At 40.0% G+C, this 72,089-nt stretch overlaps 1 protein-coding gene across 3 annotated transcripts; it reads right to left on the bottom strand.

Moving 5' to 3' along the window:
• On the bottom strand, nt 16,917-49,505 carry LOC109707198 (protein CHROMATIN REMODELING 20). Of its 3 annotated transcripts, XM_020228318.1 has the most exons (26): nt 49,367-49,505; nt 46,447-46,884; nt 45,186-45,248; nt 44,984-45,079; nt 44,797-44,889; nt 43,081-43,271; nt 42,744-42,987; nt 40,841-40,939; nt 35,471-35,554; nt 34,804-35,301; nt 34,276-34,556; nt 33,160-33,250; nt 32,859-33,068; nt 32,020-32,139; nt 30,775-30,941; nt 27,485-27,626; nt 26,564-26,713; nt 26,416-26,471; nt 26,042-26,339; nt 25,544-25,679; nt 23,029-23,090; nt 22,485-22,717; nt 19,163-19,366; nt 18,998-19,076; nt 18,463-18,719; nt 16,917-17,609 (listed from the first exon to the last, which is right to left on the bottom strand). In XM_020228318.1, the coding sequence occupies exons 2-26, from the start codon at nt 46,798-46,800 to the stop codon at nt 17,159-17,161; spliced, it is 4,659 nt and encodes a 1,552-aa protein (XP_020083907.1). In that variant the 5' UTR covers nt 46,801-46,884; nt 49,367-49,505; the 3' UTR covers nt 16,917-17,158. The 3 variants fall into 3 exon arrangements, with proteins under 3 accessions (XP_020083907.1, XP_020083910.1, XP_020083908.1); XM_020228319.1 differs by lacking the exon at nt 16,917-17,609 and having other exon boundaries at nt 18,604-18,719; nt 19,171-19,366; XM_020228321.1 differs by lacking the exons at nt 34,804-35,301; nt 35,471-35,554; nt 40,841-40,939; ... (5 more) ...; nt 46,447-46,884; nt 49,367-49,505 and having other exon boundaries at nt 34,276-34,406; nt 34,490-34,544.

Raw genomic sequence — 72,089 nt, 5'->3', positions numbered from 1 at the left:
CATGTTTTGATAGGTTTTACGAAATAAAACCCTAGATTTGGGTTTTAGGGTTAAAATTGGGGATTTTTTGATTTGAGGGCTTTGAAACCTAATTGATGGGTTTAGAATCTTTGTTTAGGTTGGATTAGAAGGACTCTAATTCCCATTTGGAGATCGAGAGAATTCCCTTCACATTCGGTGAGTTTTTAGCCCTATCCTTGAGTTGGTTTTTGATCAACCTCATGGTTGTTCGTTTGATTTGTTTAATTCCCATTTTGATGCTTCTAGGGTACTAGGAGGCTAGTGGGCACTTTCGTCGGAGCAAACGAAGGGTCGCAAGAGTTGTGGTGGATTTGACTTCATAAAATCCGAACGAAATGGCCCCTATGTATTCTATACTTGTCGTAACGTCAATTTGATTGCATATTCATGCTAAATGGGATTTATATGAATTTTAGAACACTTAAAATGCATGTGTTATGTGTAAGATAAATTTCACTCTATATAGTAGAGCATTCTGGGTATTATACATGCATGTGAGACGTGTTCATGGTAGCGAATTAGAAACTTGTCTCGTATGCTTAAAATAGCTCAAACTATGCATTTGTGAACATTTGATTCAAGCTTGGACTTAGTGAATAAAAATGCCCTCAAGGGACACTTGACTTAGTAGACTATGAAACTTCTACTTTGAGACACAGTGATAGGCCATTGACATCTATTACTTTCCATATTTTAGACATGATGCCATAGAGATAGGCCATCGAGACATTCGATATACATATTCCATATTTTTAGACATAAGGACTCGGTACTTGAGACGGATCTTACGCTTGATGCCATTGTTCTCATTCGCACACGCTTGTGAGGGTCGCTCCCTATAAGCCGGCACTCCGGAAATGGCCATCCGATACATGTTCGCCGTGCGAGATTGGGCGCCGAAGTGGATTGCCGTGGGCAAGGCTCATTCCTAGAGTGGGGATGTTGACTACCACGGGGCCATTAGGCTCGGCACCGGCCAGGCAGCCTACGGGTGGGTCTACAGGCCAAACAACCTTCGGGCGGGTCTTCCAAGATTTAACTTTAAATAGTTAACCTGCCAAGTAAATATTGACTAGAATAGTAAATAATGACATTTTACTAATACATTGGGGACATTACGATGGTTGTATACTCGTGCATTTTCATGATAGAATAGCTTCTTACTTATGCAATTCCATGCTAAGTAGAGATATCATGTAGTAGCAAGTACTCATGTTTATTTACTTGTCGTATATACCGCTTTTGCTTATACTCGTACTTACCCCCCTATTTTTTGTAGCTTCTCGACCTAGTGTCGTATTTCACTGAAGTCAGTAATTGCCCACTTGAAACTATTATTTAATAATTCTCGTGCCCTTTGTTTTATGGTTTTATTTCAGAGCCTTTGGCACCGGCGGAGGCACGGAAACGCGGCAAGGGTGTCGTCTAGCTAGATAGCGAAGAGCTACTTGCTCTTAGGTGGTTACTCTCTTTTTGTGTTTTTGGTGAGAGAGAGATCTTATACCATGTATAGAGACCACCTATGTACTCTTTTAGCTTTTGTTTTGGGATATCGTTGTATTACTTATAACTCTTATTTAGTGGATTTGGATTTATTTTACCTTATCATGTTGTAGAAATCTAGATGTACTTTGCTCTGATACTCCTAGATGTTCTTCTCTCATTGCTTTATTTATCGCTTTGTTCTAGACGCCTTGTATGTTTTAGACATATGGCGGGTCTTGGCACGCGCCGGGCGGGCTTCCGCTGGGCTCCGGGGTGTGACACAACCAATTCATGATATGCATTTTCATATAGTTAACGGTCCTTAGAGATGATGCATGCCTCTAAGCACTACTTAGGCGCTGGATGATGCGATGCACAGTACAACAATCATCCTATTGAAAAGTCCTCCCTACCCGGAAGCTTTGTTTTTAAACTCTAATTCAATCATTCATGAAAACCATTCGAAAACCGTTTTAAAATTATTTTCCACTCGAAAACTCTATTTTGAAAACCGACTACCTCGAGGGGTAGAAAACCACGATGCGTAAATCCGTTTAAATACACAAATCCGAAAACTGAATATCCATAAAACCAAAATCATAGATCCACAAAATCTCTAATCATGCATAACGAAAATCACACATTCAAACATCTAACTGAGCCGTTTATTATTAACAACTACTAAATGCGAGAAGAAATATAACCAGGGTGACGATCACTACTGCCGTCTAGCTAGAACGGCCTGCCGTCGGGCCCAAAATCCAACTCCTTGCCCGAATCACCTGAGAAAATAGGGGGTGAGAAACCATAATCAAGGTTTTTCAGTGGGTACGACAGAGCCACGAAGGCAAGCCGTAATCACCGAAAATCAAGGGAGATATGGTAAACGAATATATATACTGATATACGAAAACGAACTGCAGTAGCTATAACAGATATGATAAGAAACAATAAGTAAACTACTACTGTATAGAAACAATACGAGAATGCCTCAATGTAAACAAACCAAAACTGTACCAATCTGGTGCCTGCTATATCGGTCCACAGACCTCAAGCGCTACCTGTCACTAATCTGCACCGACCTGATCCATCCGCCCCACAGGACGACCCATCCGGATAAGTACACCTCCGATCGGTGGCCAAACCAATCCGGTGTCATGAATACCCCAAAGTGCTGTGATTAAGTCATGCTGGTATGCTCAAACAAAAATTGGCTAAAGCTGGTGCCTAGGCCGAAGCCAGAAACAAGGGCGTACAACGCCGAACCACGATCAACCAAATCGAAATACATGACAAAGGAGTCGATGTGTTGCCTGGACCCAAGGTCCACAGAGGTGCAATATACAAATGCAAGCCTGCTCTACATGTCTATCCACAACTATCCAAATGCAATCAACGGGATGCGATAAACAACAATAAACAAACAACCGACATGTAGAGGCTACGATACTGAATGAAAGAATAGAGGAAGGGTGAAACGATCTCACCGACTACCAGCTCGAAGCACCCACCTGTCACTGTCGCGTCGGAACACTGAGTGCGCACGGAGTCTGCCGGACCTAAGAAGATCCACTACGTCAGTAACTATCCCACAAATCCCGAATACACAACTCACAAAGCCCACATAGATCCCCGTAATCGGTTTCCCAAAATCGATCACTGTAACTCACCGGAAGTCCCGAAAACCACACCGAGACACCATCGGAACCCACTAAGTGTCCCAAAACTCACTGACTCGTACCACGAGTCATTTGCTGCCACAAAACACACCAATTTGGGTGTCTTGGCAGCAAACACAAGATGGCATATCCCAACAATTATCGTCGGATAATTGTTCGAATCCAGGTTCCCGGAAGTGTCTATTTCGACACCGGAACTCACCGTCGCTCACCCATCATCACCGAACCCACAATATGATGATGGTGACCAGCCAACAAGGCTCAGTGACATCTCATAGGACAACCAAATAGCGTCGGAAGAAATCCGAACCGAAACCGCGTTCTTTCGACGAATTTCGCCGAAAAATGCACCGAAATCGACTCTTCGATTTTCGTAAAAGCTAACGGATCATGGACAATCAGTCCAGAAGTCACCACACACGCCTACACACTGCCCACAGTAGCCAGAAGGTGCACAATTGCACAAAAGCCCCTATATTTACATAAAATCCTAATATTTTATATAAATCGGGCGATAATATGGCTTATTCTCGCAAACCGAGGACTTACAAGGTCCGCCGAGACACGTACTGAAAGGTCTCGACATGCCGGAGGCCGTGCTCACGATCTGGAGCACAACGGCTCACTGTGGGAGGCGTGGAAGCAACTCAAAAATTCTGCGAACAGCGCGCAGTCGGGGAAAAATGCGCCAAATAGAACTAACTGGACTCTGTTGATCCAAAGTGAGGTGAGCACTGTGATTGGCACTAACCAACGATCACCGTGCTCACCTCCGAGGCATCGGGACAGCCTCGGATCGCCGAAAAAATGTGCGCAACCTGAAACAGCAGCCAAAAAGGCTCAAAGGGAGCGACACTGCCGAAACAGCAGAACGGAGCCTCCCCGACAGAATATAAGGTGAGCACGATGATCAGCAATGAGTCACGATCACCGTACTCTCTTCCGCAGAGATCGGGGAGCCCCGGATAGATCGGAACAGCAAACCACTCAAAATAAGCCGTACTTCGGGCTTAACCGGAGCAAGCTTGCTCCGGCCAGCTTTCGGTGGCACGGGGAGGTGTGCGCGGGCCAGAGGTGGTTGCAAGGGAAAGGAGGAGCACCATGCTCACCTCGGTCGACGGCGAGGAGCGTCGGCGGCGTCGGCGAAAAGAGACAAGCCGGGACGAGTTGAAGCTCGGGTTCCAGAGCAATGGCGGCCACGGCCGCGGCCGGGGCACCATGGGGCGGCGGCGGGAGGTCGCCTGAGGTCGGCGAGTGGCGGCACAGGTGGCTCTGGGCGGCGGCGGCGCGAGAGGAGAGAAGGCGGGTTCGCTTGGCCCGAGTAGGCTAGGGCGGCCGCGAGCTGGCCGAGGCGGCGGCGGCGGCCCGCAGGGGCAACGGTGATTGGCCGGGGGTAGTCGCCTAAGCTCCGGGGAAGGTGGTCGGGGTGGTCTCAGGCGGCGGCGGCGCGCGGCTAGCAAATGGATTTCGGCTCGGCCAAAACTGCCCTAGCTGGCAGCAGGGTGCTTGGGCGGCGGCGGCAGCAGCAGCGCTCGGGGGAGGCTCGGTCGGTGGGAAAAACTCCGACGGTGTCGGGGCAACGCCGGTAAGGTGCAGGGAGGCAATGCAGCCTCGGCCAAAGCTCTAAACCGAGAAGAAAAGAGAGAGATGGTGAGAGAAATGGAGAGGGAGCTACAAGGAGATGGAACCTCCTTCTCCGGCGACCGACAGCGTGCGCCGGCTGCTAGGGCACGCGCCGTGCACTCAGGGGAGGGAGTAGAAGGTGGCAAGGTGTGGCTAGGGCTAGGGTTAGGGTTAGGTGGATCAAAAACCCTAGGAGCTATATATATACCATAGTGCAATCCAGCGAAAAAGTCTGCTGAAACTCAGAATTTTAAACTAAGTCCTCCATAGAGCGTGTAAAACACACGAATACCCCTCCACGTGCGATTTCACGTGAAACAGCACATAAAATGTCGCAACTTTTGCGAAATTACCGTTTTGCAATCACCGACCTCTCCTCGATCAACGCGCGATCTCCGCAGATCCGTCCGTCAGATTTGCGAACGGATCACACTAGTGCGATCAGCACGACGGTGACAACAAAGCTATCATTTTGGTTGGCCTCGATCGATACAGATTCGCGACAAAATTCGCTTTCTCTCCAAAAGGCCAAAAATGACGCACAATTACATATAAAACATGTCTTTTCAGATTTTCTCAAAATCCGTGAGTCAAATCCAAAATCCGCCAGCGCCATTAGTTCCAAAATAGCTGAATCGTTCGAAACGAGCTATTGGAACGCTATGAATGGAGTCCAATACATGCCAGAAGCCAACTTCACGCATTGGCCTCTCTAGAAAATCAAGTTACTATTCATTGAAACTTGGAGATCGCGTAAAATCTCCATTCTAACTCGTTTTCTTCCGAAACTTGACGAGTGCTTTTGTAATTAAATTACACACAAAAACATCGTCAACAAAGAGTTTAGCTATACTGCCTAAATCTTAGTCTTTACACATCTGTTCTCAGCCAGAGAACACTTCCTCACCCCTTTTCTTTCTCTTTCTCTCTCTAGAAGCTCTCTAAAGGGTTGGAGCTAGAGGAGGGATCGGTGGAGATTGAAGCTGGAGATTGAATCTTCATCTTCTTCATCCTCTTCTTCGCTATTAGAACCCCTTTTTTAGATAAGCTTCGAAGAGCTTTAATGGTAGATTTCTAGGGATGGGTTTTTATACCTTAGGAATGGTTTTTATTGAACCCTTAGGTGCTAAATAGGTGGTTATTGCTTGAATCGCAAAGTTATACGTCGAATTCTTGCAATAATTCCGACCTAGGGTTCCAAAATAGGTTTTGTATAGTAGAGATCCAAGGTTGGGATTGATCTCTTTTGTACCTATTTGCTATGTAGTTTGACACACTGGTCAAGAAGGTTCAGCGATCCGCCGAGCCTGTGCAAAGATATTGGCAAAAAGGGCGTTTCGGCTTCGTTTTCGCCTGGAGGGCCGAGGCGACGTCCTAAAATCGCGAAATTCGAACCCTCTCATCTTGACATCACCAGAAGGTGGGGGGTGTCATCCCAAAGCAGTTGGGCTTCCTTTTATGTCTAAGTCATATTGTCGATCATATTTTCATATTTGTACTTATGCATTATAGGATGTTGTATAGTTGCATTTCTATCTCTTTGCATGTTCCTTAGTAGTGTAGCATTGTGAGCTTGACATCAGAACTTAGGGTGCATGAGGATTAGATTTGGTGACATGAAATCCTATAATGGCAAGATAGGAGACAACTTGAACTTGAGACAATAGTTGACATGGAATTAGTGTAGTAGAGGCACTATAACATGAACAAGTGGCATGTAAATAAGTTAGAACACTTACAATAAATAATTTGAACAAGTGGCATCGAATCTAGTGTAGTGACACATTATGACGTGATTCTAGGGATAGTAGAGTTCCCGAATATTGTATTGTGCATTTGGAATTAGTGCGGTAGAAGCACTATGACCCCTTATAGATAGGGTATCCTTGAGTTGTGAGGATTGGATCAAACTCACTAGTCTGTTTACACTTGGCGTGGTCGCTCCACCCAAGTAGTGGTCTCCGGAGTACTTCACGATAGGGGCAGATGTAGTTGTCCCGCAGACGGTCTCGGTGTGCAAGTGCAGTTTCTCCCCACCTATGAGATTGAAAGAGTGAGTCGGGGCGAACCTTCGGGTTAGCCAAGTTGATTGAGTAATGAACATGAATAGCATAGTAGATTTGCATTCATACCATGAGTAGACATAGTATATGTTAGTAGATTGCATAACTATGTTTGTTTCTATATCCGTGATAGTAGGTTTGTTGCTAGATGGACACTTCATGCATTATTTAGCATTTGAAGGCATAGTAGAATGTAGCAGTTCATATCTATCTATCTATCTATCTGCTTTTGCCTGCTTAGACCTAGTTGGAAGATCAGCAGAGTCAGCGGCCGAACCCACTGGAAACTATATTTATATAGTTCTCACTCCACTTTATTGCAGGGCCGAGTTCGAGCAGACTGGACGAGGACCGCGGTAAGGGCGTAGCGTCTTAGTAGCTAGTGGCTTCCTTTATGCATTAGAGTATTCCATGTATATAGAGATGTTGATATGTATGTATTGGAGAGCTACTCGTCTTTATAGATGTTGAACTTTTGTATACACACTTTGGAGATGTGAATATATTATGTACATGTTGTATGAAAATGTAATAGCTAGATATTTCTCTTTTGTTCACTTGTATATCTACTTGTGATTCTTGCTCTCGCTTGTTAAGCACTTGTGTGCTTCATGTATATTGTTTAAGTTTATTTGGGCAACTTGATGTACATGACTCTGTTGTTAGCCTTGGGCGAACAGGGGAGGTCCTGTCCGTTCGGCGTCTGTTCGGTGTGCCCGAACCGACCAAATCGGCGGTTGCGGGGCGTGACACATAACATAGGTATACATGTTCCAACATATGTCTAGTTCTTATACTTTCATAGAAAATCATCTTAAGTAAACTAGATTTCATACATGCCAATTATTATATACGCTACCCTACAACATGCATAAATTCAATGTGAATTATTTCTCTAGACATGGGAAGTGACCAATCCACCTCGATAAAGAGCAACCCATCTTAATTAAATCGTCACTAATAGCTAGCAGACATATGCAATTAGAACTTCGTGAACGAATTGCTCCTCTTTGAGCCAATCCGCCAAACCCTCCAAATTGGGCCAAATTTTCAAATCGGCCATCGAAACCTTGTCGTTCCTCAAAGCATTGTTATTCCATGAATTACTCTAACCTTCAATTAAATTTTCCAAAGGTTAAAATATTTTTAAACCCTCTAAGAACAAAAACCTCAATTCTAAACCTAGGGTTTCCAAATCCTCAATAAAATCTTAGTCTCATGGCTAATCTCTACAATTTGTAGTTTACATTAGCCTAAGGTTTGTTAAAATTTTATTTCCTATATTTAATCCCAAAACCTTAACCCTAAACCTTAAAAACTAACCTTTGATCTCCCATGCTTTTTCTTGCCCAAGAAGCTTGTTCTCCTTCTTAAAAAGTCTCCTCCTAGCTTGATTCCTTCAAGTCTAAGGTATTAGAGAGGGTTGCTGGGGAGAGAAGGAAAAAGAGAGTGACAAAGGAAGAGAAAGACTTCTCCCTTTTGTGTATACATAGGTGAGGGAGAAGGGGTGGAGTCACATATATAGGGTTGCAACATATGCAACTAAGCCCTTCTAATGTTCATATTTATAACTAGTCAAATTCCGCCCTTTGTAGAACTGAGTATTGGTACCTGGGTTCCAGTATCGGTATATGACCAGTAGTTTCGGTACTCCAAACTAGTTTTAGAAAATCTGAATGTTGGTTTTCTCAGTCTTCTACCGCATTCTGATACTTGTCTGAATCAGTATCAGAGCACGGTTGGGTACCATTACTCTACTCCAGTATCGGTACTCAGTGCAAAATCTATAGTTTCGATCTTATGCCTATTATAGATTTTATGTTAGCATATTTCGTAAAGTGAGTCGGAGTCTTGAAGGATCGAAAACAAAAAAAATTAAGTTGAAAACTCGAAGACTCAAAATATGAATTCAGGATGCTCGAACCGATCCGGCTATTGCTTAGAGACATCTTCTACAGTTTTTTAATGATCCTCTAAGCAAAGAATCACCATCAACATTATTCATTTTGCTCCGTCGTGGATTCGGCGTGATCAAGATGATTCATAGATTTGAATCGTTGGTGCTTGTGAATTCGAGTGGCATTCGTTGATTCAGACATAGGGCGGCTAAATTCTAGTGGCATTTGCGGATTTGGAGGTAGCGTATAGACTAGCCGTTGAAGAGCGCGAGATCTAAAGTGTAGAACGCAGCGGAAGTATTCGTTCGTACCTTTTGCGGAAGCGATTCGAGCCGGATCGGATAGATTGATTTACGTGTCCTTGAATCTTCCTTGAAAATCTTCTAACTCCCCAAACTCACGGTGGATCGAACTACAAACGAGCGCGATCGCAAATCCACCGTGCAAGTCCTTCTAGAATAATAGGTCAATGGAGGATGTGGTTTCTCTCTATTATTTTTTTTTTTCTCTCTTTTTCCGTTCTTTCCGTATATTACGTTATGTGGGATCGCCCGCATATTTACAAGGGATTCCAAAATCTTTATGGCGTTAGAGATAAGGCCAAATCGGTTATTAATTGTTATCCTAATATGACTAGGATTTATCTCTAACTAACTTTCCAATTTGAAAGCGAGATTAATTCNTGTGGGATCGCCCGCATATTTATAAGGGATTCCAAAATCCTTATGGCGTTAGAGATAAGGCCAAATCGATTATTAATTGTTATCCTAATATGACTAGGATTTATCTCTAACTAACTTTCCAATTTGAAAGCGAGATTAATTCCAATCCAATTAGATAACATAATATCCGTCGGATCGAACCCGCTTATGGGCGTACCCGATTCGATTTAACCGAATGTCGTGGAGTCAGTAATCATCTTGTAATTTTTTATTTCTTAGTAGATTGTTATCACGTGTTGGTCCCGTGGATTTTTTACTCTAAGGTGGAGTTTTTTCACGTAAATCTCGGTGTGCTATTTTTATTTTCCGTATTTATTTTTATTGCATCGAGTTTTGTGTTTTTGGCTTTCATACCTCTAGGTGTTTGATAGATCTAGATAGATACTTGGGATCCCCATAACTTACAATTGGTATCAGAGCGGGATCTAAATTTTTCTGTCATAATGGGTGAAGGCGGTAATATTAATAGGCCTCCTCTTTTTTTTGGGACCAATTATACTTATTGGAAAGTCCGGATAAGAGCCTTCCTCATCGCATTTGAGGAGCAAGTATGACAATCCATGGAATTCGGATAGAAACATCCAACCAAATTAAACGGTGATGCGACCGTACCTAAACTTCAGACTAAGTGGTCGAAGGATGAGATCGAAGATTTTTTTTACAATGGGAAATGTACAAATGCTTTATTTAACGCACTTTTCCCAACTAAGTTCACACGAGTTTCTACGTGTGAAACAGCGATAGAGATTTGGGATATGTTACTAGTTACACATGAAGAAACAAGTCTAATAAAAATTCAAAAGCTCCAAATGCTTACAAGCCAATTTGATTCCATTTGTATGGAGAAGCATGAATCTTTTACTGATTACTATACTAGATTTTAAAATATTTTTAATATATGTGCTAACTTGGGAGAGAAGATCCTAGAATCTAAATTATAAGAAAGATTCTTCGAACTCTTCTGGAATGCTTTAGGGAGAAGGTTGTGGCAATTGAAACAGTTAATCATCCGGATAAGATGAAAATAGATGAGTTAGTAGGTGCTTTACAAACGTACAAAATAAATTTTTCTACTAATCAATCTTCTTCCAAGTCTTCTTCTAAAAGTACAGGTGTTGCACTCAAATCTATCGAGGAGGAAGATGGTGACTCGAATTTCGCTGAAGAAATTTCACTTGCTGACTTTGAACACCAACTGGCGTTCTCACAAAAAAATTTTGTCAGAATTTTCAAAAGAATGGGACAAATAGATCTACATCCAAATCTTCTTTCAAAGGATCTTCAATTGTTTTTAGTATTATGTGATATTGCCCTGGGCACTAGTAGACAGTGGTGGATAGTGAGGACTATAATTGTGTTTGGGACACTTTGACAATATCATCATGATCTTTTTCGATCATTGCATTTAACTACAGCCTGCTTGCCAAATTGAGCTTGACAGTTATACTATACTCAATTGGCGTTGTGCCCCACAAGTACTATTCCAGAGGTTAAGCTATGAGGTCTTATTACAGCATGGGCCAGGCAGTAGCTTGCGTGGTAGTAGGCCATAATAGGTGGGTGTTGGACACGAGGCAGACAGGTTAGATATAATTGTTGAGTCTGTCACCATGATTGGGTTATATTGTATTATTTTATTCAGTATATAGTTGATGTATGAGATACATGTTTTACAATTTTCAACTACATTATAGAGGCATGATAGCAGTAGTTATTTCAAGTAGCTATTCATGTTATTATTTGTTCTTTCATACTAGATTATTTACTATTTCTGCCTTCTATAGACCTAGTGGTATAGAACGTCGGCATTATCGACCATACCCACTAGAGACCTAGTGGTGTATGAGGTTAAGAGAGTTAAACGTATTAGGACGGGAGTAGTCCTAGAATGGGTGACCCCTTGAAAATTTAGAACATCACAATTGATATCGGAGCCAATTACTAGTTGGAAGTGTGAGATAAGTCTTGCTGAGCCTGATGAGGACGTCAGGACTTAAGGGGGGGAGAATATGTCACGCCCCGGGACCGGCGGAGGCCCTCCCGGTAGCGCGCCCAGATCCGCCATATGTAAGTACATATAAAGCGTCTACAACAACAGCGAAAAATAAAATAAAAAATGATCTACAACTAAAGATATCAGAGCAAGTATATATCTATCATATATAACAAAAGTACATAAAGCGTAACTAAACAATAAAGGTAAAATATAGAGTTATACAAATAATCCTCTCCAAAAAGGTACAAAAGAGGTGGTCTCTATACATGGGTACAACTCTCAACTTCTCCAAAAGAAAACAACGAGAGGTGGACCACCTATCGACGCGTCCCTCAAAGCAAGCTAGCTCGAGGCAATTCCCTTTCCGTGGTCCCTAGCCTCTCCCGGCATAGAAGGCTCTGAAATAAAAATATAAAATAGAGGGCGTGAGAACTATAATTTATAGTTCCCAGTGGGCAATTACTGACCTCAGCTCAATGCACCACTAGGCCCCAAAAGAAAAGGGTAAGTCCAAAAAGCAACAATAATAATAAATAGATTGCATTTATGAAAGCATAAATAAAATACTAAGCTACTATGTCGCAAATAAACATGATGTCAATGTGTTGTATATTTACTTTATCAAAATGAAGTATGTCCAAGCATGACTAATATGTCCCAACATAACGAGCAAGTAGGTATCATGATCTAATATATCAATATATGATGAATATGCTCTATCATGGCAGCCAAGTATACTATGATGCAATAAATAAGACTATCATATATACTACATATCCCAACACTATGCTATAGCATGTCAAAGTAATCAAACTACTAAGCCTATCTAGTAGTGATTGTCATTTTCCGGTTAAATGTCATTGTTTAATCATGTTCTAGGACCTACATAAATGTAGTCCAGTTTCTGCCACCAAGTGTCGGTGGTAGCTCTAGCATTCCCCCTCTAGGAATGAGTCTATCCCTCCCGACCCCGTAGGTTTCTCGATACCGCACGACCGAGTATAAGTCGCGTAGGCCAACTCCGGAGTGCCGGCTTGTAGGGAGCGACCCTCACAAGCGTGTGCGAATAAGCACAAATGGCAAGCAAGCGTAGTCAATGTCTCAAATGTCCAATCATCATGTCTCTAACATGGTCAAAGCCACTAGCATCCCAAAGATCTAGTTCAATGTCTCAAGGTGATGTTCCAACACTCACTATGCTTAGTGCCTCTTTATGACACTTAAGCTTGTTATAAATTAAACACATTTCATATTCTATGTTCCATTCATGACATTAGTACTAGGTTCTCATTTAACCCGAGCTCAATGCCCCTTTATGACATTAGCCCAATCATTCTCAAGTAGTACAAGTCCCCAAGCCTCTTAAGGCTTACTAAAGTCCCTTATGTCTCAATTAGGTATAGGTTTAAATGCATGAAGCAATGTCCAATTTCATTGTAAGAAACATGGTCTCGAGTCCAACATAAGAATGCCCAATGCTAGTGCAAGCTTCACATGCAACTCTCTCTCTACTATATAGAGGTCCGAAAATTCATTATACATGACATAGGGATGTTAAGCATTCTAAAATTCACAATAAATACATTTAACATGAAAATGCATGAATTTTCACTTTACGAAATATAAATCACCAAATATGAAAATTTTTCATATTGTAGGCTAGGTCAATCCCACCGAAACTTGCGCAACCCTTCGTAAGCTCCGACGAAGGCGCCCACTAGCCTCTTAGTATCCTAGAGGTATAGAAACAAAGGTTAAACGAACCTTACGAACAACTACAAGATCAAACATTAACCATCTATACAAAGGGGCTAAAATCTCACCTATAGTGGAGAAATCCCTTTCCAAAGCTCAAAAGGAAGCTAAATCCCTTTCCAAAGCTCAAAAGGAAGCTAAATCCCTTCCAAAGCAACCTAAACCAAGGTTCTAATCCAATTAGATTTGCTCTAAAAGCTTTTAATCAAAAAGCTCCAAAATCAACCCTAAAATCTCATTCTAGTGTTTCATCTCAAAGAGACCATCAAATCTTGAAATCTTGGGGAGAGAACAAGTTGCTTACCTCTTAGAAGCTTCAATCCAAGCTCAAAACCCTCTAGGTCCAAAGATCTTCCCTCCAACAAGCTCCAAATCCAAGCTCCAATGATGGAAAAGCCTCCAACATCCAAAAAGGAGCAAAAAGAGGTATTTATTCCTCTAAAAAATTCAAGAAAAGGAAAAGAAAAATCAAAGAGGGGAAGTAGAGGGGTCCCCTACCTCTTTCTCTGCTGGTGCAAGGCTCAGGGAGAGGCTTAGGGCGTGAGGGATCATATAGAGATGCCACAATGCAAAAACACCCCTGCAGTTTCGACCATTCAGATTCTGCCGCAGTGTACCGGTACACGGGCCCGCGTACCGGTACGGGTCCCACGAAAATGGTAAACCCGTGCCTCGGGTTGGCTGGGAAGCTGTCTGTGTACCGGTACACCATCGATCCGTACCGGTACAACCATCAACCCTGTACCAATACAGCCATCAACCCTGTACCGGTACGCAGCCCCGAAAATAGCAATCCGAGAGCAGCCTAAGTCCTCCACTTTGGCGACCTTAGCGCTACTTAAAATTCTACAATTCTCGGAATACGAGCCATAGGTCGGAACACTGTCAATGACCCACCAGAAAAATCTGAAAAAACTCAGAACACAACCAATCACTCGAACCTCGCAATTTGCAAAGGTCCAGTGCGTTACAGAATATAAGATCCCATATAGTGCTATATATAAAATATAATAAGACTAAAACTCTTAACCCGATTTAAGCATTTTGGGCGGTGGTTAGGCCCAAGAGATAAAAAGAGTTAAGCGTTCTAGGACGGTAGTAGTCCTAGGATGGGTGATCCCCTAAGAAGTTGGGGCGTCACAAGCCCTCAATAGCAACAACTGGTCGAGGTAAGGGGATTGCAGATAGGTAGCAACTCCTACCTTTCTTGTGTGTGTAGTTGGAACACCCAATAGTGTATATATATAGCAGCCTATACAGAGTTTTGAGGTCTAGCAAACGTAAGTGATGTGTATCATTTTGAGGATTAGAGTTGAGATGATTATATATAGTGTTGTTATAATATATAGTTATAGTTTTACTTTGATACCTGCTGTTGTTGGATTGTTTTAGTAAACTTCTTTAGACACATTTTTTGATGCTTCGTATGTATGAGGTGTATCATTGTGCATGCGGCAGATTTATTGGCGTACCCGAAATTTTCATTATTATCGAAGCATTCTGATAAGAGAATAGATTGGAAACATTCTGATTCTTTTATAGATCGTCTTCGGAATCAAAAAGGAAACCATTCTTGGAATTTAAAAACTCGTGGTAGAAGGTACGATTTTATTATTTTTATTGATTACATGCACGTCATGCATAAAGAGGTCATCGTTTAAATCGCACTTAAAGTGTGAATATGGGTCAATGCATAGGTGCGTACGGGTTTGATAAAAGCAAAAGAACAGTGCTTGCACATTTATCTTCTAATATATGTACTCAGGCATTGGGCGGCCTTGCAATTAGCATCCATTTTTCTTTCGACATAATCGAGCGCCCTAGTTCGTTTTTTATACTCTGATTTTGTTGAAATGGATGTTATCTTTCAAATAGGAATGATAACTACTGGCTAGGACCAAATTCTCTTTACGTATCTCTCTTTTGCTCTCCTAGGCAAGAAATGATGTCCAAGACTCTTTTAAGTGCGGTCTGCGAGCATTTTCAGAAAGAAAAAGGAAAGGGAAAAAGAAAAACGGTAAACAAAAACTTCAGTTTGTTTTCTCTTTTATAATGTCAGGGAGAGAAACATATATAGAGGTCCAAGTAAGCAACAATGCAGATATATAATAATGTCTTTATTAAAGTGAGATTGATTACTTTATTTATTTTGATGAATTAACTCGTGTGATTGTTTGCAAAATATGTTCAACATTCGGGTTAAGTTAACTGAGAAAGGGGGGAATTCAATCACCAACCAATGCACAAACTAAAAAGGATGTCGGCAATTAACAAAGATAATGTCACTCTCAAGAGTGTATAGTGTAAGGCAAGATGGATCAATAGGAGGATACTACCAACTACTAGCAAGAGTAATTTATTCTCAACTTGCCTTGACGTCAAGTCACCCATGGGGAAAGGGGAAGTTCATACTTGCACATTTGGTTTGGAGATAAATTTTAAATTTCATTTCAATCCTGAATTATCCTAAGTTAGCTCATATTTTTAATTATGTTATATATACATAAGACACTGGTTATCTAGTGATTCCTCTCTAAATTGCTCCCCAACTTATTTTGAAGAAGCTGAAATCTTTTGTTTGTTTATTAGATAATATCTTCAATTTTAATATCGGTTGTATATCTAGATTTCTTGGATACAAATGATATATTTTGCCCTAACAATTATTGCTACAAGAAATTCACAAGATTTCACTACTACAATGACATGGAGAAGCTTAATTTGGAGACTGATCCATCACTGGTTGTTAAAAATGCAAAAAAATTGTGAAATGGCAAAGTGTTTTTTATTCTTCACCCAAACCCATCCCCCACTTGTCTGTGCTCACTCTTGTGCCGTTGTGCCAATTAGGACCACCGGGAGCCCATTTCCTGGTAACCATTATATGGTTAATTCACCAACAAAATTTGCCCTTTCACGCTCCAACGCGCAGGCAGTTGTTATTTGGAAATATAATCCAAATGTGTGGCGACAAAATACGCTTCCGAAATTTAAAGCGAAAGCTGCAATTTTAAAGACGAAAATGCTATTGATACTAGGAAAAATATGCATGCTTCCAAAAGCTCCGTATAACTTTAGTCCCTATTTTGGCCCCACTTTCAAGCCCACTGCATCAAATAGAAAAGAACTTGGCAGCGCTTCATCGGAAGCGCATTGGCACCAGTCACTCGCATCACCTCACCAAGTGTCAGGAGCCAAAGGCTGAAAAGCATGCTACATTTCTGTCGGCGAATTGCCAGTTGGACTGGCTTCACGCAAAAGCTGTAGAAAGAAAACCAACCAAAATGTCTTTCCTCCAACTATAGATGCAAGACCAAGTAACTGGAGTATCATTAAGCTGTAATGGAACAATGAAGGACCAGTATGCATGACAAAAAGGGTGCGATGAACGCACAGTAATGCAAATATTATGAATGTTAGAATGTGGACTCTTTTGCTATTATTGGCTTTGTGCATGTCACCCCGATTCACGGAATATATCAATAGGGTTTGAAGTTGTTTCCTATTGGTAGAGAATCTCACAGGTGGCTTTAAGTTCTATCTTAAAGTATTAAAATGTTCCTTAATTTCTAATTCCACTGTTCCTTACTATCTAATTTCACTGCTAAACTAAAAGCAATATAAAGTGAATACTGCATGTATGACTAAAAAAGCTAAAATCGAAAGCAACAGGGGGGAAAAAAAATTTATACATTTTTATAGAGATGTTAATATGAGTAATTGATCAGGCGATTCACAAAATGATAAAAAAAAAAAAAGGGTTAAAAAGGAAAAAAGAAACAATCTACTATATCTTTAGTTTCTATATAGATGGACCCCTTCTAACAAAAAGCCCACCAGATTCAGCATTCACTTTACAAAAAAGAATTGAGCCAAAAAATACATATATATATTTATATGAACAGAGATTACCGCGTCACTTTGATCTTCCGTCCCTGTTGAGGTTCTCCCAGCTGATCTCCTGAGAACATTCTTTACATACGGTGCTGGATCCAGCTTTTGTGCCCTGGCTTCTCAAAGTTAGCAGGTGGGCTAGGTTGCTACACTTGCGTGGGTTAATTTGGCGGCCTTTTGAACTACTCTTGGCTTGTTGAGAAGGAACACTGTTCTCTGCCAGACCATCATTTGATACTTGGTGGCTCTTTGAAGTTGAACTAGCCTTGGATTGTTGAGGAGCAGTGTTATCTGTGGGAACATCATGTATTACCGGTCTTCGCTCGGGATCATCAAAAACAGTCCGATGAACCTCTTCCCATTCCATCGATCTTTGGAAATTTAACCATGCCATGTCTTGCTCCTCTTTAGTAAGCCTTTCTGCTTCATTTTCTTGTAGAAGGGTCTCATGTTCGTGGTAGTTTGCAATCCACCTGTTTTTATAACAATGCATCGGATTAAAAGTTTTCTTACTGTAAACAGAATGAAAAAGCCAGCTTATAACTAGAGTTTTACATATAAACCCCGCTAAAATCAAATATGTACATATATATACCTGCAAAAATACAAATTTTGTATACAACCCTCAAAAGCTCAATTCGTACCTACACAGCCTTGTAGCTACAAAATGCCCCTCCACAAAAACAAAACTTAATACAAAACCAAGTTTCCCCTAGAAATAGGATTGGGGTTTTTGGGCGACTAACCCTACAGAGTTTTTTAATTGTAAGAATAAACATTCAAAATTTTTATTTGTAAAACTAAGCCTAAGCGGTGAATGACTTACCGCTTTTAGAAAGCAGTGAATTCACCAAACTAATATATTTTCTACATCCGAACTTCGAATGATGTATAATATTAAACATTAAAAATAATTTTAACACTTTGAGAAGCAGTAAACGATTTACCACATTTAAAATGCGGTGAATCATTCACTATGTAAGACTAGTTTTGTAAATATTTTTTTGGAGATCTATTTTTATAATTGTAATAATTTTTTAAGCCTATTAATAAAAAAAAAAAAAATCAATAGGATTACTCCCAAACTCAAGATGATGGTATTCTTCGGAAACTACGCTATCGAGGGGTAAATATGCAATTCAGATTTCACAGGAAATACTTGTCGCAAGGTGATTTTGCAGGGCTGTATATCTGAAGGCACCTTTAAGCCAAGAAAGTTTGAATGAAATGAAACCCTTAAATACATAAATAAAAAAAATCAACTTTGCCCACAGTTAATGCCAAAAAAAGTAACATAGTATGATAACATGAAGTCAAAACATGTACCTAGGACGATGCCTGCTTAGTAAGCTTCTCATGAGCCAGTCTGAACATCCAAGCTCATTAGAATGAGGCAATGAATTCTTCCCCTCAGAAGATTCTACTTCAATGTTTCCCGAATTACCTAATGTGAGACTTTCCTGGTGCTTCTCTACTAAATCCTCGTCACCAAAATCAAAAAGATGCAGAATTTCCTCTTTGGACATTGTTCTATGAACCTGTTGCTTATCCACAACCCTTGCTGCTAATCCTTCCTTTGTCACCTGTTCATACCATAGTGACACAATTACTCCCTTTTTGTGGGAAACAAATAAGAATCTGTAAGCTTAGGATCGAATATAAAGTATATAAGGCAAAGGATGTGTGGACACAGGAGACTCCTAAACTGCACGTGTCATTCGGAAAGGTCCCTGAACTTCGAATTCTGGATTTTTAACCCCCTCAAACAAACACATCCTTCAGGCTTAACTATAGTTAAAAGAAATTTACAAAATACTCCGTGCAAAGCCAGTTCTTGGAAACGAATTTGAAGAGCTTTTACCTGTCTCTTGTATATCTTTTCTTCCATAGTCCCATGTGCCATCAATCGATAAGCAAAGACAGGCTTGTTTTGCCCATATCTAAAAAAGATAAAACGTACAAATGCGTCAGGTATAAAGAACATGTTATGATTAATAAATAAATAGATTACTCAACAAATTCATGCCTCCAAACCCGATATATAGCCTGCAAGTCATATGTTGGATTCCAAGAACCATCAACAATAATAACACGGTTTGCAGCATGAAGATTAATGCCCAGGGATCCAGCACGAGTCGATATCAATGTACATTTCACTCTCTTATTAGTAAGCTCATTAAATCTTTCCACAAGCTTCTGCCTCTCAGAACAATGCGTACTTCCATCTAGCCTGCTCAGTGTGCCACAAATAGTTTTAATAGATTAGATTTATGATAAGAATAAAAGAGACTACGGAAACTCATTAAATTCTCATTTAAGGTTGACATAAACTTCATTAACAGACTGCCACAAGCATTCATGGCAGACCACATAACAAAAGAATTCCCGCAGCGACGGTTATTATCCAACAAAACAGCAGATACAGATAGTTCACCACTAAGGCAAAATACTGTAAACTTTATTTTAAGTGATAAACAACATTTAAGAGTAAGTTTTAAGAGTAAGTTTTACACAGGTAAAGTTTGGTTCAGGCTCAAATTGCTGTCTAATGGTAGTTTGCCCATTTACCTCACAAATGGCTAATTTTCTGAAAATAATAGCTTTCCGAAACCAAAACCAGCATCTACAATATACTTGTAAAGATTCATTCATATGATCCAAATCATATTAAAGATGGGGAAGAAAAATGTAGCTAGAAATTGAGATGTTAATTATAAAATGGGTCAAGGGGCAAAGAATGATCATTAGCCATTACGGTTGAAACTAGCCATCCTAGGTCAAATCCTCCAAAGAGGATTCCTTGGATCCTCGTAGGTCAAGTCTAGGGTTTCTCCAAGTTTTTCTTCCCAAGAGGGAGCTTTTGCCAAGCTAGATTTCTTCGTGATCAACCGCTAGATCGCTAATATCTTTCTAAGATCCTCCTCCAGGCTTTCAAGGAGAACAGGTGGAGGGTGAATTATCTGATTGGTATAAAGGAAGAATGCGGGTGAGAAGCGCTCACCAGCCTGTAGGGCTTACATAGCCTCTTTGGGGCATTTTAGTCCAATAGCTGAGGTTAGTGGGGTTGTGGGAGGGCATGCACAATGCCCACTATACAGATTAAAGATAAACTTTGCCAATATTTGGTAATGACCAAAGAAGTTGCACAATAATCGGGAAAAAGACAGAAGGATACAGATTACACAGTAGAGGAATCACAGCTATTCAAGTTCCTATTGGCCATGCTTCTAGAACATTTTCAAGTTAAGAAAAGAAGTCAACCGTGCTAAAAACAGAATTATTGTTGGATGTAACTCAAGTTGCCTATTACTATTATTTATAATATTAAGTTAATGGTTCCTGTTTCCTGATTTCTACGTAATTCAGTGGTTTACTCATCATTTTTTTGTAGTAGGTTTAAAATAAGCAAAGCTAAAATACTTCTAGAAGCAAAGACCATTTACTTCCACGTCATTTACGGTGATCAGGTACTCGAATTGACGATTGGCACCATTAGACATGACCTAACATATTTGAACCACCTACGACTCCAATTATGCGATCTTTGACATCATTTGCCTAGTGATCAAGTGGTTTTTTTTTCTTTGAGAGAAGTGATCAAGTGGTTTTAAATTCACTCTTTATTAGCCATCAAATATAGTTGATTTTGAGTCCACCAAAATGCTAAGAAAATGATATCGAAAAATCGTGAAATTGAGACGTAGAAAGTTCTAATAGCCTTGGTCAAGTTTAATAGTGCCAATCATCGATTTGGATACCCCGTCGTCGGAAACGACACGGAAGTAAACACCCCCATTTGCTTCTAAATTCTAAAAGTATTCTAGCTTTGTAACCATTTTGTCTAACTCAGTGGAAAGACTCTTTCCCTAACTCAAACCTATGCCAACAGGGAGAAAGAGGAAAACAATCAAAACTTCAAACAAACAGTTGAATCAAAAGACTACTAGTACAAGACCTTTGCGAAAATTCCGCAAAATTTTACACCAATCAGTCAAGTTGTAAAATAAACTATAGTTGAATCACTCTTTTCCTTTTGATAAGTAAACACAACTGCAAAAATAAAAAAATAAAAAAAGAAAAAAAAATTAACAACAATCAGATGCAGGTCAGCAAGTCTGCTGCAGAAAAAAATTTAGAAAGAAAAGTAATGTAAACTGAAAACATGAATAACATAACAAGCATTATTAGATTACCATAAGCATTTATTGGGGAAAAGAAAAAAATAAACATCACAGCAGATGTAGAAAGGCAGCTCAAACTGTTATTAAGATTCAAACTAATCAATATGCTTAAAGAAAATCCATCCTAATAAATAATAAATGGTTTTGGAGAAGGTTAATGTCCAGAAAAGCAGATCCATAAGTCATATTAGAAGACCTAATGAGGTGTTAAAAAACTGTTTAAAGCAGGAGATAATAAATTCAAAAAAAAAAAGGACTTATGGGACACACTTATAGAGACAGCAACATGCCAACCATGACATAGCAACATAAACTGTTCGTGGCTGTGGCTTATGAAAATGCATGGTCAAGAAAATATAGCTAGCTTATTAATGAAAGATGCTAATACTCACAGTAACGAACTATGCGATGAAAACATAATGAACTAAACAAGAGTACGTAGATAAAACTTGTGATAGATCCCCAAGGACACCATGTCAATTCAATTTACTATTCAAATTAGTAAACCAAAATATAATATTCTCACCCAAAAATAAAATAGATAAATATGCAAGGAGAACCCCCTCAACTAAGGTTTTTGGAATAGATCTTCCAACTTTATTGTTTTAATTGACAACCCCCTTAAATATTTATTTATGTCCGGCAGTTAAACTAGGGTTTCCTTTAAAAGTTAACAGCCACATTAGCCGTTGTCAATAGAAATATTTACATTAGCTAGAAAAAAGGGCAGAACGGTTGGATTCTAGAGAAACCTGCTTCGGTGAGCAAATGACTAGTAACAGAATGAATGGAAGTTGACATGCCAATTGAAAAAATAAATCATAGGATCTATTTCATGACCTGTATGCAATATCTTCTGAATTGAGCACATATCCTAATAGGACAAATCATCCAAATTGTAGTAAATGTCCTTCTGATTTAAAAAACTGCTATCTGCAAGAATTTCAAAGAAATCTCCAGAACAAGTTTCCTTTTGTGTGTAAAGAAAGCTAATAGAACAATGAAAATTTAATAACATTGACTGAAGCAACTGATGAATCACTATTATTTTTACAACGCTATATAATTAAGCTATGAATTGTAAATTAACAGAAAACACATATTTTCTAGGAATTTGTATAATTTTTATGAAAAGGTTTCAAAGTCCATAAGCTGAATCAAACTTACCTATACCAGTCCTTCCCTTGCTTCCAGAATTTTCCTTCTCTTCCTATTCGCGGTAATTTTGATAGATAAAACTCTATCAAATCTAGAGTTGTTAAGCTTTGGCTGAAAATCAATGTCTTGTCGCCCACCTCAGCACTCATGGAGAGGATATCAAGCAGTAATATCATTTTACCACTGCAATCAGCATCCTTGTACATCTTCTCACCCAGAAGATTCTCCCACCAGTTGCTTTCCTAAATTACGAAAACTATGAGTGCAATTCTTTTATATTGTCAAAAAGTAACAAACAGGTCTACTTTTAACTTGATCGAGTTTAACTTTAGCCTGACACAGAAATATGTTAAAATATACTAGATAAATAAGGACCAAAAAAAAAAGACCTGCTGGCACCTGCAATTTCACAACTGAAAGCCAGTTAAAAGATTATCAAAGCAATAATCATTAGGAGACATATTTTAGTGAAAAAATATCAACTAACTTGACACTGGGAGGGGCACTACATAGAAAAGAGAAAAAAAAAAAAAATGAAATGTAACATCACTACCTCATTGAAAAAGATATTATCACTTTTCTTGGGCAAGAAATCCCTCTTCGTCTTCACCTTATCTGCGGACAGTATCAGTGGTATTGTAAGTAAAATTTCCAAAAAATTAAGTCTGAAACCATCATAAATTTATCAAAAGACTAGCTAAACCACTAACTGAAGTGCAGCACTCTATAGAATGAAAAGGCTATCAATATCAGAAACAGAAGTTTGCAAATTCTAGGACCAAAAACAAAACATCTTTCCTTAATAACATGAAAGATTCAATTCCTTGCAAACCTAACATAAAGAATGAAGAATGGAAAAAACAATATAAAATTGAAGAAATGCGTATCAAAACAATGCACTCTAGAAAAGAGGGGATTGCATTCATTAGTTTTGACAGATTATTAACACGTGCAAATGCCTATTTTGTACATGGAAGACCCACAGGTCAAAAATTTTAACATGAAACCATTAAGTTTCATAGCACAGTATAAAAAATCATATGCAGGCAAGTAATATACCCAAAAAAATATGATTTTCCATAAAACATGTTATGGTCAGTAAAACAATTATAGAGGCAAGTGATATACCTACAGAATTATGATTTTCCATAGAACTTTGCAATGATCAGTAAATTCTACTCTTTCCAAATAAGAGATATAATGATGATTGAGCTCCATCAGACGACATACATAGATGGCAAAAGGTCAAGTTGGATAAATCTCAAAGCAGGATTTATTTGGGTTGGGTCAAAACACCTAAATGAACTATAACAAACAAAAGACCATGTTTTACTCTACTAATCAAAAGGTAACCAACCATCCTGATTGAACAAAGAAGCTTTTGGAATGCTTTTGGAATGAGCCAATGTTCTAAAAGGCACCATACAGAATATGGATGGTCAACCCATTGACAGTGCATATGCATTATTTGGACACATGCGACTGCATACGCAGTTCACCTATTAAAATAGTAAATAATAGTAACAATAAAAATAAAATTTCAATGAGTGATGGCCTGATCAATTCCTATCAAATCACAATCGATGATTCGCGTTACAAATCAATAATGTTAATGTGCCTCTTCATAGTAGAAATAAATAGGTGTGAAATAAATTGACAAAATTTATATTAAGAATAATAATTTTCTTTGTAAATCATACAGTCAGTTGTATTCGTTCCACAAGACAACATTTCAAAAATCTAGCAAGATAACATCTAACAACTACAAAAATATTCACCAACATTTATATGCATTATTATTAGATATTTTAAGAACAATACCACAAAGTATGAAATATGAGTAATTAATTAAGAAGAGAATTTGTTACAGTCAACCTATTCCTATTCGGATTAGGATTTCTGCTTTAATTTCTTCTCCTGTTTCTTATTAGGATTTCTTTAATTTCTTCTAATTTCAAATTACTTTCAGACATTTAATTTGATTTGAATTAGATTAGTATTCCTATCCATATTAGGGTTTCTAGATGCTTATAAATAAGAGGTCAAGGCCGCCTTTTGTGTTCGTCAAGTAATTTCATCAATAAAAGAGAATTACGGTTTTTACCTCGCCAGTTCTCATCTCTTATAAAGAAGACATTTCTACTAAAATTAGTTGAATTCTATTTATATGTATATAGATAATTATTAACCAAGAAGAAGAAAGAATAAAGGAAAAAAAAGGGAAAAACTGCACAACTAGTTGACCGCTGCATATACAGCCGCATATGGGCGGCATACCCACATATGCGGCCGCATATGAGCCACATACACATGCAGCCGCATACCTACATATGCAGCCGTATATGTGCCAACATACTGCACCGCAAATTATATATGTGGCGCGGTTAGGGCTCCGAACCGCATATGCGGCCATGGCCGCATAGTCCACTTTTTGGAACATTGGAATGGACATAATTTACAGTAAGATAACATCTGAAAGAATGGTCTGGTAGAAAGAGAATATGGAGCCATTACCCAGTTACGGCCCGACCACAGACTTTGAAGGCTATCCAGCCATTTAGAATTTGCATTAAGTAACATGTTTCTAATCTCAAACCTGCAACCATGAGCTTGCAAGCCCAAGATCTTCACCGCAAGACTAAGCAACAGACCCAAACACAATAATAAGATTGTTGAAAACAACACCTTACAGTTTGAATTAAGATTCTACATTGAACAGATCTACAGATGATGAATACAAGGCCAATGGCAGAAAAGCAGACGTGACCAGGTTGTTACAGGGCTGATATCAGCTGACCATGTATTGATAAGACCCTCAACCCCTACCCGTATATTTTGGGACTGTCCATGTTGTAGCTTATTGGCCCCACCCTCAAGCCAACTGATCAAATCATAATTCCAACAAAGATCGCATTGTTGGTTGGTACATTGTCCTACCCTAAGTTATCAACATGAAGGGGCATCTCTATATCAATTGTGCCAACCGTGCCAGTAGACAGTAGACAAAAGGCAAGCACCCATTTTTATTATAGAGAAAAACTTGTAGGCCTGTTAAAGTAAATAAATACCTCCATTGAGCAAGTCATTTTCCATATTATCATCACTGTAGCTATCTTCCTCGAGAAAATTCTCAACAGAATCTTCTCGTCGTAGATGATCTCTGTGCTCTTTCGCCATCTGCAAAAGCCCAGGATGGTTCCATATCTGCATCATACATATGATAATTCATTAACAAGTGCGGTCAACCACCTCATTCAAGAAACTCTCTTTTTACCTGAAAGGCCTAAGGAAGAGAAAATCAGGAGGAGAGAGAGAGAGAGAGAGAGAGAGAGAGAGAGAGCAGGACACATCACATCTGAAACTTTGATTATTTGAGTACAGCAAGATCACATTGGAAAAAGAATTGTTCCAAAATTACAGGTATTAGGATAATTGGCTATATATTTGCAACATATACTCTCTTTTGTCTCTTTAGCCGGACTCGAGACAAAATTATCAAAAAATAAAAAATCAACCAACAGAGATATGCCATTACAGAGATTTAAATTTATTACGAATTAGCATACCTGAGCTAATGTTTGATAACCAGCAAAGAAGCAACTACGTCTAATTGATTTGTCAGAAGCACTTGTAAAACCATGGACATCCAAGAATTTTCTGTACAATTTCCTCTGCAATGGAGATAGCTTTACAGTAATGACATAAACAGTTTTCGGAGGTAGGTCCTTCTTTACCACATTCATGTCCATTCGCTGGACGAACCCTTTCAATTGTTCATACAAAATGTGTGATCTCTGGTTCATTATCTTAACATCATCTTTTGTAGAATTAGCATGCTGCCCATTTTCTATGGGGTTCTGGAACCTGCATAAAGATCAAAATGAGTTCCCTAATTTGGCCGGCATCCAAGCATCAATAAAAAACTGAAATTGTTCTTTACCGGTTCCGGAATTCATAACTAGTACCCAGATATCCCTCCCTTACGAAATCAACCATCTGCCCGGCACAAAGACCACATAATTAGGATCATTTACATAAAGCAAAATGACACAACAAATTATTCTACAACATGAACAGAAATTTCTTACACAATAATATTCCATCAGATTGTTCTGCAATGGTGACCCTGTTAATGCAATTCTTCTCTGCGTCTTCACCTGCTTTAAAGCTTGGGTTGTATCAGCCCTAGTGTTCTTGATCATGTGAGCCTCATCACAGACTAGTATATCAGGTCCATACTGAAAACAGGTCGCATAAATTAAATTCATCATTGGTAAGGTGTATATCAGAATAAAGACTCTCTGGAAAACCCTAATAATTTATAGTATTAACACATTGACACAGCAGCGAGATTTGAAAGATAATTGATAGATTAAGAAGTTCTTAATCAATTCGAAAATAAAGAGGAAAGTGATTTCCCTTTGTCTAATTAAAAAGACATCTTTCCTAGTGCTGAACTAACCAGAGTACAAGCCCTCAGTTTGAAGATATAAGCTACCTTACAAGATATATATGCTACCTTACTAGATTTATCTTACTCGATATTAACCTCATTGGCACTCTCAAAAGTAGATCAGATTATTCGTCTCGGTGACTTTTTTTTTTCCCTTTCTTACACAAACCTCTTCAAGACAAAAGGTCCTCATTTCATTATTGCTGATTTTGCTACCAACAAACAGGCAATGTAGGTTTCATATTAGGTACCCTTTTCCTCAGTTTGTGCATTTGGACAAATATTAATATAGGGGTCATAAAAGTATTTGCTATCGATTACTTATGCAGTTAACTAGCACGGTAGGAGACTGATTCCAATAAGATTTGCAGACTTGCTATGAAGAACCGATTTAAAGTCAATAGGAAGACCAAACTTAGGAATCACCACAATAATAGCTATATATTGAATAATTAGGAATAATCACAATAACAGCTAAAAATATAATAAATTCAAAGGAGGAGCAGTGTTTTTATTTTTCTTTTGACAAATGAATATCAGAAGTGTGATGCTTTACCTGCAGAATATGGCACATCTCTGCTGCAGCATTCCTATCCCTCACATGCTTTCCAAGTGATAAATTTCGAAAAGACGCATAACCTATCAGGAGTACTCCACCCTTAACTCTCCATTTTGACAGCAAATATGGTCTTCTTTCCCTGGGTACAAAATATGAACAGGAATAAGGAACTCTTAGCCACAGATTAGCAATATTTACTGGGCTGTCGCACAACAAATGCCTTGGCCCAGGAAATTTCATTTTGATACATAACATTATTATTCATAATTCTTCTATTTTAGTCAAACGCTACAATCACCAGATTCTTGCCGAGTCCTCTGACAGTTACCATCTGTGTGAATCGCATAGTTCGCTATATAAGTCATTACCACTATCAAATTTAGATACTCCAATATTACCTCTGTTAACATTGCATACGTCTGTATGTAGAAATTGGATATGACAATTTTATAAATTAATATTTCAAAGTAACAACCATAAATACAACACTTAGAACGAGTAGCATAGTATTTTTGTTCTTTTCATGAGTACGGAAGTTTTTCTATATTAAAATCATTTTCAATGGCTAAGAAGCACCAAGTCTTAAAATTTGTAATGTGCTGCTGAAAACGTAAAATGTTCGTTGAATAAATTTGGTTGATATCATATTATAGCAATAGAAGAAGTGTAGAACTTATGATGGTTTCTGTAATTCTCGGGTTTTAGTTTTTAAGGAAATGTGTCACACCCAAAATTGATAGAGTAAAACTAAAGTTACACAACAAAACATAGAGCTCCATGATTGCTTTTTCTATATTCTTCGCAGGTTAAAATTTCTCCTTATTGTGATTTAAATATTCAGTGTCTCCTTCGGAAAAAAAGGACAATGCTTCTCGTCAAAACTCTTTGAGATGGGCAAAAGGATAATATTCATCTACTCATCTCTATTTTGAGCAAGATTGCTTGCAAAACCAAGCACTATCATATCTTTTCCCACTCCTGCCTCCAATTCCAGTTTTCAATCTTCCATCTCTCCTTACAAGATACCTTTAACTTAAACGAAGTCAATCCCCTCATTGGTGCATTATGCAGTTTCATCACATGTATCTAAGCAAACTCAACCTACCGAATTGGAAAGAAAAAAAAAAAAAAACCATCGAACAGTATATCATGACCATGGTTCTAAAAATTCATAGGCCAGACTTCGCAATCTGAATTGGACGGTTCAATCCTAATACTGGACCATTAGCAATTTGGAGGAGCGAAACAAGCAATTACATCCTAGCTTAATGAAACAATACTGAATGAATATCCCTACAACAAATCGAGGCCTCAATCATGGATCACTAGCAATCTTGTGGTACACGTACATGTAATCTGTTTTTACAAATGAGTATAATGGATTAGCCCATCATACAATGTTACAGGGTAATAAGAAAGAATCCTATATCTATTTTTAGGAGGTCGTTCAATTTGACCGTTCATTTTATGCCCGTTTGATGGACTTTAATATAATTTCGAAAAATTACAAAATTTATTTTCTAAAAGTTTTAAATGCTCTAGATCACATATAACGGTATGGATCATCAATTCGAAAGCTCCATCATCAAAAACAATTTATAACTACGAAGGGGTCTATACTCGTAGCCCTACTCTATATATATACACACACAGACAAATAGAATTGAGCTCCTATGCTTTTAAAGCACCAAGTCATCAGTGTTTGTAGGTTTTCGGCCTTTGGAGGAAGATTTGTAAGGTTTGGACAATAGTAGTCTCCTAGAATTGAGTGGGTGGTTGGTGGAATAGCATAATCTAAGAGGTGGAATTGGTCAAAGGGATAGATCTAACAGTGGGAAACTTACAAGCACCAAGTGCTTGGTGCTTTTAAAAGCACCATAGCCGGACTCTCTCTCTCTCTCTCTCTCTCTCTCTCTCTCTCTCTCTCTCTCTATATATATATATATATGTGTGTGTGTGTGTGTGTGCTTACTTGCAAAAAATTTCCTTCAAGATCAGCAAACTTTAACATACTGGAAAAATTAACTTCAACTTCCTCACATATTATTCCAATACCACAGTTCAACTTAGTTCGTCTCAATAAATAAAACTCAAGAATAAGGATTTAAGTGCCGTGGCACGGGGTCGTGCCGGAAACTTACCGACACGGTACAGCACGGTGCGTGCCGAGCCATGCCGATGCGTGGCGGTCAAAAAAATTCTTGTGCCGACACATAATAGCATGAAATATTTATTTTCTTTAGCAACAAAATATTCTAACTATTTATTATGTCTTTTTATCACATCTTTTGAGCTTTATTGAGGAAATTACTTACTAATTTAAAGAATAGAGGATTTTGAGCTGTGACATCGGCACGGGATCTGTATCGTGCCGGTATCTTGTTGGCACGGTACGGCACGGTGGATACGGCCCGTGCCGACGGGCACTTAAAACCTTGCTCAAGAAGCATCCTAGTTATTTACCATGATGTACAAAAAAAAAAAAAAAACTGCCTCCAACAATTAGAAAATATATTTTATGGCTTATTCCTATTCTAAATTTCTAATATCCTTAGACCCACCCACACAATTGACATCTTGTTTTATAAAATTAGTTATTTAGGACATGCCTGACATGCGCAGTCATGAGCCACAATGCTATTGCCATTCATATCATAGCTTGTAAAAAGTATCGAGTACCTCTGCTTCTCATACTCTAATATATCACGAGTCTATTGCTGTAGTTTTGTTTCACCTTTTTGCTAAAGGAACAACCAAATTGAGGGCCAGCAACAAAAGAAAAAAAAGAGTATTTCGGGGAATTTGAAGGTCTCATGTATTAATTCGGTGCAATTACAAGTTCTTCTTTGTTATCTAATATCACTTTCAAGTAAATCAATTCCCATTACATTATGTCTGACCTCATCAGCTATAGTAATTATTTTCATCATTTAAGCTTTTGGCAACAATACAAGGTGAAGTAGAACATGACTCACAGAAAGAAAGCTCTGAATTAGTGGACAGTTTACCACCTATGGTCAACATGGAAGCATACCACTGTCTGCTGATAATAATAAATCAATATTTTGCACAAATGCAAATACAAATGGACAGAAAATGCAAGAATATATCTCAACAAGACATAGACCAACAAGAAATTATGTAAATTTTTCACTATTATTTGGTTGAAGTGAGGCATGAGCAAATCATGCCATCAGCATCATGCCCAATCCCTCAGACAGTACAAATATTAAAATAAGTAACAGCATTAAAAGAATACATCAGGAGAGAGAGAACGAGATGCTCACCTGGAAACATCTTCCAACATATATACTCGAAGGGGCTTTAGCTCCGTAGGTCGCCACTTTATGAACTCATGTTTCCAGTTATGAAGAACATTAACAGGGGTAACTACAAGCACAGTTCTAAGTCCTAGATCAACAGTTCGCATAGCAGTGTAAAGAAAGGCAATCACCTGCACAATAATATGAACAAGGAATACACATTAACATGAAGTGAGCAAAAAAATTTGAACAGTATATTGAAAATTAGAGATGTGTAAAAGAAATTTGAAAAACAAGATGTTCCATAGGAAATGCTGCTTATAGCACAACAAGACACGTGATGTCCTGGTATGCCATACACCTGGCTTCTGCTTCTCAACTAGAGATGTTGCTCAAGAAGTCCAGGCACAAAGGCTTGAGATCCTCTACATCACCAGGAACACAAGATACTCCATATATTATGCTGAACAAGAAAATCATGTATCCAAACAGGCCAAATCATGCAATGAAAGAGAAGTGAAAGCTCGCTTAAAATTCCTATATCCCTAGGAAGTAGGAAGAAATCAACCAGAGCACGATATAGAGGTACCATGCACGAATATGCCCTGTACTTAAGCAACATTTAGACACGGGCCCTAAATTCTTCACTTAAACATTGTCCCTGAAATTTTTTCTCCGAACATTTCGACACTGTCCTCTCCTCTGATTGACTGCCAGGCAAGCTAATATGCCTCAGATTTTCTTTACTTTAGTGAGAGAAACAGTAAAATAATTATGATATATATAGTTGCACCACAAATAAAGAAACATGATAATATCAAACAAGTAATTACACCAGTATACAATCCAATGTTGAAAAGACACATGCAGTAATGTGATATAAAAAAATTTCACTTGACGCCAAGAACAACAAAAATCCTTGCAAACTCACTAGTAATAAAGCACATCAACAAAACCGACAACCAAAAAAGATACAAAACCCTGATCACTCATAAACCTATGATGGTGTGGTATAAGAATAAATATAAACAATGTATTAACAAAATTTGCAAGCACAGCAAGCCCATGACTATCCAAGCCACATCTAATTGCAAAAAATGTGTATATTTTGCAAGAGGGAACATATCAAATATTTTTTAAATTTAAACTTCCACGTTACAAATTAAACCTTCCCAAGTCGAAGTTCACCAATCAATACAGACGATTAACAAAACGCTGATAATTGAATGAAAAGGCGAAAATAAAGAATAGACATGCTCAGAATCAAACCTGGAAAGTTTTCCCCAGCCCCATAGTGTGAGCTAAAATGCATCCAAGACCTTTATCCCCAGATTTGACCTTCTTGACAGACTGAATGACGTTTTCCCACATAAACCGTATGCCATCGGCCTATATCCATAACGTAAAAAGACCTTTCAGTGGCATATTTAAAGATGCAAGTAACAAACATATCTATGTCTATTAAAAACATGTTACTTTGTTGCATTGAAAGTACGTAAAACAAAATGTTTTGAAAGACACGACTGATTTTCTTCATTAATAACAACAGAACAACTGTTGATTCTAATTGCTCTTAATAATATCTGTGTGCCACAGCACTCTGCCATTGGCATTACATGTAAATCTGCAAGTACATATTGACGCTTGGCATACTTCCTCACCTGCGCCCCCAAACCAGCCCTTAAAAAACAAAAGGGGGTCTATAGATGTACTGAGCATGCAAAAAAAACAAAATAAGACATTCACATGTCAGCACATTGAATAAGCTCAGAACATATCCAAAATGCTAGCCAGCAGAACCAAAGGATTACAGAAACAATGAATCAGCTTTAGTCTAGTTTAATACTTAGATACCAGGAGCTATTTATAAAGGGTTCTGAATTCCTTATCCATAGTACACTACAACCTGTTCAATTACGTTGCATTGTAAGTTGCTCTAGAGTTGAAATTACTTCATTTTACAATTGACACAATTGAACTGAAGAAAGAAGAAAACAACCAGCATCTAGACACAGATACAGAACATACAAATGAAATTAGCAGGCAACAAACTAAATTTGAACTAGCTATATAATATAGGAAGGAGCAAAAACAGGAGAAAAGGAGACCTGGTGTGGCTTCAACTTTACAGAAATACTGGCTGGAATCCGCACAGGCTCCTCATCTTCCTCCCTCGCTAAATTTACAATATAACCTTCTGTTGCATCCTCAACCTTTATAGCGCCTTTTATTGCAGCTCCATTAACATTTCTCGAACTCATACTCCATAATTTGCTAGCAGATTGTACTTGCATTGTCTTAAGATGTTCTTGTCTAGCCTGAAAGTATGATTTGTATAACCTAACAATTAGGTCATAGCACAATGGGAACTCTCAATCAAGGTAATCAGGAAAGTGAGAAAAGGAAAACCTTCTCAATTGCAATTTTACTCTTTGTTTCCTCTGTAAGTTCTGCATCATCTAGAATCCTTCTAATCTTCTTTTTTCGCCTTTTCTTGTTGCTGAAAGGGAGAAAACAAAAAACTAATGGAATTAGTAATGTTAATTAAAGATGTAGATGATCTTTGGCTAACTCACTAAATCAGAAATTATATACAAGGTGTTGATTGAGGCCAAGGTGTTGATTTAGGCGAAGTTGTCAATGTAACTAAAAATTGATTTCTTGGCACAATGAGACAGACAAGTTGACCATAAGTCAACTATTCAGCACTATTTTCAAGCCTCCTACCAAAATCTTTTGCCTACCTACCAATCTGTCGAGTGTTTCAAGCCTCTTAAGAACAACTCATGCTTGACTCAATTTAGGCTCACAAGCACAATGTTATACTGAATAAGACAATCTTAATTCTTAATTTCACGGTCAACGTATATCTAAACCAAACCCAAATAACAGCGCAGACAGGTTCTAAGAAAAAAAGGCTTGAAATAAATATTCTACAAACTAATTATACTCTTTAAAATAGCTAATAGCAAGCTTGCTACATTTACAACCGCCAAGCTGCTTTTAAAAAAAAAGGAAAGAAAGCTTGGCTTGCCCCAGCACCACCCTGTTTCACTCAAAATGGATCAACATCAACGGAAACATCATGCTTTCTCAAAAGGAATCGTTATTGTACTTTTGGTAAGATTAATGCACCTACAGATGCAGGCAACCGAAAGCCCCAAGCACAAATATCATAATATAACAGCTTCCCGAGTATTGGCGAAGCAAATTTAATTTAAATAACTAAATTCCACAAATTGTATGTTATATCATCAACTATTTTTGCACACCAGTACAGAAAATTCAAAGACATTTTTGCTTTCTACATATAAACATTTAATTAGATACTTTTTTGTCACAAATTTTAAAAGAATTTTAGAGTGAGATTCAAGCAATGCTGTTGACATAGAACCATGCTGACACATGGTAAGGTATGGCTGGCATAGACCATGAATGAAAATATGCAGCAAGAAGCACCTGAAGTGTCCTAGAAATCAGTGTGTGCCAAACAATTAAACAAAGAAAAATAGGATGAAACATTACCCAATTGGAATGTCCATTTCAGTGCCTGAAAGCTCTGAATCACTCTCAGAACTAGAAACCTCAGGACCACCAAAGGCTCTTTGATATTCCGAAATAAGTGGCCGCAGTCGATTGGGTGAGCAGCAACAACACTGCCAACCAGAGGCTTTAGCTTCTGATAAGCATTCTTCGCCAAAATTTCGCGCTATACATATAGTACAAAATAGCATCTTACACGAGTTACAATTTAGAAGATCAATGCCCTTTCCACACCACCTGCAATAACCACCTTCCCCAGAATCCTGTGACGAAAAATATTTCTTCTATTAACATGGATGCGATCTGCGGTGGTGAATAACTAGGCCAACTACTGATTGTTTTAATACTCAACTAGCAACAAAACAGCAAAATGAATGTGGTTCATAGGGGAAGTCACATCAGGGGAATAAACATGGTTTCCTGACATAATAAATAAGTAGATTTTTTTTTTGGAGAAAGATGATCAGGATTTACAAGGGATTAAGATTGTAAATATTCAGAATGGCGTACCTCAACACGAATCTTCTCTACTAGCAGAAACTTACAAGATCCACAAATAATGACTTCCAACAAAGGATGTCTGTGTGCTTCAGAAGCATTCAGGATTTCGGAGCAAGCAGTGCAACTGAAAGTTTTAGGACGAACTTTTGTGCTAAAATTAGGGCATGGTGAAGAGAGGGCATCAACATCTATCACATCAACCACCTTCTTTCCTCGTGATGGCGAACTATGACTATTGTTTTGTGCATCATTTTCATCATCACTCTCTATGACAACAGTTTTACACCTTTTCACGTTAACGTCTGCATCCTCTTCTTCATGCGGATGCTTGCAAGAACCATTAACAGCACTGCTTTCATTTCTAGCTTCATTTGGATCTAGCATATCAGGTTTTGATTCTTGGATGGAATTATCACCGTTACTGACATCGAGTGAACAATTTTCCAGTGAGGCAATTCCCCCAACATGTTCAGAACACTCATGTGAGCCCAATTTATCAGTTGACACCTGCAAAATCAAGCTTCTCAGCTAAGTTTTATAAAGTGGAACCACAAGCACATAATAAGTCAAAACCAGAGCTTGAATTCATAATGAAGGAAAAATATTTTTTGATAACAATGTCAGTAAACACTAGCAAGTGTAATACTCTCGCATGACCATAGAGGAAGAAAATTACCAGACGCTTTCTATATTTTTTTCTTCTCCGCTTCAAATGATCTTGCAGTTTTCTCATTATACTTGCATCATCTTCTTCTCTTACCTGCCAAAACAAATATATCATTTACTGCCCAGAAGCAATATTCAAAAACGAGTACCTGGCCAAAAAACAGGTCATACAAATAACAGTTGTAATGGCTCCTAAAATAGCGGTAGGACAAATTACATAAGGCACAACTAAAATACAAACAGAAAAGCTGAAGTAAAATTTTATTATCTCGTAAGAAAGCATTGCCAAAATTGTACTAAATATCAGTGATCAGCATCTGAACATGACAAGTAGTTGAAGTTGCACTTTGAACAAAATTTTCAACTGATGTATTTTAGAGAAGCTAGCTACACCACGTCAAGTTTAATTGATGGAACCAACTATTCTGCTAAACAACTATAGCATACCGAACTTCTAAAGTTATAAAGTTACGGTGTATGTTAGTTTGGAGAGCCATTAGAATGGTTCCGGTGAGGTTCGAGTGCATTCGGGCGTTTTCGATGCGCGTTGGGTTCGAAAACGGAACCCGAAAAGCTATGTTGGACCATGGACTTAATCCGGCATAAGCGTGGATGAAAAGAGAATTTAAATACGTTCAAAAACATGTTTTGAGAGTCTCGGTACGATTAGAAGTTAATCGGAGGCCATACGAACGAAAACGAGCGAAAAAAACGGACCAAAAGCTGAAAAAGACTGAAATTTGGCTAAGTCCCTCAAGCCAAGGACCGGTCCCCGTAGCCCGAAAATGCCCTGCGCGGCTGTGCACTAATTGCAAAGTTGAGGGTTTTTTTGGCAATTTTGCCATGAGTGAAGCTATTTGGGGGTGGAATGAGACCTCTCCTCTCATTTCCCTCAAACCTAACCCTAAAATACCCTCTCTCTCTCTCTCTACAAGGAAGGCAAGAGAAGGAGAGGTTGGTGGAGAAGAAGGCTAAGAAGTGGATTGTGCTCTTCTTCTTCTTCTTCCTTGGTCCATTAAAGCAAGCTTGAGGTAAGCTTCTTGGAGCAACAATAGTAGATCTCTAGGGTTAAGTTTATTTACACTAGAAATGGTTTATTTGGAACCCTAGGATGCTAAAGAGATGGTATTTGCTTAAACCATTAGTTGATTTGGAGTATTTTGCTATAGTGGCATGCTAGGGCATCCAAAGAGGGTTTTGCTAAATGCTAGGGTTTGATCTAAATTGAACCTATATAAACTAATTGTTAGGTTTCCTGATGCGTTGGCGAAGTCGGTTCGGCGATCCGACGAACCTACGAGAAGATATTGCCGAAAAAGAGGTTTTCGGCTTCGTTTCCGCCTGGAAGGCCGAGACGGCACCCAGAAATTACGAAATTGGATTCGTGGACTCGTGGCATCACCTAAAGGTAGAGGGTGTCATCCCGAAGCAACTGGGCTTCCTTCTATGTCCGAGTTAGATTGTTGATCATGTTTCACATATTATTCTTATGCTTTAAAGGATGATTATTATAGTTGCATTCTATTTCCTTGCATGCGTCCTTAGTAGTGTAGCATTGTGGGCTTGACACGTGAATCTAGGATGCATGAGGATTAGGTCGGGTGACATGAGATCCTATAGTGATAAGAATATGGTGAACTTGAACTTGGTGATGAAAACCAATGAATTGTGAACTAGTTTAGTGGAAACACTTATAACTTGGACGAGTGGCATGTAAACAATGTTAATAACATGACGAGTGGCAATGGAACTTAGTGTAAAAGAAACACTTATGGCATTGAACTTAGGGAATGGGTGAGTTTCCCTAGTTGTGACTCATTGTATGAGAACTTAGAGTAGTTGAGACACTTGACATGGATAGTGGGATAGGTGGATTCCCGAGTGATTGTTAACCCTAGTTGACAGGGTATCTTCAGTGGCGAGGATTGGATCATACTCACATAGTCTGTTTTGGGCTTGTGGTGGTCGCTCCACACAAGCAGTGCACTCCGGAGTTATCACACGAGCGGGATAGCTCTTCACTGGGTAAGACACGAGCGGGGTAGCTCCTTACCTATGAGACTTGAGATGTGAGTCGGGGCGAAGAGCGGGGTAGCTCTTCACCTGTGAGATTTGAGATGTTAGTTGGGGCGCAGGGCAGGGTAGCTCTTCCCCTACGAGATTTGACCTATGAGTTGGGGTGAAGAGCGGGGTAGCTCTTCACCTACGAGATTTGAGATCTGAGTCGGGGAGTAACCTTCGGATTAGCCAAATAGATTGGGTAATGACCTTATAAGAGGTATGCATCTTCAGCATAGTCGACATTGCATTATACTTGATGTAGAGACATAGCATCATGTGAGTAGAATACTTGAGATGTTCATTCATTACTTGTTGCTTGAGGCATAGTAGAAGGTTGCAGATTTCCTTACTATGTAACATTTCATTTCAAGATATCTATCTATCTATCTGCTTATGCCTGCTTAAACCTAGTGGGAAGATCGGCGGAGTCGGCGGCCAAACCCACTGGGAACTATATTTATATAGTTCTCACCCCACTTTGTTGCAGGGCCGAGTTCGAGCGTTCCGGGGAAGGATCGAGGTAAGGGCATAGCGCCCTAGTTAGCTAGTAGAGGCTTCCCTTTTGTACTAGAGTACCCTCGTGTACTTAGATGATATGGATGTATTTTGGAGAGCTAGCATGTATGATGAAATCTAATTGTAAAACTTATGTATTCATTCTGGAAGATGTAAATGTAATCAAGAGATGTAAATGTGGAATTGTGATGTAATAGCTAGATAATTCTCTCTCTTTTGTTTACTTATGGTATTACTTACTTGCTCTTTTGTATGCTTGTAAAATTACTCGCTTGCTAGATCATGTATGTTGTTAAGTTTTTCCTGGGCAACTTATTGTGCATGATCTTGTTGTTTGAGCCTTGGGTGGACAGGGGAGGTGCTGTCCGTTCGGCGTCTGTTCAACGTGCCCGAACTGGCCAAATTGGCGGTCTCGGGGCGTGACAACAACTCACCGCTAGTTTGTTTTTACAGTTTACAATATGTTCCAGGACTGGAGATATATTTCCTCATTAAGCTATATGAGACTTGGAGCGAAATAAACATTGGCAAGGTTATAACCAGACAAGTTGGTTTAGTCATAGATCACATGATCACATGATGATTCAGAAAATACGTAGTAATAACATATATCCCATTGCTATATGCTTGCAAATGTGAAAGAGCGAGAAAAGAGCTAGAATCAGTGGGTTGAGACCAAATTTACTACCATAAGCAACATTTCTAATCATTGGAAACATTACAGATAAATATACAATCTTAAAAGCCTCAGTCAGTAAGATATAGTGGACCTAAGTATAATATGAATTTCACAAATGAAATATAGTCAAAGTAGAAAAGTTACTGCTGTTAAACTACAGAACCCATTGAAGTTCATCACAGTAGTACTGATCAAAGAATTGGATCATAAGGTCAAAAAATTGGAATAACTCTCCATTCCTTTATATTCTTAATGTAAACATTGGAGAAAAGTATTGGAAAAACACCATAAGAACAGACAAAGAAATTACAATAACCATGTAAAAGAAAATAAGACAAACTAATAGCAAAAGCAAACAAAGAAGTTTCAGTCATCATGGTAGTCACCTATGATCCTCTAAGAAGAAATTTATGTTTCAAAGGCTATTGTTAAAATTACCCTTTAGTTTCTGCAACACGCAGTTAGAATGCATTGGTCTGATGTTAGAATATTATCGTAACATAGCAATGGAAAAGCAATATTTTTTGTGTGGATATACATCTGCATGTGCACAACAGAAACAATTCTTAAATATGACAGAAGCATCAAACACGAGGGTGTGAACTACAACACTCATTAAGCTCGCAATCACAAACAATATCTTGCAATAGGTCAACTTGACAGTTGACACTGTTCTGAACCAAACCTATCAACACTTTCATTGATAACACTTTCATTGATTTATGTAAGAAGACTTCAACAGTAATTCAAATTAGAAATGGGTATTTCTGTTTAAAACAAGTAGGATTTGAGTTTGAAACGCATTCTGCTTTATTTCGAAGTGTTTAGTTTTCCATCTACCCTAGTTAAACAATAAAAGAACTAACAAAACTACTTTAAGAAGGGATATTCTTGGTTATTCACAAAATATTAATAGCAACTGAATTTCCACAAAATCCAACCTCAAAATTTTAACAAATACCGCCAAATTCACCTAAACCAACTGAAACCTCATAAAAAGATGATACCAAACAGCACATGTAATAATGTTAGCATTCCAATTCCATACAATTCTTGGTATTAGGTAAGCCAACCAGAGTCTCCTTCTGCTTACAGTTGAATTGGAGAAGCTCAGGTATTAGAAGAGCACATATGCTGATTAATCCATATTATCGTACTAAAAATATATGGCGATAAAAGACCCCACTAGTTAACCAGCAATTACAGGGTGTTTACCACTGCTGGTGGGATTTTCTCAAGTATTTATTCCCCAACCATTTACAATATCTTTGAAATAAATGAAATTTAAACAATGACATATCTTAATTAGGTCAGCTATAAAAACGAAAACAGCTGTTCTCCAAGAAGAAAATTACAGGATGTAAGATATCCCAGCGAGAAGTATCTACAATTGGATGGGCAACTACTAATAAAGAGTGTTCAACTGATTCTTTTCCTATTTTTCTAGTCAGTTTTTAAGCAAGAAGAGGCTATGGGAACGAGGGTTTGATTGCAACAGATCCCATTCAAAAGATTTTCATATTGAATAAATTGAATGAAGGTCATCCCCAAGGCATCTTGTATTGCAAAAGCCAAAGAATTCTATCATCTAGGTCTGAATCATTACCAAAAACCTAATAAAAGCGCTGTTATTCTCTCTTTCAAACCTCCTAATGATGGTGACTGTAAACGCACCACCGATGGGGCAGCCAAGGGAAACCCCGGGCCCGCTGGTGCTGGAGGTATCATTCGCAATCATAAGGATTTTTTGGTCAAAGGTTTCAGTCGTTAAGTGGGCCATCCAAAGACTTAAAAGAAGTAGCTCGTGAAACTGAGTCCCGCTAACTGAGAGAGGCATTATTTTATTTTGAATGCTTTCAATGAACTAAGGCTTTTAACTAGCAGTAGAAGAAGATAGATAGGAAAACTACAGGGATCGGGGGGCAAAATGACGAAAATATGCTGCTCAAGAAGAAAAATGGATCGGTGTTCCGTGGAATTTCCTATGTAAAATCAGCCAATATATTAACTGATGAATAAAGGTTTATATACCGACAAAAGTATAATGAATCTTGGATTAACAAAAACACACAATAATTAACAAGACATGAAATACTATTCAAGATGCATATTATAGACCGAGACCTTTCTATAATTTCTCTTTTGCTCCTCAGAAAGCTCGAAATCGTCGACAAAATTAATTGTGTCAAGATCTCCACCCTCAATTTCACCAATCTCCTCAACCTAGAATAACCAATGAAAAAAATTTATCAAGAGCTCAGAATTGCCATAGGCAATGTAGCAATGTCAATTGATCAATGAATAATGTTGCTTAGAACATAGAAGCAATTAACAAAAGAGATAATATTAACAAAGAATCTTTTTCTACAAAAAGAAAATACTTTGGCTAACATTGCTAGATCTAAGTTAAAAAGAAGAATTAACAGAGAACATTTTTGTACAAAAAGAAAATACTTTGGCTAACATTGCTAGAAAGTTAGAAGAAGCTCGAAGGGAATAGGAAGCAAGTTATAAGGACTCAATTAGCAATAAGGTTAACATAATGGGAGACCTCTGTATTTCTTTCTATACACAAAAGGCATCAAGATGACTTACAAGAAGAAGAAATGAAAAATACTAATAACTCAGACAATAAAATAAGAATAATGCATATTCAATTTATAAAGTTTTTTACTTCCTCCCCATAATTTAAAAACCTACATTTACCCCCTTAAAAAATAAAAAATGTTCACAAGGGGGTACGCTCCCATAATTTAAAAACCTACATTTACCCCCTTAAAAAATAAAAAATGTTCACAAGGCGGTACGCTGCGACAAAATGACCAAATTGTCCCTCATCCTCTTCGTCTCCTCCCCAATCGCTTCAGCCGCAGCCTCTCCCCCTCCATTCTTCACGCCTCTCTCGACCCCAGCTTCGCCCATGTTTCCTCCACCTGCTCCCCCGCTCCTCCAGCACCCTCACCACCCCTTCATTTCGGCGACTGTAGGGAGAAAGATCGGGGTGGGCATCGACGGAAAGGTGGGAAAGGCCGAGGGTAAGGCGGCGGAGGAGGGTGAGGGCGTGTGTGCGGGCATGGACAGAGGGGTGGGCGAGGGTGAGGCAACGGAGGGCGAGGCGGCGCGGCCAAGGACGTCGGTGAGGAAGGATGAGCGTTTCAGGAGTATTTTGGATATAAAAAATAGGATATAAACGGAACACTGACGACGGAGGCCAAAGTGAACATTTTTTTATTTTTAAGGGGACAAAGTGTAGGTTTTCAAAAGACAGAAGCGGAAAGTGAAAAGGCAAGTATTGACAGGAAGGTTTTATGTAATTTAGCCTAAAATCTATGTAGAAATCTGCAATCTCCAATGCCAAAAATTTTTGCTTCTAAAATGCAGAGGCCTGTTAGATAATCTGGTTTAACTACAAAAGAGCCAAAGTAACCGACAAGCATATAGGAGCAGGTAGTAAGGTAAATGCAGATATAGATTATAACATCATTTAATCATGAAACTGTGAAATTTCTCCACCAGGAAGAACACATTTTTTCCCAATGCATGATATTCCATTAAATCAGATATATGCTCGAGTCTTTCCTATTCAAGCCACAATTATTTCCTTAAGGAAACTGCCATTGAGCAAGCGAACTTAATTGCCACATAACTCATCAACAGCAACTTATCCCAATGAACACAAAACAGTAACACGCTGAGAAACTTGTATGGAACAAAAAATTGTCAACGACAAGAAGCAAGGCACTCTTTAGTTGAAACATGAGCTGCTATCCATATGAGGAACGCATATCCATTGTTAGAGAATCTGTCGGATATATACAAGATTAATATCACAGAGCATTAAGTAAACATTAAAGCATCGTATTTGAAAGAAAACTCGAATATAGGATATCCTCGTACAGCAATATTATAATAAGGAATTTGTCCTTAGCATGCCATCACTTCAAAAAACTGCAACCTTATGCAGCAAGCAAATAATAACTAGCAACATTATGAAATGTCAAATGAACTTCTTAAATAAAAAATAAACCTCGTCAACTCCAGGAAATTTGAGGCCCAAACTTGCAGCTTGCTGCGGAGTACTAGCCAAATATACGGCAGCCCAATTGCTACTTCCAAATGAATTATCCTCTAACCTTTTATGTGATTGAATAATTGCATTAAAGGAACTCCAACTATTTTCAGGATTTTCAGTAGAATCGTCACTATTTTTTATGGCAAGCTTTTCAGCCAGAAAGCCACCAGCACCTTCTTCCAACAGCCTACCATGCTTTCTGATTGGGAAAAAGAAAAATAAACTAGTGTAATACAAGTAAATATAAACACTGAAAAGGAAAAGAAAAATAACTGAAAGAAAGAGGTCAGACCTCCTTACAGGCCTACAGGAATGAAGATATTGTTCAGCATCCCTAACCGATTCATTAACTTCACTAGTCACCTGAGAGCCAACCCAATGAGCTCTTTTCTTCCATGCTTCAGTACTACAGCTGTCAGGAACCTGACTTTCGATCAACTTGTAGAGGCTCGGAAGCTCAATACCAGACCCATCAAGCTGTTCCTGCAAAAAAAAAAAAAAAAAAAAAAAAAAAAAAAAAAAAAAAAGAACACAAAATTCACAAAATTCACTTGCTTGATTGTGCATAAAAGTTGCTTGTATGATCGAGTGAAAGTGGTAATAATATATATAAAAGTCATGCACTCATTTCTTATATATATTCCGCAGTGCACTTCACATAGAAAAGACAAAGCTCATTTTTACACAATGAAGATAACAAAGCGAGTTGCCACATGAAGTGCGTGAATAAGAATATCATAGGTATTACAACCAACATTAGAAGGATACTCCTACACATAGCATCATGCCATCATCATAGATTGCCCATAATACAACTACACCAAGTATCTAGCAGCTTTTGGCCCAGCTGTAGCATCTGTTTCAGTATTCTTTGGGTACATCTGTTCAAAGAAAACCTAACAATTATTTATTTTGAAACAATTGGCTAAGCTAAAAGCAAAAGGCTTGGTTTTAGTGCCTCAAAGTTCATTTTTGGCTTCCAGCTCTAGCCAACCGCTTAAGAATTTTTGTTTGCCAAACATCTAGCTTCTACTTCTCCAATAGAGAAGCTATTCTATAAGCATATTTTCGCTTCCAGCATAACATCCTTGGTAAAATCCTCCATGAGAAAAATGATAAGTCCTAATGCAATTTGGACTACAGCATCATTAAGCACCAAGGTAGATAGAAAAGAAACTTCTAAGGCACAAGCAAAATTCATGAAAATGCCGCTAGTACAAATATGAGTAATAAACCAGGCTGAATCAGTTAATGATTCCTTAGTTGTTGCCATGGCAACCCCTTAAATTCCTTCAGCTGGTTAAGTATAGAACAACTGCTGAATGCCTTCAGCAGATAACACTTCAGTATTGACTTGAAAAAGGATGCGATCAATTAAGAATCAAAGGAACAAATAAACAAATTATTTGCATGTCTTGATTGCCACGTTCTTCCAAAAACATCAATGGTTAAAGCAGCAAGAAGACAAACCAGGAGATGCTTTAACTGGCAGCAGGAGATACCTAGCATGCAAGGACTCAATACCTAGGGCAACAAGCTCAAACTAAAGAAGGGAAACATAAGCCAAGAGTTCATAGGAATGGAAAAGGAAGTCCACGAAACAAATCATAGTTTGTTTTTAGGTACTGCATCCCAAAGCATAAAAATAGACCAACTAGGGGGGAAATATTGATCTATGTATTACAAATTTACTTGTTTACTTTTAATGTTTAATAAACAGATGTTCATATATACCACGTTCAATTAATTATGGATGAAATTTAAAATTAACCCGAACATAGAAAAATAGTATAGAAAGAAAAAGAAGATAAAACCTTAAAGACAGATGGAAAGATTCTTCAAATCTTCAAGTAAAAGTCATGTAAACTGAAGATAATTTTATGAAAGAAACAATTGAACAACACACATCAGCGAAATTCTGATATAAGTACATTTTCAGCTTCTATGTCAGACATAACATGTCAAATGGAATTGACCGAATGAAATCCTGACAAGATCAAATACTGACCAACAAAAGGGTACTTTTAGTCTCTAAGTCGTCAAGGACAGCCTCCCATTCTTCTCTGAACGCTTTCATCTCGTTTGACACAGCTATTTCCAACTATTACGAAAAAGAACAAAAATATCAGTTCCCTGAATGAATAAAAGAGCCAGGAGTATGTCAGACGATCCAAAGGCACAAAAAGCAGACAAACCTCCTCTCCCTGAAGATTCTCAGCTAGCTCTGCTCTTACTTCACTTTCCACTCGAGCAAGTGACTCCTTCTCAAGTGATTCTTGTGCTTCTGCTGCCTAAGGATTTGATACAAAGATTTAAAAAGGAAAAGGACTCACTAACTGAACAAAAAACTTTGCCAGATAATTGAGCAGTGGAAGCGACTAGAGTGAAAAATGATACTTTGCTTTCAACTTCGAGAAACTCGGAAATTAGTTCTTCGACTTCTGCATCTGTTAAAGGCGCCTGCAAGCAAATTAATCACCTAATGAATTGTCCCCAACAAGACATACAAAATTTGCAGCAAAAGAAGAAGAGAAATGGCAATTAAACTACCACTTGAGCAAAGTCAATGCACATGTAACACCATCTTTTTACCTATTCTTTGGTGTTTCTTTATCAATATCAGCATCCGCTAAACTACAGCTTATTTTCAAACACCTATACTAATCAAGTCATCTCTTTATATATGTTCTCTTCCAATAAAATGCAACTTTTATACCTTAAACTGGTGTATCATAATCAACCAAAGCAAGGTCTGACCTCAGATAATATCCAAAACTGCTTGTACTTTTTATCAAGGGTCTAATTTGTTTCATTATGTGTTAGGTTGCATGGCCAATTTGCAAAACAACAAAGTAAATAATAACTTATGGCCTGGTTTGGAGTGGTAGCCATATGTTTGCTTTTTAAGATAGAATTCACATGTAAGAGTGTAGGAGTGGATGGTGGATTGCTTGCAATCATTGCATCCAAGGTTACACAACAAAGAACAAAAACCTGGAGGTTACTTTCTCTCTCTCTCTATCTCTCTCTCTCTCCTTTTTTTCTTTTTTGCTTCTTCGATATTTTTGAAGTAGTAACCATCCCTCAACTAGCCAGGGTGCATTGCAAGTTAACCAACCATGACAAGAATAGCAAAATCCATCCACCGGCTTATCCAATTATATAGACTTTATTTTTAAGAAAAACAAAACAAAAAAAAAAACTAGCAATGATGGCAAACAAGGCTATGTTTATGATGTCTTTTCCTGCTTAATTGAGCAGAGGTTTGAAGGACATCTTCTTATCCATTTAGTTTGCATGCTATGGTATCTCCGCAACAAATTGCACAAAGAAGTTTCATAGTCTCAACTCCTTCTAGAATTTATGTTATATTTACTTTGACATATAAGAGTATTTACTTATCTGTCAAATAGTAAGTCATGCATCATGACTTCAAGTTACATAATTCTTTGCACAATTATTTTACTGGTCACTTTGCTCTCCTAAATAGTCTGCCATACAAACTGAACAAAATGAACAAAAAAATCTTATTCAACTACCTATTCGAAAGCATGTTAAAAGCTTCAAAGAAGTTTTACGATTAGAACAAATGATATAAATGGTTAAAACTGAAACATGAAGAAAAAATTAAGAAAAGAAAAGAGTGGAATATATTCACCTCAAAGTTTGACTCATCTTCACTTTTAGAAGTTGAAGTTTGTTCACCTTCTGAATCGTCACTAAGCATGTCATATGACTCACTTCCTGCATCTTTCTCACTACTATGTGGTTCTTCTACTTCTGGATTTTCCTTCTCACGCTCCTTTATTTCAACACTGTCATCCTTCTTCTCATGCTCCTGTGGAGGAACATCTTCATCCATTTCATGGACCTGCTCTTTTCTAGATTCTACTTTCTTTTCACTTTCCTCAATCACTATGTCTTCCTTTTTCTCTTGCTCATCGGATTCTGAGTTTTCAACATTCTTTAGCTCCATCTCCATGAATTTACTATTGTCCATGTGTATTTTCATTCTTTTGTTGCTCCCAACAGAAACAGATACCTCCCATTCGACTTCTTTCCTGCCTGTGCAATTGATGTCACAATGGAAAAGTTCCTACAAAAATAAGAGACATTACATTAGCTCTCAAACCTTGGAGTAGGAAGTAAAGCTCAAAATTTAAATCTACAGTGCTACAAATTGCATGGAAAATGACGCCTTTAAATTAGCATAGTAACCAAGGTAAATCAATTAACACCATTTTGTTACTTGTTCATATTTTCCCATTCCCCTAGATGCAAGGAATTAAGTAACCATCGACACAAGTTGTGCCCACGGTGTAGTACCGTGCCAACAAGATATCGGCATAATACGGTCCCCGTGCCAATAGCATAACTCAAAAACTCTCTTTTCTTTGAAATTAGCATGCAGTTACCTTAATAAAGTGCAAAAGATTTGATAAAGATATATATTAAGCAATTAGATTATATCAGTGCCAACAAAAATAGATATTTCATCCAACGGTGTGTCGGCACATAGCTACTTTTTCTGACATGCATATATCGATACGGCACGCACTACGTCGTACCATACCAGCAAGTTTTCAACACAAACCTGTGTCATGGCAGTTAAATCCTTGCCTGGATGATAAATCCGGTCAAAGAAACATGTTTTCCTGGAAAGTTCTTCCAACTAAACCAGCCAAATATAACTGTTATTCAAAAAGGGTCTTCAATAAACAATGAGGAGGTAGAAAAGTTTGTTGAAATTTCTAGGGTCAAGCTTTAGAGATTTAGCTGCTAGTCAAAGCCCTGTCTTAAGGATTTGCAAGAAAATGCAATTGTGCCTTGTGAGATACTCATATAGTTAGAATAGCAAAAAACACGACTTCACTTCTCAAGAAAGATAATTAATTGAGTAGTAAAGTGTTTTGTCTAGTGCATGCAAACAAGGGTAAAACAAAAATATGTTAATTGTCAAGTCATTTAAAGAGGCAAAAAGAAGGATTTTAGAAGTACATTACATCCTGCATGGCAATCGTCCTACCTAATCAAAATCTAAGCTAAAACCTTTTGCGCTAGACCCAGTAGTAATATTAAACAAAAATATAGTGGTTCATATAGATAAAGCCACTTCTAACCATTCGCCACTATATAAATGAAAGGTGTATTTCAAGTCAAAATGAATATAAGTAAGAAGATCAGATCATGCAAGTTAGGGAAAGCAATTACCGCCTTGCTAAAAAATACATTGCTGATATTACCATCCTTTAACCACTAAACAATCAAAAGATTTTGCATAACATCGTTATTACATATTAGAACCATTATTTTGCTACCAACTTATAGTTAAAACAAAGTATACCACGTGACGCTACAAAGAAATGGTTATGACTTATGAGTCAAGTTAGATAATATATACACAAAAATAATACACGTAGTGCTAAATAAGCACAAATGTGACTTGTTCACACATTGAATCATGAAGCCGCGATTTGTCAACTTACAAAATCAGCTCAAGAAACCATGCCTTGAAATCAACAGGGATAACTCGGTAAATCATATGACTAAATAGCAAGGGATTACTTCATTTTTCCCCTTCTTTTGTTATTTCAAAATATATTTGGCTGAAATGAGCAAGCAAATGGGCCTCTACATTATTTAAACACAAATTCTACGATACACCAGCAGATGGACTTCTCTACCCCTGTCACTGCCAGTTAGCTAGTAATAAACCCTGGCCAGATGTGTAATGGCATCCTTTTCAAAAAATCAAAAAACAAAGAAGTAAGAAAACAGATGCTACTTTTTTTTCTTTTTTTTTTGCTGCACAAAACCTGTAGATGTATAGATTGCAAGTAATCCGGCATCCACTTGCATTCTCTGTTGCTTCTTAAAAAAAGGAAAAAAATTGGTAACAATACCCAATGAGGCCTAAGTCATTTATTTTCTCACAACCAAATAAATCCAATAAATCTATAGACTATAATATTGCCCCACAATCCTCCATCCTCTCTCGGCCAGCCCATTCAATCAATTCAAATTTGGCTTTAAAAAATTAAGTATATCGAAATGATGCCAAAGCATTTCTAAGAAGAACTCATAAGCCAATATAATGACCAAGTGAGATAATCACTAGCATTCTAAAAGAACCTTATGATAACATGAATACTCAAATAGACTCGCTCAAAAACCTCATTTTCCTACTCACATTCGCACTCAAAAGCCTAGTGTATTTTCGTCGTGTCGAAAAATGAGGTACCCTAACCCTAACCCTAACCCTAACCCTAACCCTACGGAGAGAAAAAGGAACAAGAGCTACTACGAGGGTCGAGGACCTTGATCTCGAAGCCTCACGTCGCACATCAGCTAATTCAGAATCCCACATCTTCGATGAGCCCAACGACCTGAGTAGAGCCGCTCAGTTTCCCCGCTAATGTCGGTGGCCGCCCCGCACGCGGAATGAAACCGGCGCCGACCTCCGCCGTCGTACAAGAAACGTTGCCGACTCTTCTCGGGTCGCCGAGATTTACTTTCAAAAGGGAGGGGCGGAGAGAGGAGAGAGGAGGGAGGAGAGGCGAGGAGGTGGGGAATTGAACCTTTTTGGCGCGCAATCCTGGGTTGGGAGGGGCGCGAGATCACCGAGGGAGGGGGGGAAACTTCTCCCGCTGCGAACTGGAAAATTGGGAACTAGGTCTTCGGGAGTTCAGGGAGAATGCTCTATTACCTTGCATGTCATAGACCTTTGCGGACTCGGTCCATTTCGCCGGTTTTTAATTTAACCGGAAGATTGAACGGTCTGGACGGGTCGGATCTGAAAGTAACGTGTATAGAAACTGAAATTGGATAATTTTAATCAAACTAATAACTAAGTTTACGGGTCAGATCTGAAAGTAACGTGTATAGAAACTGAAATTGGATAATTTTAATCAAACTAATAACTAAGTTTACGTTCAAATACACGTCATAACTATTATTATATTATAATAATTATTAGTATAGAGATCCGTGCGATACAGCAGATAGATAATAGAAGCAAATTTTTAAAATTTTAATAAAATTTATATTTACAGCTTATAGGAAGCTATACCATATTAAGCACAGTCAATTTACATAACTAAATTCAATTGTTAAAAAAATAAAATTATAGTTAGAAACATATAAAATACATAAATAATAACTTAACGTATTTGTCAGGTTCCAGTCTCCACATCATATTTTTTAATCTACAAAAGAAATTTTGCCCACAACAGTGTCTACTCAAAAAAATGGTCATAAGATGAAAATAAAACAAAAAACATCAATCTTAAAAAAACTAATACTTTTTGGGAGCACTTCTGTTACTCATCCAAATCTTATACATTTTTTTAATCTTCAGCTGGTAGTTGCTTCCCGCACTGAGTCACTTTTGGATTTTCATTGTAACCTATGAACAAACATCTCATCTCCATCACCAAACTGCGATATCTAAACCGACACAGCCTTGTCATCACATCAACCACAGAAATTCTAATTCTTAAATAATTTGATTTACCAAGAAGTTCCTGCGATTCTTGAGAAGTGAGCTCCCGCACAACATCCCTGTGAAGAGGAGGCTAGGACGCTGCTGCCCTCGGCCCAGTTGTGGGCCTGCGCGAGCCGTGCGAGGAGGCAGCCGAGGTGGCAACGGTTCACGGCGAGCGAGGGCTCCGACGTAGACCGGTCCGCGCAAGCACTTATATGAGCCACGGCTGGACTTTACAGGACGATACTTCTTGAAGGAGACAACGTTCTTCGCATGCTCTTCTTCTTCATTATCCTCATAATCTTTGTTAACACAATGAGATAGAGAGAAAGAGATGAGTATGAGGTGAGAGATTAGATGATAATCTTCTTTTTTGCATGGAAAATAATATGTCATGCAAAAAAAAGGGGGTGGGAGGATTAATGGTAGAGGGGAGTGGATTGGAGTTACAAATTAAGATCACTAATTGGTGGAATATGATGCATGTAATTAAATGTGGAGAGGTGAAAGGTTGAGCATTTAGAAGTGGAGATGAAACGTAAATTAAAAAAAATGAGAGCTTGCCACGTCATCATTTCATATTGGGGATTCATATAAGAGTATAGATTTCTTATCAATATATATATTTGTATATTATATTTATTTTAAAAAAAAACTAATTCAAATTTACATGGTTGCTCCCAACAATAATTATATGGTTTTACTTTTTTTAAAAAAATTATATTGAATATTTCTCTATATTTTCGGATTCTGATGAATTCAAATTTTATGTGTTTTAAACTTAAATACCAAAATTTTAATGGCCAATTTGCATAAAAAATCCACTTATTTTGGGCTTTTGCAAAATCGGGTCACATTTTTCGTTTTTGCAGATTCGGTCCGCTTTTTCAGCAAACTGACCAAAATACCCTTATTACTTTTTCTCTTTCCTCTTTCTCTCTCCTCTTCGTTCTCTCGTTCTTTTTTTTTTCCGCCTAAAAAAAAACGAAGGCCAGGCGGGGGCGCTGCCGGAGCTAGGCGGGTTCTTCTTCTTCTTCTTCTTCCTGCAGGAGCAATATTTTTTTTCTCTTTTTCTTTTCCTTCTTCTCTTCCTCTTGCTGGAGCACTTTTTTTTTTTTCCCCTCTTCTTCTTCTTCTTCTTCTTCTTCTTCTTCCTCCTGTAAGAGCACGGGGCATGCCACGGCGACTTCCGACCTCGCCACGGAGCCCGACCGCTCGACTCCGACGCCCCGCTCAAGCCGGGGAAGCTCTACTTCCTCGTCGACCTCCCCTGCGCCGACCCCGAGGCCGACCACCGCCGTGCGCCCGCCGGCGCCGGCGCCGCGCGTTCCTACTAGTTGCCCAAGGAAGGCCGCGCGTCGGACTCCGAGCCCGACCGCTCGACCTCGACGCCCTGCTCAAGCCGGGGAAGCTCTACTTTCTCGTCGACCTCCCCCGCGCCGACCCCGAGCCCGACCACTGTCGCGTGATTTCACCATTACACTATTAATGATGTAATGGTTACACCATTTTCACCATTTTTCACCATTAATGGTGAAAATGGTGTAACCATTACACCATTAATGGTGTACTTCCGCCCTTGCCTGTTGTCATGGTGCCCCATTAATGGTGCAACAATGGTAGTAGCCGTTCCACCTTTGCTGGTGCACGCGGGCCGGACGCCGTGTTGGCGGAGGTGCGGCGCGGGTCCGGCAGCTGGAGCGGGAGCGGCCCAAGTGGGCGGTGCGCGGGGGGCGGACGACGTCGTCGTCGCACACGGCGACGGCGCGGGTGCGGATGGCGCCGCGGGGGAGGAAGCGGGCGTTGAGGGACCGGTCGGCGCTGCGGTGGAGGGCGACGCCGGGGGCCATGGCCGGGGATCGGAGGAGGGCTTCCGGCGTGGCGAACATGGCGTTCGCGCATTTCGCCGAACACGCCGAGGGCGGCGTCCAGGTCCCCCTGCTGCGCGTGCGCGGCGAGCATGGCGTTCTCGGTGACGAGGTTGGCGGCGCCCAGCAGCGCGTCGAGCACGCGGCGGGCGTCGGCGACGAGGCCGGCCTTGCCGTAGGCGTCGAGGAGGGCGGTGGCGACGAAGAGGTCGGCGTCGAGGCCGACGACGAGGGCGTGGGCGTGGGCGCAGCGGGAGAGGTCGAGCGCGGCGAGGTCGGCGGCCGCCGCTCCCGCCCGGCCCGAGGCCCGCCTCCTTCGCATGCTCCGCCCCTACCCCGCCTCCTCCACCTCCGTCCTCTTCGCTCCGCCGCGCCTCACCGCGCCCTCCGCGTCGCGTGCGCGAGCTTCGCGACCCCGTCCACGCCCTCGCCCGCCTCCCCTTCGCCGCCTCCATCCTCGTCGGCGGCCGCCGCGGCCGCTCGAGCCGCCCCGAGAAGGTGAAGCTCGTCGAGGTGGAGATAGAGGGCACGCTTCGGCGCCCTCACCATCGCGCGGGCACGCTTCGGCGCGCAGGGGCGCCGGCGCACGCTGCAGCGCGCGCTGCCGCGGGCCCCTGGCGGACGCGGGGGGCGGGGGCACGCGGCGCGGGGGCACGCTTCGCGCGGGCGCGCTCGGCGCACTCTGCGCAGGGGCACGCTTTGAGCGGGCGCGCATGGCGCATGCGGTCTGCTTCTTCTTCGTCGTCGACGACGACGACGACGACGATGGTGGAGACGAAGATGGAGGAGACAAAGATGGTGGAGACGACTATGGTGGAGAAGACGAAGATGGTGGAGACGACGATGGTGGGGACGACGACGACGACGTGGGCGCGCTGCGGCTGCTTCTTCTTCGTCGTAATGGTGTAATGGTGCACCATTATACCATTAATGGTGTAATGGTGTAATTACACCATTAATGGTGCAATGGTTACCACATTAATGGTGTAATTTCACCATTACACCATTAATAGTGTAATTGTGCACCATTACACCATTAATGGTTTAATGGTGCACCATTAATGGTGTAATGGTGTACCATTCCGCAGTCGGCGAAGCTGTTGAAGCGGCGGCGGTACCCGAGGAGCGCGACGTTCACCTCCTGCGTCTGGAGCAGCACGCTTTATTCTCCCCATTTTTTTTTTTCATCTTTTTTTTTTTATTTTTGTTTTTCTCCCCATTTTCTCTTTCTCTCATCATCATCATCATCTTCTTGGGTGTTTTTTTTTTTAATTTTTAATTTTTTATTTTAAAGGTTTCTCTGAGGGGGGCGAGCGCTAAGAAGATCACGCGCGACGTCCTCCTCCAGAAGGTCTCCCACGAGCGTGGAGGACGGTGGCAGCGGAGGAGGAGCCTATGGCGTGGCCGCGGCGCCGGTGCGGGCTAGCCCGGCGGCTGCGTCGCGGAGGCGGTCGACGCTGTCGGCCATGTTCTCGAGGCAATTGCGGACGGGGCCAGAGCCGGAGCCGGAGCGGGGGGGGACCGCGGCGAGGCGGGCGACGGCGGCGAGGCCGGAAGTCGGCCGTGGCGCGGCCCGTGCAGTCGCCGTGGCGAGCCCTGTGCTCTTAAAGGAAGAAGAAGGAGAAGAAGAAGAAGAAGGAAAAAAAAAAGGTGTTCTAGCAGGAGGAAGAAGAAGAAAAAGAAAAAGGGAAGAAAAAATTCCTCCGCCTGACCTCCGCTTTTTTTTTTTCCGGCGGAAAAAAAATTAAAAGAACGAGAGAACGAAGAGGAGAGAGAAAAAGGAAAGAGAAAAAGTAATAAGGGTATTTTGGTCAGTTTGCTGAAAAAACGGACCGAATCTGCAAAAACGAAAAAGGTGACCCGATTTTGCAAAAGCCCAAAATAAGTGGATTTTTTATGCAAATTGGCCAATTTTAATTCACATTTAATTCAAAATTTAAAATTTGTCTTCGATCCACTTTAGTTAAATGATTTAAACTCAAATTTTAATTTTAATTTTAATTTAAAAATTCATAAATATAAATTTAAATTATATAATAATAAAATTTAAATATATATCTGAAATTAAATTTCAAATTTGTTTGTCGGTTGCAATCAATAAAAAGTTAATATAAAAACTAAATATTAATAGATAGTATTAAGATAACCTTACCTTTTAAACATTGTTATTTAATCTTATCCTTAAATTAAAATTTTTTTATTAAATACCGAGATTTAATACAAAAGGAATATTCTTTTATTCTTTTTTAATTTTATCTATCATTGTAAGATTTTTTAAACACTTTCATATATAGTTTAGATATATATTGAATAGTTTTATATATTTTGCAAATTCTGATCAATCTGATCATAATCGTTCGTAGAGAATATTTTCGTATTCCTTTTTTAATTCTGTCTGACATTGTAAGATTTTTTATGCGCTTTTATATATATAGTATAGATATAAATAAATTAAAAAATATATTAAATTTAGAGTAGAGCTACTATGCTATCGGAAGCATAGAGGATCGGATGCTTCCAACTTTTTGGCCCTTAGATCAGCCCCTTTGATCATTTCTAACATTTGGATTAATACTATTGAGGATCAGTGGTAGTGTATCGATCCTTTACTTAAGTTCTATGAGTACGAGAACGGGCTACTATGTCACGCCCCGGGGCCGATTTTAAAATCTTTTTATAACAATTACTATTTTAGAAACCAGAGTTGTAGAAAACGTGCCCTTCTTTTTTTATAATTCAACCTGGCCCACGTGACGTACAGACTCGCCACAAATACAAAGTTTCTCTGACCACACGCATAGAGTCTCCTTTATATTTGCACGAAGTACCAACAACAACATCAGAATTACAACAACAACATACATTCACCAATCCACAAAATAATTCATGTGATGTATTTCCATACAGCCAGTGATCCTTAGGAATGATGCATGCCTCTAAACACTCCTTAGGCGCAAGATGATGCGATGCGCAATACAATAGTTATCCTAATTAAAAGTGCTCCCCACCCGTAAGCTTTGTTTTTAAACTTTATTTAATCATTCATAAAAATCATTCGAAAACCTTTTAAAACTGTTTCCGACTCAGAAACTTCATTTTGAAAACCGGCTACCTCGAGAGGTAGAAAACCACGATTTATAAATATATAAATCCAAGAACCAATTATTTATAAAATTTCATTTGCATGCTGTTGAGCCAATTCGGCGCGAACAGCTGGCACACCGGGTCCATATCCATAATACGGTTAAAACGGTGGACCGGGAGTACTCAGACGCACCAGAAGATACATGAGCTGCGCTGGATCAAAGAGTTATAGCAACCGCAAGCGGTTACGAGCGATTCCGATCGGCCGAAGGTGGTCCTACAAACGAGGAGATAGTGGCTGATCGTGCGAGGGCAATAACCAATGCAGGGGCAACTCTATAAATAGGCATATAGTACCCTGAAAAAAGGGTCTTGGCCCCTGCATACAAAAGACCAACCTTATTTTCCCTACTTCTTTCTTTCTCGCATTTACTGCTTTCTCTAGGAGTAGTTCCTGTAACTTAGCATCCTGGAGTTTGTCTGCCCTTTGGGCATCACTCCGCTGTAGACTAAAACTCTCTTTCCTGTACTTTCTCCGTTCTCTTTCAATAGAAGGCAGTGTTCGGCTCTTCAGGCCGACCAGTTCCTGTGCTGTATTAGCCATTCGGCTCATTCCTTGGCTAAAATTCTGACTTTTTTTGTTCATTCGGCTCATCCAACCGAACTGAATTTGCTGTAGAGGTTTCGAACCCGGCTGACTGATCCCTCGTCAGCCGAATCGCTTGATCAATCGAAGGGCGCAAACTTCGAGGGTCACTATTCACAGCCGTTTCGCATCCCGACGCACTCCCCGAGGAGGATCTTTGACCGGGTCAGGGATTAGAGATTTCGGCTACCAACACATGCATAATAGGAAATCACCAACTCAAACAGGTTCACAAATACTCAAACAGTAATAATAATCATCTAACTGAACCATTTAATTATTTAAATTACTAAAAACGAAAAATAAACATAACAAGGGTAACGGTCGCTACTACAGTCTAGCTAGAACATCCTCTCGGCACGCCAAAAGCCAACTCCTTACCCGAGCCACCTGGAAAAATGGAGGGTAGGAAACCACAATCAAGATTTTCCAGTGGGCACGTCAAAGCCACGAAAGCAAATCATATTTACTGAAAAACAAAGAGTATAGAACAGACTGATATATGTGTAAAGATATAAAAAGCAACTAAAGTAGCTATAACAACAAATATAATAGAGAGCAAATAATAAGAACTGCTACTGTAAGAATACAATACTGAGCATGCCTCAAGGTAATCAAACCCAAAACTGTACCCAACTAGTGCCTGCCATAATCTGCAGACCTCAAGCGTTGCCTGTCACATTACATACAACGACCTAATTCATGCGTCCATTCAACGATGCATCCGGATAAGTACACCCCTGGTCGGCGGCCAAACCGACCTGGTGTTAATGAATACACCTAAGTGCTGTGAGTAAATCATGCTGATATGCTCAATAAGAAAACCGGCCGAAAGCCGATGCCTTGGCCGAAGCTAGATACAAAGGCGTACAACGCCGAACCACGATCAACTAGATCAAAACACATGACGAGAGAGTCAATGTGTTGCCTGGACCCAAGGTCCACAGATATACTATGTATGCAAGCCTACTCTACATGTCTATCAACAATTATCATCATGCAAGCAACGAGATATAGATGAACGAACGATAAACAAAAGCAACTGACATGTAGAGACTATGATACTGATATAGAAGAATAGAGGAAAACGAAACAATCTCGCCGACTATCATCTCGAAGCACTCACCTGTCACAATCACGTAGGAAACTTGGGTGCACAACAAGTTAACCGGACCTACGAAGATCTACCGTGTCAGTAACCAACCACCAATCCAAAATACCTAACTCACAAACCCCACACAAATTCTCGAAATTGGTTTCCTAAAATTGATCACCGTAACTCGCCGGAAGTCCAGAAAATCACACCTGGACTCCGTCAGGACCTACTAAGTGTCCCGAAACTCACCGACTCATGTCACGAGTCACCCGCTGCCACAAAACACATCAATTTGGATGTCTTGGCAGCAAACACAAGATTGCACAACCAAACAATTATCGCCGGATAAGTATTTGAATCCGGATTCCCGGAAGTGTCAATTTCGACATCGGAACTCACCGTCGCTCATCCATCATCTCCGAACTCACGATATGATGATGGTGACTAGATGACAAGGCTCAGCAGCACAACTCAGGGCAACAAACATCATCGGATGAAGTCCGAACAGAAATCCCATTTCGCCAGCGAAATTCGCCGAAAAACGCACCGAAATCGACATTCGATTTTGCGAAGGCTATTGGACCTTGGACGATTAGTCCAAAGGTCACCTACCACATAAACATACTGCCTATAGTAGCCATAAGATGCAAAATTATATAAAGTCCCTATATTTACATAAAATCCTATTATTTTATATAAATAGGGTGGTTTTATGGCTCGTTACTGCAAACCGAGGATTTCCGAGGTCAGCTGAAACACATACTGTCACGCCCCAATCCCCGCCAATTTGGTCGGGTTCGGGTCACGTCAACAGACGCCGAACGGACAGCATCTCCCCCGTCCGCCCAAGGCTCCAACAACAAGTATAATTAAGCAATCAACAAAGAGATATGCAATTATACAAGGCTTGCACGAGGGCAAACAAAAACGAAAGCGAAAGCTCTAAACTAAGCATACAACAATACATGATATTTGATTAAATTTAAACCAAATACAAGTGAGCTACAACTATTACATTCTTTTTCCATTCAACATAATTCCATTTACATCTTAATCATTCTCCAAAATACATGAATTGTTTTCAACTTTTACATCTATAAATCAACAAAAGAAAGTTAATACACGTAAACAAAAGGGAATGACTAAATGCATAAACTCCGGCGGCCACTAACTATGGCGTGATACCCTTGCCTCAGTCCTCCGCCGCCTCGCTTGCACTCGGACCTGTAGGGTTAGTGGTGTGAGAACTACAACGAAGTTCCCAGTGAGTTCGGCATCCGACCTCGCCGACTTACCCACTAGGTCTATTTCAGGCATAAGTATTTCAAAGAAAAGGAAATTATAATCAATGCTAATGCTAATAGTATGCCTGCAAGAAAGATGTCAGTGGATATATAATCGAAGCAATATTGAATATGCATGCATGCCTTTCCATGATTTTACTTTGGCTTTTACCCAATCTTACCGGTTAACCTTGTTAACCCCAATAACTCACAACCCAAAATCCCTTTTAATCGGGGAGGCTCTAAGCACTACAAGACCCGAGGGACCGTCTTCGGGGACGCGCTCCCCGTGGTGACTATTCTGTAACACACCGCTTGAGGGGGAGCTACCACCCTCAAGCCAAGACTTATCGTGAGTATCGATCCAATCCCCACTTAGGGAATGTATAGCCACTAGCCACAATGCCACTATCATAATAGGTTTCTACCTATTTATTCATGCCACTCTCTAGGTCATTCTTGCTATAATGCTATATTTGGTTAAACTATGTTTAACAATTCATCTCTCGATGCCAATCATATCTCTAATGTCAATATCACCTTTATTTACTATTGTCCAAGTCCAAGTCTCACATTCATGCAAGTTTAGGGTCTCAACATACATGTCCATTATGATTCTATCATTCTCTATGTCCAACTACATTAGGAGCATGCAATGATGTCTAATCAAGTTTCACATGTAAAATTACCCTACATGCATGAATGAATCTATATATAAATATGCTCAACAAAGGTGAAAATGGACATAGAAGGGAATCCAACGATTCCAGCGTGCACCTCCCACCTTGAGTGGTAGTAGATAAGGAATGTGATGACTCCCGAACTTTACGAACGCCGAATCCGCATCCTATAACCAAAATAGTGTCAAATTAGGCCCTATATACACAAACTATATTTAGACATTTTCGTAACGTCAAACGGAATTGTCCAACGCATCGGGACTACCCCCAATTAAGTTTCCAAAAGGTCAATTTGCCTTAGAAAAATTATAGGGCAAAAGCCTCAATTTCCATGCCCTAACAATGCCATATTCAATTTTCTCCTAGATTGATCTTATCCCTAAGCAAAAGATAGCTTAGAATCACCTAGGAAGCTCTCTAATCTTGTTTCCAAACTATTTAGACCATTCCTAGGGCATCAACTTTGGATTCTAACAATCCACCATAAGAGCACCTTGAGAAAACCATGTTTTCATGGTGTTCAAGGCTCTATTACACCTCTAAAGCCTCTAAAGAGACCAAAACCCCAAAACCTAAGGTTTTAAATCAAACCCTAGAGTTCTACTTGCAAGAAACTCACCTTGGCCAAGAGCTATCCCAAGATCCTTCTTGTAGGAGAGCTCTAAGAACTACCAAAGCCACCAAAACCCACCTCTCCAAGCTTCTACTTCTTCTTCTCCTTCTTCTTCTTCCTTCTTCTTCTTCTCCTTCTAGAGAGAGAGAGAGAAATAAGAGAAAAATGAGAAAATAGGTGATGGCTGTGAAAGGGAGAAGGGCTAGGCTAATAACATATTGTAACAATTACAACTAAGCCCCCCAACTTATTGTCTCTCACACTGCCCTGCTTGGGCACTTTTCGCGCAGAGGGATCGGTCCTCCCGATGAGGGACCGGTCCCCGAGAGCCTTCAGCTAGATACACTTACGGGAACCGGTCCCTCCCGCCTAGGGACCGGTTGCATTGGGCACCTGCGCAAACACCAGCTACGGGGACCGGTCCTTGCTCGAGAGACCGGTCCCCGAGAGCAATCCAGCACAGAATGGGCCTTTGCCCATTTTTCACACGTACGGGGATTGGTCATTTAACTTAGGGATCGGTCCCCTAGAGCACCAAGGCTGCAGTCTTGCAGACTTGCTCCAGCTTGCTCTCGAAGACCTCTTATAAGGCACTTTTGCTCTTCTTGATGCCTTCAGCATTTTCGTTATTTTGACTAAAGTTCGACATTCGCGTACCGATATTTCGATATGTTACACGTACTGACAGGTCTCGGCGTGCTAGAGGCCGTGCTCACAATCCGGAGCACAACGTCTCACTGTGAGAGGCACGGGAGCGACCCAAATTTTGCGAACTGTGTGCACTCCGGGAAAACTACGCCGAAAAAGTCGATTCGGAAATCGTTGATCCAAAGTGAGGTGAGCACTGTGATCAGCACTGACCAGCGATCACCGTGCTCACCTTCGGAGGCATTGGGACAGCCTCGGATCGACGGAAAAGCATGCACAACCCAGAACAGCAACCAAAAGACTCTAACTAAGCTTACCAAAATAGTTGGAGCTAGGGCACGGCTGGCAGTGGCTTGATGGCGAGTGCACCGGCGGTAGGCGGCTGCAGCCGACGTGGGGAGACCGGGGCTCGCGCCGACCGGCGGCGAAAGGCGGTGGTTGTAACAACCCGGCCCGTTAGCAATAATAACTCGTTGGGCCCAAACCACCGGCCCAAAATGCTTAAGCTCAATTATTATTACTAGGGTGGAGTCCTCTTATAAACCCAATGATAACCCCATTCCTATCCGATGTGGGACTATTGAGATGTCACAAACTCCCCTTGTTTAGGCCTAACGTCCTCGTCAGCCCTAAACACAGACAGTCCAAGATCACCAGGCGATGTGAGACTTATCTCGCTAGCCTTTGTCATTCCGACCTTGACTTAGCTGTCAATCACCGACCCTGGCTAAGTCTGTCATTGCGATACTGGCTCAACCAAAACTCATCTCACACTTCCGGCTGATGAACTGGCTTTAATACCAAATGTAATGACCCAGCCCACTAGCAACAATAACTTGTTGGGCCCAACCACCGGCCCAAAATGCTTAAGCGTAGTTATTATGTCTAGCCCAATCAAAGCCTATATATTCCAACATCTAGCCATAACTATCCAATGTGGGATTATTAAGGTGTCACATACTCCCCCTATTTAGGCCCCGACGTCCCCGTCAGCCCTAAACACGCATACAGTCCAAGATCACCAGGCGATGTGAGACTTATCTCACTAGCTTTTGTCATTCCGACCCTAACTTAGCTGTCAATCACCGACCATGGCTAAGTCTGTCGTTGCGACGCTAGCTCAGCCAAAACTCATCTCACACTTCCGGCTAGTGAACTGACTCTGATACCAAATGTAACAACTTGACCTGTTAGCAATAATAACTCGTTGGGCCCAAACCACCAGCCCAAAATGCTTAAGCCCAGTTATTATTACTAGGGTGGAGTCCTCTTATAAATCCAATAATAACCCCATTCCCATCTGATGTAGGACTATTGGGATGTCACAGTGGTGGCGGCGGCGGTGCAACTGAGCCGGCAAGGAAAAAGCTCGGGCTTGGCGAGCTTCTTCGGCCACAACGAGGGTCGGGGTGGACGGAGGAGTAGTACGGGGTCTCTCTGGGATCGAAGGGGCGGGGACGGCGGCCGGCGGCTGGGGAGGGCGGCACTGCAGGGCACGACCGCACCAGCCTGGGCTGGCCGCGGTTTGGCAGCAACGGCAAGGCGGCGCTCGAGGCGGCTGCGGCCGGCAGGGGAGGTCGCCGGGGCTCCGGGGGAGACAGTAGGGGTGGCCTCAGGCGGCGGCGGCGGGAGGGAAGCGAAAGAACCCGGCCTCGGTCCGAGCAGATCTAGGGCAGCTACAAGCAGTCAAGGGCGGCGGCGGCGGCTAGCAGGAACGACGACGACCGGTGGGGGAGGTCACCGAAGGTTGCAGGAAGGCGGCATGGCCGGCCCTAGGCGGCGGCAGCACGAGGGAAAGGAGCTGAAGCTCCCTCGGCCCGAGTTGGCACAATTTGGCCGCAGGGTGGCTGTAGCGCGGTGGCGGCGACCGCCGGGGAAGGCCTCGACGGGGTCGGGGCGACGCCGGTAGGGAACAGAGAGGCAATGCAGTCTCGGACCTCCACTCCAACCCGAGAGAAAGAGAGAGAGAGAGAGAGAGAGAAAGATAGAGAAAGAGATGGAAAGGGAGGAGAAGAGGGAGAAGCCTTCTTTGGTGGCCGGCGGGGTGCGCAGGCAGCCGGGGCACGCGGGGCGCGCGCGGCGCACAGAGAGGAGGTAGTAGAAGCGGCTGGGGGTCAGCTGGGGACTAGGGTTAGGGTTTGCATGGTGCAAACCCTAGATGGGCTATATAAACATAAGATAAAAATGCACAATAGTCCCCCAAAATTAGAAATTTTTATTTGAGTCCCTCACAGCGTGAGTAAAACGCGCGAACACAACCCCATATCCAATTTCACGCAAAACGGTATATAAAATGTAGGGCTTTTCGCAAAATCTCTGTTTTGCCGTTAATAACCCATTCTCGATCAACGTGCAATATCAGATGATATGTCCGTCAGATTTGCGAACGAATCATACCAGTGTGATCAGCACGATAAAGACAACAAATCCACGATTTTGTTTTGCCTGGTTTGGTTGTAGATTCGTGACGAAACCCATCCTCTCTCCAATAGGCAAAACCGCACACAAATATATAGAATATATGTATAACCAGTTACCTCGAAATTCGTGCGTCAACCTAAAATCCGTCAGCGCCAATGGTTCCAGGACAGTTGAACCATTGAGAATGAGCTATTGGATCACCAAGAACGGAGTTCGATACGCGCCGGAAGCCATCTCTACATAATGGCCTCTCCGTAAACCCAGGTTACTATTCACTTTAAGTGAAAAGTAAAGATCACATAAAATCTCCATTCTAACTCGTTTTTTCTCGAAACTTGACGAGTGTTTTGTAATTAAAATACACATAAAAACATCGTCAACGGAGAGTCAGCTACACTGCCAAATTCTCAGTCCTTACATACTAACACTAAAATCTGCAAATTACAGGTTTTAAGTGTTGAGTACCGGTACCTGAGTGGGGTACCGGAATCCTATAGAGTGCCAGAATGTGCTGCTCTTGGGTTTGAGGAGTTGGGCAGTGAGTACCAATACTGAGTCGATGGGTACCGGTACTGGGCTGAGCTGCATCAGGCTGATACCGGTACACTGTATAAAATCGATTGTCCAGCGCTCAGGTTTTGCTAGACTGAGTACTGGGTACCGGTACTCCAATTCGACTGCCGGTACTCAATGCTACAATTTGTATTTTGTGTAGTTGCTATTTGTGAGTTGTTGAGGGGTCTATTTGTAATTGTGCTTTAGTGCTTATCCTCAACTGCCCCTCCGCAGCTGTTTCTTCTTGTGCTGGAACCAGAGAAGATAAGAGGTGAGCTCCTTCTCTTTCTCTCTTTAGAATTCCTCTCAATTCTTGTGGAATTGAAGCAATTGATCAATCTTTTCTTATCTTTTCCTTGGAAGCTTGCTTGTGATTCTTGGAGGAATCTTGGAACTGTAGAAGAGAGTGTTTATGAGGATCTAACTCCAACCTTAGCTCAAGTCTAGCTTGGTTTGAAGCTCTATTGAAGGTTAGTAATCTAATTACTCCTTTTAAATGTGAATTTGGGAGAATTTGTGGAATTAAGAGATATACTTTGGGATTTCTGGTTATGAGACTTTTGGAACCTAATTGGTGGTTGTTAAATTCTTCTTTAGGTTGGAATTGAAACATCCCAACCTTAATTAAAGTTTGGACAAAGTTTTCCTCTATTTAAGATATTTTCTACCTATTTTTGGGTTGATATTTATGCTTCGTTTGGTTCGGGTATAAGCAAGAACTAGTTATACCGGGGATAGGTACAAGTATGGGTTTTTGTAGGAACATGGGTATTTTTTTGTTTGGATGAAAATGTGAGTATAAGCTGGAACTAGAAAAATTGTATTTGGATGAAAATATGAGTATAAGGTGGAATAGTTGGTAGTTATAAATAGAAAATAATGATATTACTCATATAATTGAATTTAAAATTTTAAACTGAAAATTTTAAATTGAAAATTTTAACTTTTACATTTTAAAATTTGAAATTAAATTTAAAATTTTAATTTTCAAAATTTTAATTTTAAATATCTGATTTTAAATTTAGGACCAAATTTAAATTTGAAAGATAAAAATATCATATTTAAAATTTAAAATTTAAAAATATCAAATTTAAAATTTAAACTTTAAAATTTATAATTTAAAATTATAAATTATAAATTTTAAAAATTAAAATTTAAAATAAAAATCTGTCTCTCTCTCTTTTCTTATATCGGGGGGGTGGAACAAGTGTTCCCACCCCCCCAATTTTCCTATTTGGGTACAAGAGGGGGGATAACCCCCTTATCCCCCCTCTTGTACCCAATCCAAACGGGGTGTTAAGGAATTTCGTGGGAGGATTGTTAGAAGCTCCTAACCTATTTAGAATTTTTGTTAGGTTGCTAGGAGTCTAGAAGGCAACTTCTTTCGAGCAAACGAAGAAGTTCAAGGGGTATCCTGTTACGCCCCGCAACCGCCAATTTGGTCGGTTCGGGTACGCCAAACAGACGCCGAACGGATAGAACCTCCCCTGTCCACCCAAGGCTAAACAACATCAATCATGTACATTTAGTTGCCCGAGTAAACATAAACAACATACATGAATCATGCGAGTCTACAACAAGCAAGAGCAAGAGAGAAATACTAGTTATTACATTTTCATTCAATCATTTACATCATTTGGTTTACATATTCTTCTCATAATACATGTACAACTCTCCAAAAGTAACCTCACCCAATATACATCATGTCTCTCAACTGTACATGGTACTCTAATGCATAAAGGAAGGCTACTAACTAGGGCGCTATACCCTTACCACGATCCTCGCTTGGTCCTCTCGAGCTAGGCCCTGCAACAAAGTGGGATGAGAACCAATAATAGTTCCCAGTGGGTTCGGCCGCCGACTCCGCCGATCTTCCCACTAGGTCTAGGCATGCATAAGTAGAAATATAATATGATAATGAAATCTGCTAACATAGTAATGAAATCTACTATCATACTACTATGCCTCAACAACATGGTATAAATAAAATATCTACATAGCAATGAAATCTACTATTATGGTACTATGTCTCAATCAACATGGTATGAATGAATGAAGTATCTACATAGCAATGAAATCTACTATCATGGTACTGTGCTTATCACCCAATCGTTTTGGCTATCTCCAAGGTTACGTCCCGACTCACATCTCAAATCCCATAGGTGAGGAGACTTTGCGCTACGCACACTCGAAATTGCCTGCTGGGTAATTACGTTAACCCATGGTGTGACAACTCCGGAGCTCACTGCTTGGGTGGAGCGACCACCGCCAAGCTAAAAACAGACCATGTGAGTATGATCCATTTCTCTCAACTGCAGGATACCCCTTCTGCCAAGGTCAGAGTGCTTCTACTACACTAATTCCAAATGCCACATATCGACAACTCGGGAAATCTTCTATCCCTATGTTCATGTCATAGTGCTTCTGCTACACTAATCCCAAAACATGTCATAGTGTTTCTACTACACTAGTTCCAAATGCCACTCTTCTATGTCATTTACTTGTTCAAATTCATCTTTTGTTCTTAGCACTATAGGATTCCATGTCAAAACCCAATCCTCATGCATCCACTAAATCATGTGCTCAACTCACAATGTTATTTCTACCATGGAAGCATGCAAGTAATTGAAATACAACTACACAACATATCCTATAATGCATGATAACAATATATATATGAAATGTATGATCAACAATACAACTTGGACATAGAAAGAAGTTCAACTGCTTCGGATAGCACCCTCCACCTTTTGGTGATGCCGTGATGCTAGAACCCTAGTTTCGCGATTTATGGATGACGATTCGGCTCAACCCCATGCAAACGAACTGAAAACAGTACTTTATTCGATAGCTCGCCGCACGTCCGTAGGAACTTCAATTCAAGTTGCCCACAGTGTCCGTTACACCTTCAATTAGGGTTCCATAAGGTTAATTTACATCTAACCCCAACATATGGCAAAACCCCATTTAGAAATCCTAAAACTCACTATTGCGAGAATACATCAAACCAACTCATGATTCTAGCAATAAACCACTTAGCACCATCTAGGGTTCCTATTTAGATCAATTCTAGAGTAATTAAGCCAAACCCCAACAATCTACCATTAGGGTTTATGAAGCTCACCTCAAGCAAGTTTTCCTCCTAAGCCAAGGAAGAAGAAAAGGAAGAAGCTTCACTTCCTTGCACCACTCTCCACCAACCTCTTCTCTTGATCCACCCCTAGGAGAGAGAGAGAGAGAGAGGGTTTCCTCTTTGGTAGTAAATGTGACGGAAAGTGAGAGAGATGAGTGCCATTCACACTCATATAGCCCCCACTTGCACACAATTGCATAAAACCCCTCACACAAGCTAATTTGTGCATTGCCCTTACTGGCTGATTTCGGCTACAGGGTCCGGACCCCGTGAGCACCATTTCTGCAAAAACTGCAGAAATGTCTCTCAACTGCTCACTAAGGCCCCTCTTGACCCTTAGAAGTCATTTTGACGCATTCAGACTTTTCCTAAGCGTCCCGAAGCGATCAACTCCGCACTTTGGTCAACTTTGACCGATGTTCAGTTTCACGCGTCGAGGATTCATTATCTTACATATCCTGTGGGTTTGACCTCACTGAAATGGGTGAACTCCCCCTTTGTCTTCTTTAATGTTATAAAATTGGAATTCATGCATATTCTTAGATGCATTATAAACGAATTTTTGGATGTATTAAATATACATATGTCATATGGCAAAGTTATACCTCTATATAGTAGAGAAAGTTGTTCATTAAACTTGTTTAGCATACTTGTGTAGCATACTTTACATGATATTTAGTATACTTGTATAGACGAGCTGAATATGGCATTGATATGACAGTAGCTAGCATGAACTTAATGTTGTTGTACATGACTTAGTTAAATAACTAGAACTTAACATTATGATATAGAATCTGACTTTTGGGTCACTAGTGGACATACCATGTTTTAGACCTTACGACCAAGAACTTTATACTATGGATCATGTTTGCTTGCCATTGTGCTCATTCGCACAAGCTTGTGAGGGTCGCTCTCCACAAGTCGGCACTACAGAGTTGGCTTACGCGACTTCATGCTCGTTTTTTATTTAAAAATCAATGCGGAAGTGCCCAATTTTTTTAAAAAAACCTTGATTCCTAGGGTATGCCAGATCCGCCACAAATATAGGGAATCTATTGTTCACACGGACAGAGTCTCCCCTGTATTTGCACGACGTCGCACATGTACAAGATACGACCATAACTGTATGAACATTCACATACATAAACCACATCACAATTACCATTCATTTAATCACAGATATTCACATCCACATCTATTAGTTTAAAATATTTCCTACCGGGAAACTTATTTTGAAGCACTAAGAATCATGAAAATCATGCAAAACCTTTTTAAATTCGTTTCCCACACGGAAATCTTTTTTTTTTTTTAAAACACGGTTCCACGAGGGGTAGAAAATTATTTTCATCACATAAAAACCACAAGTTCTTTATTATATTCACCAAATCCCAATTATCCAATTAAAGTAAAACACTGAACCATAATTACTGTCTAAGTCAATTATTATAAGACAAATTTGAGAGTTTAACCAAGATGACGGGCCGAGAGCTCTATCGAATGCTAAGCTGCGCACCTCACGAACCGTCCCAACTCGGACCCGCGACGTCACCCGAAAGGAGGGTGAGAGGTGAGAACATGTACACATATCTCCCCTCCCAGTGGGTACCGCAAGCCGATGAGGGCGAGAGTACTCACCAGTCAAGAAGGATAAATAAAGATATGGGTAAGGGTAATACAGTAGCAATGATAAATAAAGGAACAAGATGTATAAATGAATAACTACCGCTACTGTATATATGCAGCAAAGGGACGATAAGTCCAAAATACCCAATATGAAACCTGCCCTATCGGTCCGTAGACCTCAGGCCTGTGCCACAACTGCTTTAACCTGTAAATGACCCCAGCATAAGCTCTTGGGTCTGAAAGCATATTGCCCCAACATAAGCTCTTGGGCTCACGGGCTGACAATCCCAATCACTTTTTTGAAAAAGAACATCCTCTTGCGGTGGATCAGACCGCTGGTGTTCGTGAAATACGTACGAGCAGTGGCGATCGATACTAATATGCTCAATAGCCAACCATCGGCAACTAGCCTACAATTCTACCCCTCAAGGTATACCGACCGTGTAGGTCACCAAGTAGTCCAACCGACCAATTAGATCATGATAATAGATGTAGTAAACCGACAGAATAGGTCACAGCACGAGATACAAGAACCAACCATCTAGGTCACCAATCTCACATGTAATCATAAGCCTGCTCTACTCCTACTCATGATGCTAGACATGAAAACAACCAAGTAGAGCGTAAAAGGAATAACAAAGGTGCTAGGCTCAACATAACATATATGCAGGATAATAACAGAAAAATGGTAAAAAGATGTCACCGAGCGTGCACCACTGTACCGACTTCGGGTCGAAGTACCCATTCAGCGACGCAACACTGTAAATCACATAATCCACTCCGGTAACCGGTAGTGCCAAAATCGGGACGGTCGTTAACCGTTCTTTCAATTCCTGAAAACTTTCGCATATTTCGTTCCACACAAATTTAGCTCCTTTATGTGTAAGCCACGTGAGGGGAGTAGACAACTTAGCAAATCCCTCAACAAACCTCCGGTAGTACCCTACTAATCCAAGAAAGTTTCGAATCTCGACCACACTAGTCGGTTTAGGCCATTCCTTTATTGCTTCAATCTTTTTATGATCCACAGTTATCCCAGCCTCTGAAATCACATGTCCCAAGAATGCTACCTCCCGAAGCCAAAATTCACATTTCTTCAACCTAGCGAATAATTTCTTTTCCTGAAGTACTTGCAACACTAATCTCGAATGATGTTCATGCTCCTTGTCACTTCGGGAATAAATTAAAATATCATCGATGAATACTACAACATGCCTGTCCAAATAAGGCTTGAAAACACGGTTCATTAAATCCATAAAGGCTGCCGGGATATTAATAAGCCCGAACGGCATAACTGTAAACTCGTAACGACCATACCGTGTCCGGAAAGCTATCTTAGAAATATCTTCAAATTTGATTTTAAGCTGATGATCTTCCGACTGCAAATCAATCTTGGAATAGACCTTCGATCCTTGAAGTTGATCGAACAAGTCATCAATTCTCGGCAACGGATACTTATATTTAATTGTGACTTTATTAATCTCCCGATAGTTTACGAACAAACGGAAGGATCGATCCTTTTTCTTAACAAATAAAACTGGTGCTCCCCAGGGTGATACTCTCGGTCTGATGAAGCCTTTATCTAACAGATCTTGCAACTATGCTCTCAGCTCTTTTAATTCAGCGGGTGCCATCCTATAGAGTGCTTTTGAGATAGGGGTAGTCCCAGGAACAAGATCTATCACAAACTCAACTTCCCTATCAGGTAGCATACCTGGCAACTCAGCTGGAAACACATCGCCAAACTCCCGTACCACTGGAATGTCGTCAATCCCAGGAATAACCCTGTCACTCACAATAATACTGGCTAAGAAGGCTACAAAACCCTTTCGAATCAACTGTCTATGTCACGCCCCGAGACCAGGTAGAGGCCCGCCCGGTGCGTGCCCATACCCGCCATATGCCTACACATATAAGGCGTCTACAACAATAATGTAGTTAAAACAACAAATAACAAGTATCTAGAGATATCAGAGCACATGTACAACTAGATTCTAATGACAAGTAGAATGAAAAGAGAACTAATCCACCAAAGTAAAACATAAGGTAGAACATCACCAAGTCTCAAATACAAGTGCTACAATATCCAAAAATGGTGGTCTCTATACATGGGTACAAAAACTCTTATCCTCTCCAAAATAAAAACAAAAAAAGAGGTGAACCACCTATCGTAAAATTCCTTGCTAACTAGCTCGAGGCGATTCATTTCCCGCGATCCCGAGCCTCTCCCTGAGTGGAAGGCTCTGTAAGAAAAATAACAAAACAGGGGGCCTGAGAACTATTAAACAATAGTTCCAAGTGGCCAATTGCTGACCTCAGCGAAAATGCACCACTAGGCTATAAGGTAAAAGCAGTAAGTTCTAACAATAGAATGAACAACATGTATGCTAAACATAAATAGAGCATGTAAACTACTATGCCTCTACTTAGCATGGATTTGCATAAGTGTAAATGCTATTCTAACATGAATGTGTATAAGTATAAACAACACGATGTCCACAAGCACAACTAGTAAAATGTCATTGTTTACTATGTGTTCTCTAAAGTCCACTTTTGCATTATAGTTCAACTTGTTCCAATCATATAGGACCTACACAAGTGTAGTCCGGCTTGCGCTGTGCCTAATGGCCCCATAGTAGTCAACATTCCTACCCTAGGAATGAGCCTCCCCAACGGCATCCCATTTCGGCACCCAATCTCGAACGAGTGAGCTTATGTCGCAATAGCTATCTCCGGAGTACCGGCTTGTGGGGAACGACCCTCACAAGCATATGCGAATAAGCACAATGGCAAGCAAGCGTTAATGTCCGTCTCAAGTCCAATGTCATTATGTCTAAAACATGGTATAAATACTAGTGACCACGAAGGTCTAGCTCTATGTCACAATGTAGAGTTCAATCCATTTACTTCATCTAATGCCACTTCATGACATTAGGTTTACTATGTCAAACATAATTCAGGTCTAATGCCCCTCTATGACATTATGTTTTCTCCTATGTCAAACATGAGTTCTAAGTCCAAGAGCATATTATACTTGTTGTTTTTACTACATGAATCATGGTCCCAAGCCACATATAAGAATGCTATTTATATGCATAATCACAATGCACTAATCTCTCTACTACATAGAGGTACAATTTCATTATACATAACATATGCATTTTAAGCATTCTAAAATTCACATATGCTCTATCTAGCATGAATATGCATGATTTTCTATTTTACAACAATTACAATAACATAGGTGAAATTTTTCTCATTTCGGTGAGAGGTCAAACCCACCAAGACTGCTCGCAACCCTTTCGTTTGCGCAAAAGAAGGTGTCCACTAGCCTCCTAACTCCCTAAAGGTAATATTAAGACAGTTAAACGCAACGAACGAACACCCATAAGATCAAACATTAACCAACCCAAGAAAAGGGCAAAAACTCACCTTGTATGGTGAAAATCTCTCTCAATCTCTAAATGAGAGCTAGAACCCTTTTAAGCCAACCTAAACAATTAAAGGTTTTAAACCAATCAATTGAGCTCCAAAAGTTTCTAATCAAAAATTCCTAAAATAAACCCTAGATTTCACATTCTAGGTTTTTATCATGTAAAATCCACCAAAACATGGATCAAAGAGGGGAAACATATTACTAACCTCTTTAGAAGCTCCCAACCAGGCTTGCAATGACCTAGGGTTGAAGATCTCTACTCCAACAAGCTCTTCTCCTAGATTCAAGCCTTCTCCCATGGTGGAAATGCCACCAAGATACAAAAAGGAAGCAAAAGAGGTGATTAAACCTCAAAAATCCCCACAAAAATTCAAAGAGAACCAAAGAGAAGGAGTGGAGGGCTTCTGTCACGCCCCGGAGCCGCCAATTTGGTCGGTTCGGGCACGCAAACAGACGCCGAACAGACAGGACCTTTCCTGTCCGTCCAAGGCTCCAACAACATGTATAATACACACTACAACAAAAACGGTCTATAGCGACACTTTTAAATATAGGTACATGTCAAAAAAGTGCTGCTAGCTAAAATTACCGACACTTTTAAAAAGTGTTGCTATATGTGGAGTCGCTAGGTATATAGTGACAGTTAAAGAGTGTCGCTATAACCTAAAAGAGTGCTGCTAATTTACCAACACTTATTTAAGCATTTAGCAACTGCCGAAACTCTATCTCGTT

This window comes from Ananas comosus, linkage group 3 (assembly GCF_001540865.1).
Source record: "Ananas comosus cultivar F153 linkage group 3, ASM154086v1, whole genome shotgun sequence".
NCBI lineage: Eukaryota > Viridiplantae > Streptophyta > Magnoliopsida > Poales > Bromeliaceae > Ananas > Ananas comosus.
Note: the sequence above shows the minus strand (reverse complement) of the source record. Positions and strands in the feature narration are given on the sequence as shown.

Coding starts and splice junctions, on each gene's coding strand:
- LOC109707198 (XM_020228318.1), bottom strand. CDS start 46,800: ATGAAAATACACATGGACAATAGTAAATTCATGGAGATGGAGCTAAAG. Junction 45,249..46,446: donor AAGATGAGTCAAACTTTGAG/GTGAATATATTC, acceptor ATTTGCTTGCAG/GCGCCTTTAACAGATGCAGA. Junction 33,251..34,275: donor GAAATGGACATTCCAATTGG/GTAATGTTTCAT, acceptor TCTCCCTTTCAG/CAACAAGAAAAGGCGAAAAA.